Below are 72,089 nucleotides of genomic sequence, written 5' to 3' on the forward strand. Positions count from 1 at the left end.
TATTGTTGACATTACCCTCGATGTAAAAGGTTGGGAGGCGAAACTATAAGCCCCTATCTTTCTCTGTGTCCGATTGAGGCTTCGTACCCATAAGTATCGCGTGAGTGTTAGCAATTATAAAATACAAAAAGATGGTTGAGTATGTGGACTTGCTATACAAAAGCTCTTACATTGGATCTTTCCGATATTATGATAAATTGCAATTGTTTCAATGACCGAGATCATAGTTTTTTGGTTTTCAATAAAGTTTCCGATTCATTCTTTACCTTGTGAACGAATTGTTACTTTGGCATAAGAAATTATATGACAATATAAGTTGTTGTTCTAAAGATGATCATGATTCCCTCATGTCCGTATTTTATTTTATCGACACCTCTATCTCTAAACATGTGGACATGATTATCGATTTCGTGTTTCGCTTGGGGGAGTTGATACGTCCATTTTGCATCATGCTTTCGGATTGATATTTATTGCATTATGGGCTGTTATTACCTATTTTGGTACAATACTTATGCCTTTTCTCTCTTATTTTACAAGGTTTACATGAAGAGGGAGAATGCTAGTAGCTGGAATTCTGGACTGGAAAAAGGAGCAAATCTGAGAGACCTATTCTGCACAACTCCAAAAGTCCTGAAAATTTATGGAGAATTATTTTGGAATATATAAAAAATATTGTGTGAAGAAAATACCATAGGGGACCCACCAGGAGGCCACAAGCCTGGGGGCGTGCCCTACCCCCTAGGCGCGCCCCTGTGGCTTGTGGCCCCCTCGCAGGGCTCCGGTGCCCATCTTATGCTATATGATGTCTTTTGACCTAGAAAAAATCATAAGGAAGCTTTCGGGATAAAATGTCGTCGTCTCGAGGCGGAACCTAGGCAGAAGCAATCTAGGGCTCTGATGGAGCTGCTCTGCCGGGGAAACTTCCCTCTTAGAGGGGGAAATCATCGTCATCATCATCACCAACGATCCACTCATCGAGAGGGGGTCAATCTCCATAAACATCTTCACCAGCACCATCTCCTCTTAAACCCTAGTTCATCTCATATCCGATCTGTCTCAAAACCTCAGATTGCTACCTGTGTGTTGCTAGTAGTGTTGATTACTCCTTGTAGTTGATGCTAGTTGGTTTATTCGGTGGAAGATCATATGTTCGTATCCTTAATGATATTCAATACCCACTACTGCAGGATGGTCCAAACGCGACACTAGGATCAGAGACCCTTCGAGGAAACTGTGTGCGTTGCCATAATCGCAAACGGTGGTGTAAAAAACCACCAAAAAGGTGCAAAACGTTTGCGATGACGGATGCATCAAACATAGTTCTGATTTTAATTGTGTGTGCGATGCAGGGCATACGATTCAGTTCAATGAACTATTTGTGATGAGGCGGAACAAAAGAAGCGGGCAGCCAGATGAAGGCGTGTGCGATATACAGCATACGGTTCACTCGGATGAACTGTTTGTGATGAGGAGGAACAAATGTAATGGGCAACCATATGAAGGTGTGTGCGATATACAACATACGGTTCACTAGGATGAATTGTGTGTGATTAGGGAACACAATGGAAATGGTTCAACTGAACAAGATGTGTGTGATACGTGGCAAACAAGTCCGTAATCAGAAATGTGTGCGAAGACCAACAATAACACACACAATTGCTGCTAATAAGCCGTGTGATTTGCTCTATCTACAAAAGAATACCATGTATATATATATACACACACATATATATATATATATAACTGAAATAAACATCCAATTACACAAGTGACTATACACATCATTCGCACACACCTCAAATAAACAATTGCATGCATTCTAAAGTAGGAGAAACGATCGTCTAGTCATCTACTTCTTGTGACGCTCCCGCCACTGCTATGTGGCTCGATCCCTTGTCTGGGGCAGGAAGAAGAAAGTTCCTCATGTCAATGATCCGCATGTACATCTCGCAGCTTGTGTACGTGTCCTTGCCCGCGTACTTGATGTGTTCTTCATCCAGTCTCTCATGCCAAACACTGTGCCAGGCGTTCTTGTCCTTCTTGCTCTCTTCCTTCATCTTCGCATAGTAGGGGTCGATGATGGCCGAGGCAAGGTCAACTAGGGAGTTCTATTTGTTGTTGCCGCTCCCCCAGACCTTGTAGTGGTGTTGGATGTTGACAATATTTGGGCATTTCAAGCCCGAAACCTTGAGCGCTTTTAGATCGTTGGTGGTGTCCACCGTAGCAAAACTGTAGTAGGAGTTGTAGATAAACCTGGAGAAACGCTCGCAAGGCCTTGTGGCCAGGTGGTAGTGGTAGACGAGGACGTCATGTCGCACGCACAACTGGGCGACGGCAACCTTCTGATCATGCCCGACACAACCCATGGTGTACTCAAGGTCAAAGCCGACCACTTGGTACCTGTCCTCGGGAAGGAACTGATCCATAGTTCGGATGGAGCTCTCCACCGAGACTGGATTGTTCGAGTACACCACTGAGAGAGCCTTCCCCCTCAAGTGGGTGTCCATGACGTGTTGCCTGGTGAACTGCCCGCCGTTGTCGCCGTTGGCCGCTGGGAGCACCATTGGAGCCACGAGGACCGCCATTGGAACCGATGGATATCCTTTCTGTATGTGTCCTCATGGGTGTGCTTATTGTGTCGTGTGAGACGAGAGATGAAGGTAAATGGCCGCAGGAATAAAAGGGGGTCGGGCGGCATGGATTCTCGGCGCGTCCGCATGGCAGTTTTTGCAGCGGGTAACTGCATCGTCGCGTCGTGCCCGGCGCAACCGCATGCACACGAACGTGCGTGATCATGCGCCAGCCCCAAACACTGGCAGTGCATGTGGAGGGATGAGGGCAGATCACCCGGAGGGACGAGAGAGCAGAGCGCGCACGGCGGGACGCGAGCAGAGCGCGCCGCGACTGCCTCAACCGCAAGCAACCACATGCATAGAGCCGTTGAAAACGCATGAAATGGTCGCCTACAAGTCGGCCGACAGTTGCGTCGCTGCGTAGAGAGCGGCTGTGTGCTACTACCTCCGTCTTGGTCTACAGTCCCCCTTATATTCAGTGACATACTTTGCCCTTAAATTTAACCAACAAAATGTTAATGCATGTTATAAAAATTATATAACTGGAAACTATGTTCAAATACGAATCCAACTATATAATCTTTGGCGACATGCATTCGTATTTTATTAGTTAAATCCTACTTATAAACCAGGACGGGGGTATAGTAGGTAACTAAACCGCAAACATTTTTTGTATTAACCATATGTGTATGTGGCCTTTCGTCCGCCTCTCGCACGTCTTGTCACGCCGCTGCCGCAAACGGCTTACAGCGCAAGCTTGCGCAGTGCGTGGGGGCATTCTTTTAGCCAAACAATGGCGCCAATGAATCGTCGGTGAGCCCGTTCCCGTGCAACCTCGCAGGTTCCCGCACAAGCTTCCCGCCCGACTCAGTGAAATCCCCCAAAATCCCAATTATTACCGGCCTGCTATATAAACCCTCACGGCCGGCGAGTCCTGCGTCGCATTTTCCCCTCCCTCCCCGTAGCTTATCTTGTCTGCTTCTCCCACAATCGCCAATGGCACTGGTCCGTCGTTGTCGCTCAGCCACTCTGCCGTCATTAGAGGACAGCTCCAGCTGGGAGGCTACACCACGGAGCGGCGCAGTCCCCGGCATAGTGTAGTGCACATGACGTCCCTGTTGGGTGTGCGCGGAACACCCACCACACGCTCCGCCGCTGCTGCCCGTCGACAGCTGTTGCCAGTCTCCGTTGCCTCCACACCACCGTCGAAAGCCAGGGCCATCGCCCGCTCCGCCGCCGCTGCCCGTTGGCAGCTGTTGCCAGTCGCCATTACCGCCACACCACCGTCGAAAGCCAGGACCATCGCTCGCTCCGCCGTGGCCCGAAGGCGGGAGGCGGTGGTCGTGGCCACCAGCCCACCATCGGCCACTATGGCCGCCAGCCCACCGTCGACCACCGGGGTCATCACCCGCTCCGCCACCGCCTCCCGAAGGCGGGAGGCGGAGGTGGATGCCCGCACCAGCGTCATCGACCTTGCGCGCTACACCAAGTTCCTGCGGGAGGAGGAGGAGCGCCTCGTCGAGCATGCAAAGAGCCTTACTGCCGCCATGGCCGCAGCACACGCCACCTCAGAGGCGAGGAATCGGGAGATCTACGAGGAGAACCACAACTTCGAGAGGGGTCATCTGGAGCGGCAGAGGGCGTTCGAGGTGAGCATCGCTGAAGCTGCAGCAACGGCAGGCACCGTATTGCGGTTGCCCAGCTCGTTAGTAGGCTCCTCCTGCTCAGCCTCTTACTGAGCGTGCTCGGCAGAGGAGAGGCAGCTGGAAGTAGTACAAAGCCCCTCCATAGTATAGTAGTAGTAGTATTTACGGGCTATTTTGTTCTGTTCATCTGACTATAGATGTGGTGAACTGTACAACGTACTTAAAATTTGCTAGTATATATATAGTTGAACTAGCTATTTCAGTACGTGGTTGGCAACAATTGGGGAAAAGTTTGGTCGGTCCAGCTGTCGAGTTGAACTGTTTGTATAAATTAAGAACAACTGCTTAATCTGTGAATGAAATCTATGCTTAATTACCAAATTTTAGTTGCAAAAATTAGATACTGCTAGTGATTTTTAGCTTCATATTTTGACAAATCGCAGTGTTACAAGGTTGACAAATGGCAATGTTACTAGATCAACAATTGTCAATCTTTCCAGTTTGACAAATGGCAACATACCCAAATTGTTTGTAAGTGGTTGCACACGGGTCATCCAAAAGAAGCGTTTGCGTTGAAGAGCTGCATAGATCATGCTCTCGCTTTGCGTACGGGTGTTCTATCTAAAACGTTTGCGATCAAGTGCTACACAAAATCCTGCTTGCCACATTTTCCCTTGGCTTCCTGGGGAAGTTGTCGGTTTGCATACGGGTGTTCTAACTAAAACGTTTGCGATGAGTGTTTTACATTTAAAGACCATTGACGTTTTTTCAAAAGAAAATCGTTTGATAAGTCTGTACATTAAGAGAGAAAAATGCAAGTTCGCTCAAACCATATCTTTCATTCAGTCATACTGCGAATTTATATTCGTATGATCAAGATACAATATTAAACCCAAGAAAAAAACTATTTCTGGCGGCGGCGGAGGCGGCGTGCCGTGCCGTCATTGTCGTTGTCGTCCTCCGGGACGCCGCTGTAGAAGTCTTCAATGCAGCACAAAATGTTCTTCACATGTAAATCAAACATCATGTCGTCGCGCGATCGACAGGCAGGGCGCGGGAGGACGACAGCTCGCGGCGCTGAGAGGTAGCGGTCGACGGCGTCGTCCCATGCTGCTGAAGGGGCACGCGCACGGCCACGTGCGTGGCGGGTGCAGCCAAACGCACGGGGACCAGCGCTGCGATGGGTGGAGGGGCGCACACGGGCATGGGCGCTGGCGCTAGCATGTACACGAGCTCGCGCGGGTCTGCGGAGACCTCGCCGACGCTCGCGGCTTCCAGCTCTACGATAGTGCTTGGCGACCGGCCCGTCAATGCTACGGGGATGGGAGCTGGGACGGGAGAGGGGGCATTAACCGCTGCGGCCAGCTCGTTCTGAGGCATGTCCATGAGGCCCCATTCCTCCTTATTTTCTATCTCCTCCGGCTCGGAGTCGACTTCACCAAACTTGAAGACTAGTGGCAGATGATCTTTCTGCGCCATGGTGTTGGTGAAGGTCTATGGGAGGGAGGGGAATGGGAGGCGATGTAACATCCCAAAATTCTAAATTTTGGAATGTTATAATAAATAGATAGATTTGATTGATTGTTGGATTGATTGTCTGAAAGTGAGTGAATTCGAAACTTTTGAAAGTTAAATGAGAGGGAATAAAAGGACTTTCCCAAACTTTCATATTTGCTTTCTAATCTCCATGAATTCAAATGCTTTTCAAACACAAAACCCTTGAGCGAAGATAACATGACTTCTTCCATTTAAAAATGAAAAGGGTGTTTGAAAAATAATTGAATTTCATTTGGAAATATTCCAATTCTGAAACTTTATGCGACTCAATGATTTTCACGAGAGAAGATAAAATGACTTCTTCAAATTATATGAAATATGAGTTGGAAGTTTCAAAGAATTAAATTCAAAGTTCTTTTGAATTTATTTTCAATTAGGAATGTTATGCACTAGATCATCATGCATATCTTATTGCATTTTGGTCGATCCTAGAAATTTCACGCAACTCAAGGACCTTCGGAGAGAGTTGGAGATTTCGTTATTTTCGTATTTGAGAGTTTTCTCGAATTTGAAAAGGGAATCATTCGATTTATTTATTTCATCTTCAATAATTTTTCCGGTGTCAAAATACATGAGAGAGGGAATAATATGACTTTCCCAAAATATAGGAAAAATGAAGATTTAATAAATAGATCAAATTTTGTTTTTCCAGAGTTTATTTGCATTTTATTCGGATAGGGAAAAATGCGCGTTTTTGAAAATTTTATTTTTGGTCCGTAGAAAAGTTCATTTTGTTCGACTCATTTTTAGGAGTCGGGGAAAATTTACTTTAGATTTTTCTGGAGCCCGTTTAGATTTTCTTTTCTGAGTTTTTCTGCGCGCGAAATCTGTTAAAAAAATCCTCAGCGCCTTGGGCCAAAGGCCCAAGCCGCCGCCGGCCAAGGCCAGGAGGCCATCGCGCGAGCGCCCAGGCTCCAGGGAGCCGCCGCCGTTGTCTTTTGGAAGTCCTAGTAGGACTTTTGTCCTACTCCCGTCTATTCCGTTTCTTTCTCTAGATCTTTCCTACTCTTATTCCAATTCCTTGATCCCTCCTCCAAGTAAACTCCTCCCCTCCCCAATATAAATACCCAAGCACCCCCCCTCTAAACATCAAATCAAAACCCCTCCCTCCACCACCCAAGCCGCGCCTCACCCCGCGCCTCTCACCCGTGCCGCGCCCTGCGTCACCCGCCGCCGCCGCGCCTTGCCTACACCGCCACCGCCCCTCACCCACGCCACTGCCGCCGCCTCCCAACACCGCCGCCGCCGCCCAACGCCGCTGCCGCCGGAGCCCCTCATCGGAGACCTCACCGGAGGTACCGCGCCACGTCTCTTTTCTTTTCCTCGGATCGTTTTCTTATAAATCGTTCCGATTCTTTTCTTCTCCACCGATTCGTTTTTCTTTCCGGTTCTTCGCTAAACCGTCCCGGTTTCCTAGATCGGTTTTCGTTCTTCTTTCGAACCGTTCGTCTCAACGAACATGATCACCGATTATTCCCGGTTAACGACGCCCGTTCGTTTAACCGTTCGTCTCTTTCTTTTCGTCGGATTTATTCCGCGATCGCGATCTCACATCCGATCTTCGTTCTAGTTTTTCTTCTCGCCCGTTTATCGGAATCAGGTGATTCAAGCGCCTGGAGTTTCGTCTCGAAACCGCCGTTCCGTCTAATCAACTTAAACAAGTTTTTGCTACTGTAAAATGTTGACCTAGTTCAACTTGCTAGAACCGAGTTGTTCTTCCGCCGTTTGTTTTCGGTTTCTTTGTTCGGTTCCTTCTTTCTTTGCAACCGGAGTTCTTAATTTGAACTTTCTGGTTCGTTCTCTCGTTCGAGTTTTACTTGTGCATTAGATGAGTAATTATTGTGTGGTTACTATTGTTTGCTTATGATAGATTGACTGGAGTGAGACGAGTAGATCTATCACGAGTTTTGAGTGCGAATCATCTTCATCAACATTGCAGGCAAGTTCACACTTTGATCATACCTTTTCTACAACCCATGTTTTATTGCATTAGATCAATCCTCACACATTGCATGATTAGGATCTAATTAAATTGTGGGATGGGAAGTAGATGAGGTAGTACCTATTACCTATATTATTATGAAACCCTTGGGAGTTACTTCAACGTTTGCTTAATATGCCATGCTATGCTAGTAGACGTGGATTGGGTGAGTGATATCCATGACAGATGTGAGTTGGTTAATTAATGGTTTATCTAAGGTGGCAACTTAAATACACATCTGGGTGGATTGAGGCACCTGGAGTGACCAGGACTTGCCTGTTTTTTTTTTGGAAATCCCGGGGTACCGTGTGATTTTCCTATGGACCGCCACCCAGGCTCAAAGGGATCATAAGATAATTCATACTAGTAACTTACGTGTGCAGCCACAAGCCATTATGGGCTCTGGCATAGTTGACTAAGTCGTGCGAACTCTTATAGTGGTGGACTAGCAGATGTAGGGGATGTAGGTGTACCGGTCCACCCATCGTAAGGTGCTAGCGCTTCTGAAAGAATATGTCTCGGTCATCCGTTTCTTAAACCCCATGTAGTGCGAGAAACCAAACGGAGGCGATCGACTCTTGTGGGGAAAAGTGCGCAAACCTCTGCAGAGTGTATAAACTAATCATGATTAGCCGTGTCCCCGGTTATGGACAACTTGAGTATCTAGTACTTGAATATCTTTGTGAATCTCATCACGTTACTTTAAATGAATATTGTTGGGTTTAATGATGTTACTTAATTGGGATTGAGAATGCTGTCAACCATTCTCAATGTTCAACAACCACCATGATAGTTAAATAAATGTATTCCTTTGCAGTAGGGAAAAATTGGCTTTACGCAAAAACCTTATAACCATAGAGCTTTTCCACCAGCCATATATGCATATAGTGATAGCCATTGTTCATCATTTTCTCCATGGTGTGAATTTGCCGGTACATTCAATGTACTCACCCGTTTCGGGCTGCAACGTCTTATGTTGCAGGTTTCTTACGTCGAGTAAGTGATACGCTAGGGTTACGATTTCTACACTCAACTTTGCCGTTGGTGTTGATGGGAATCCACAACCTTGTTGCTTCCGCTATTTTGGATTGAGGTAATAGTATTTACGCTACTTTATACATGTGATTTACCTTTGTTATAAATCCCTCGAGTACTGTGTGTGTCAGCGTACCGATCCAGGGATGACACGTAAGCACAGAGACTTGACCCATTCGGGTCGGGTCGCTACAGGCGAACAGTAAGGCCGCCCGTATTAAGCAGAGTCTCGGACGCCATTAATGGAGAGGAAGGCGGGCAGCCATGGAAGTCAAAGGGCTCGCTTCCCAGTGAGCATGCGCAACGTAAAGCATGCACCCAAGGACAAAGATTTGGTTTTTCAACCAATTTATATGCACTGGAGCATGTGCATGTAGTTCAAATTTGAATTATGCACATAAATGCATTGAAAACTTAGTTAATGCATAAAAATGTCCAAACGAACCCCGAAAAATCACAAAAATTGACACAACACTCCTATTGTTCTATGTTGACACGAGAAATTTTTTGAAAGCAATAAGAGGCAATGGTTATCATTTCTTCCCCAAAGGTAGGACGTTCCCTACCGAAACCATCATGCTTGTTGTGAGAAGCTCTGCTTTGGGAGAATCATATACCCAAACCTGCCCCAAATGGGACAAAAAATTTACCAAGACATGTTGATGCCACTCCATGATAGCATGCCAAGTTTCATGAATTTCAGACGAGTTTTGGATTTACTAGAATTTCAAAACCAGGTATCTCAATGTTTGCGGCCGAGTTACGGTGGAAGGGTGTTTGACATTCATTCCCATTTCTTGCAAGGGACCTAAGCATGCAACTAAGGAAACATATTTGAATTTTTAACCAATTTATATGCATTAGAGCATGTGCATGTAGTTCAAATTTGAATTATGCGCATAAATGCATTGAAAACTCAATTAATGCATAAAAATGTCCAAACGAACCCCGAAAAATCCCAAAAATTGACACAACACTCGTGTTGTTCTATGTTGACACTAGGAAAAAATTGAAATCGAGGAGAGGCAATTGATATCATTTCATCCAGAAAGGTGAAACGTTCCCTACCGAAACCATCAGGCTTGTTGTGAGAAGTTCTGGTTTGTGAGAAGTATATACCCAAACCTGCCCCAAATGGGACAAATAATTTACCACAGCATGTTGATGCCGCTCCATGATAGCATTCCAAGTTTCATGAATTTCAGACGAGTTTTGGATTTACTAGAATTTAAAAACAAGGTATCTCAATGTTTGCGGCCGAGTGACGGTGGTAGGGTGTTTGACATTCATTCCCACTTCTTGCATGGGACCTAAGAATGCAACCAAGGACACAAATTTGAATTTCCAACCAATTTATATGCATTAGAGCATGTGCATGTAGTTCAAATTTGAATTGTGCACAAAAATGCATTAAAAACTCAACTGATGCATAAAACTGTCAAACGAACACCAAAAAATCCCAAAAATTGACACAACACTCCTGTTGTTCTATGCTGACGCTAGGAAAAATATTGAAATCAAGAAGAGGCAATGGATATTGTTTCGTCCACAAAGGTGAAACATTCCTACCGAAACTGTCAGGCTTGTTGTGAGAAGCTTCACTTTGTGAGAAGCATATCCCCAAACCTGCCCCAAATGGGACAAAAAATTTACCACGACATGTTGATACCACTCCATGACAGCATCCCAAGTTTCATGAATTTCAGACGAGCTTTGGATTTACTAGAATTTAAAAACAAGGTATCTCAATATTTGCTGTCGAGTGACGGTGGCAGGGTGTTTGACATTCATTCCCATTTCTTGCATTGGACCTAAGCATGCAACCAAGAAGACGGATTTGAATTTTGAACCAATTTATATGCATTAGAGCATGTGCATGTAGTTCAAATTTGAATTATGCACATGAATGCATTTAAAACTCAGTTAATGCATAAAAATGTCCAAACGAACCCCGAAAAATCACAACAATTGACACAACACTCCTATTGTTCTACATTAACACAAGAATTCTTTTTGAAAGCAATAAGAGGCAATGGATATCATTTCGTCCCCAAAGATGGGACATTCCCTACTGAAACCATCATGATTGTTGTGAGAAGCATATACCCAAACCTGCTCCAAATGGGAAAAAAATTACCACGGCATGTTGATGCCGCTCCATGATAGCATGCCAAGTTTCATGAATTTCAGACGAGTTTTGGATTTACTAGAATTTAAAAACAAGGTATCTCAATGTTTGCAGCCGAGTGACAGTGGCAGGGTGTTTGACATTCATTCCCATTTCTTGCATGGGACCTAAGCATGCAACCAAGGACACAGATTTGAATTTTCAACCAATTTATATGCATTAGAGCATGTGCATGTAGTTCAAATTTTAATTATGCACATCAATGCATGAAAACCCAATTAATGCATAAAAATGTCCAAACGAACCCCAAAAAAATCCCAAAAATTGACACAACACTCCTGTTGTTCTATGTTGACACTAGGAAAAAATCGAAATCGAGAAGAGACGATGGATATCGTTTCGTGCAGAAAGGTGAAACGTTCCCTACCGAAACCATCAGGCTTGTTGTGAGAAGCTCTGGTTTGTGACAGGCGTATCCCCAAACCTGCCCCAAATGAGACAAAAAAATTTACCATGGCATCTTGATGCCGCTCCATGACAGCATGCCAAGTTTCATGAATTTTAGATGAGCTTTGGATTTACTAGAATTTAATGTGTAAAATGTTCAAACGAACCCTGAATAATTCCAATTCTTTTACGACACACATATTGTTGCATGTTCACTGCAGATAAAAGGTCTAGGAATTCAAACACTGCCGATTGCCGCTGTGACCCCATTATCTAATTCAAATCAAGATGAAAAATCAGGTAGATCCCACACAGTTTATTGTCACCAACCATGTGAGATGCAGCACAAAATATCCTGGAGCACCGACACTGAGTTTTTCAAGGCTTGTCCTTTGCTACAAAAAGGATTGGGCCACCTTGATGAATTATACGTCTCCAACGTATCTATAATTTTTGATTGTTCCATGCTATTATATTATCAACCTTGGATGTTTTATATGCCTTTATGTGCTATTTTATATGATTTTTTGGACTAACCTATTAACCTAGAGCCCGGTGCCAGTTTCTGTTTTTTCCTTGTTTTAGAGTATCGCAGAAAAGGAAAATCAAATGGAGTCCAATTGACCTAAAACTTCACGGAACTTATTCTTGGAAGGTAAGCAACCCGAGAGACTTGGAGTCCACATAAGGGAGCAACGAGGAAGCCACGGGGCAGGGGGTGCGCCCGCCCCCCTGGGCGCGCCCTCCACCCTCATGGGCCCCTCGTGGCTCCCCTAACGTACTTCTTCCGCATATATATATATATATATCCATATACCCTAAAACGACCGGGAGCACTATAGATCGGGAGTTCCGCCGCCAGAAGCCTCCGTAGCCACCGAAAACCAATCTAGACCCGTTCCGGCACCCTGCCGGAGGGGGCAATCCTTCTCCGGTGGCCATCTTCATCATCCTGGTGCTCTCCATGACGAGGAGGGAGTAGTTCTCCCTCGGGGCTGAGGGTATGTACCAGTAGCTATGTGTTTGATCTCTCTCTCTCTCTCTCTCTCTCTCTCTCTCTCTCTCGTGTTCTTGAGGTGGCACGATCTTGATGTATCGCGATCTTTGCTATTATAGTTGGATCTTATGATGTTTCTCCCCCTCTACTCTCTTGTAATGGATTGAGTTTTCCTTTTGAAGTTATCTTATTGGACTGAGTCTTTAAGGATTTGAGAACACTTGATGTATGTCTTGTGTGGGATACCTGTGGTGACAATGGGGTATTCTATTGATCCACTTGATGGATGTTTTGGTGATCAACTTGCGGGTTCCACCCATGAACCTATGCATAGGGGTTGGCACATGTTTTCATCTTGACTCTCCGGTAGAAACTTTGGGGCACTCTTTGAGGTTCTATGTGTTGGTTGAATAGATGAATCTGAGATTGTGTGATGCATATCGTATAATCATACCCACGGATACTTGAGGTGACATTGGAGTATCTAGGTGACATTAGGGTTTTGGTTGATTTGTGTTTTAAGGTGTTATTCTAGTACGAACTCTAGGGCTGTTTGTGACACTTATAGGAATAGCCCAACGGATTGATTGGAAAGAATAACTTTGAGGTGGTTTCGTACCCTACCATAGTCTCTTCGTTTGTTCTCCGCTATTAGTGACTTTGGAGTGACTCTTTGTTGCATGTTGAGGGATAGTTATGTGATCCAATTATGTTATTATTGTTGAGAGGACTTGCAGTAGTGAAAGTATGAACCCCAGGCCTTGTTTCAACGCATTGCAATACCGTTTACGCTCACTTTTATCATTAGTTACCTTGCTGTTTTTATATTTTCAGATTACAAAAACCTTTATCTACCACACATATACCACTTGTATCACCATCTCTTCGCTGAACTAGTGTACCTATACAATTTACCATTGTATTGGGTGTGTTGGGGACACAAGAGACTCTTTGTTATTTGGTTGCAGGGTTGCTTGAGAGGGACCATCTTCATCCTACGCCCCCTATGAATTGATAAACCTTAGGTCATCCACTTGAGGGAAATTTGCTACTGTCCTACAAACCTCTGCACTTGGAGGCCCAACAATGTCTACAAGAAAAAGGTTGTGTAGTAGACATCAAGATCTTTTCTGGCATCATTGCCGGGGAGGTGAGTGCTTGAAGGTATATCTTTAGATCTTGCAATCGAGTCTTTTAGTTTCTTGTTTTATCACTAGTTTAGTTTATAAAAGAAAATTACAAAAAAATGGAATTAAGTTTGCCTCATACGCTTCATCTTTTAAATATCTTTCGTGAGTGTGATGGAAAGGAAAATTGTCCCAAGGTGTTAGAAGAAGAATGCATTAAAACGTTTGGCACTAAATCTTTGAATGATGAGCATGATTGGAATGTTGTTAGTATGAACTCCTTGAATATCCATAGTGCTAATGATGATTGCACTAGTTATGATGAAAATGTCTCCTATAAACATGTCAATTTTTGTGGAGTACATTGGGTTTGGAAGTACACACCAAATAGGGAAGATAGATATTGCAAGAGGCATAAGTACTTGGAAACTGAATTGTTGCAATAAAGGCTAGATGATTGTGGTGAAAATTTAAATTTTCTTGGCCATACTTGTGGACTTTATGAACAGGGTCATTTAGCTATCCGATGCAAATTGTTTCATGATCTAATCATGTCCAAAAATTGTGATGACTTGATTTCCCTTGCACATTATAATGAACTCAATTTTCTTATGGGTTACGAAGAAATGAAACGTATAACTAACTATCTTCCAGAATTTGCCCGTTATAAACTTCTTGGATTTTATCTAGAGGAAATTTATATGTATTGTGCGGTGAATTGTAGAAAATCCTTATATTGCCAACTACATAAAGAAAAGAAAACAAATAGAAGATGAAGAGAATACTAATGAAAGGGAAGAGACTTCCCAGTACCCTCCTATTATTTCTTATGATGAATCAGGTAATGAGGAAGAGCCTCCTATTCAACCAATCTCATTAATAAGGAGAGGATTGAACCCACACATGATGTGGTGAAGAAGAAGAAAAGAAAAAGGAAGAGAGGTAAAAAGATATCTCCCCCAAATAATGCTGCTCCTATTACCATTGTGCCTCATGAAAATATAATTGTGGAAGATAATGATACTTCTTATGATCTTGAAAATCTTTTTGGCACTTGCTTGGAAGAATATGATAATTGCTATACTATTGGTGCTATCCATACTATTAATGATGAGAGTGATTATGCTTATGATATGAAAAGGCCCAAACTTGGGGATGCTATGTTTGATGAAGATGATGTTTTTGAGAATATATTTGCTGCAATTAATGTTTGTCCCAAGCTTGGGGATGCTACGTTTAATGAAAATGAAATTTTTAGTCTCCCAAGTTTTGATATGCAAATTTATAATGATGATAGCATGCCTCCTACTTATGATGATTATTGTGATGATACTTATGATATAAAAAGTAGTGATTATATTTTTAAAACTTGTCATGATTATGGTTACCCTTTTTCTGGACATTACTCTTTTAATGTGGAAACAATTTATAGTATTCGAGTTTCTTATGGTACTCCCACTATTCCGAATGAGAAGAATCTTGCTTATGTGGAGAGTAATAAAAATTCTATGCTTATGCATCATGAAAATAATGATTTATGTGCTGGTTATATTGTTGAGTTCATTCATGATGCTACTGAAAATTATTATGAGGGAGGAATATATGCTTGTAGGAATTGCAATAATATCAAGTTTCCTCTCTATGTGCTTAAAGTTTTGAAGTTATGCTTGTTTCACCTTCCTGTGCAAGTTGATTCTTGTTTCCATAAGTTGTTTGCTCACAAAATCCCTATGCATACGAAGTGGGTTAGACTTAAATGTGCTAGTCATATTCTTCATGATGCTCTCTTTATGTTTCAATTCTTATCTTTTATGTGAGCATCATTGAAATCATCATGCCTAGCTAGGGGCGTCAAACGATAGCGCTTGTTGGGAGCCAACCCAACTTTATTTTTGTTCCTTGATTTTTGCTCCTGTTTAGTAATAAATAATCCATCTAGCCTCTGTTTATATGTGGTTTTATGCTTTTAATTAGTGTTTGTGCCAAGTAGAACCTTTGGGAAGACTTGGGGAAAGTCTTTGCGATCATGCTGTAAAAAACAGAAACTTTAGCGCTCACGAGAATTGCTGCCAGTTTTTATTGGAGAGTGATATTGAGTTAATTATTTTTTCAGATGATTAATAGACAAATTACTCAGGTCCACCAATTTATTTGAGAATTTTATGAGTTCCAGAAGTATACGTTAGTTACAGATTACTACAGACTGTTCTGTTCTTGACAGATTCTTTTTTCGTGTGTTGTTTGCTTATTTTGATGAATCTATGGCTAGTAAAATAGTTTATAAAGCATAGATAAGTTGGAATACAGTAGGTTTAACACCAATATAAATAAATAATGAGTTTATTACAGTACCTTGAAGTGGTGTTTTTTCTTCTTTCGCTAACGGAGCTCTTGAGTTTTCTACTTTAAGTTTTGTGTTGTGAAGTTTTCAAGTTTTGGGTAAAGATTCGATGGACTATGAAATAAGGAGTGGCAAGAGCCTAAGCTTGGGGATGCCCAATGCACCCCAAGGTAATATTCAAGGACAACCAAGAGCCTATGCTTGGGGATGCCCCAGAAGGCATCCCCTCTTTCGTCATTCATTCATCCGTAACTTTACTTGGAGCTATATTTTTATTCACCACATGATATGTGTTTTGCTTGGAGCGTCAATTTATTTTGTTAGGATTTGGTTACTGTTATTTATAACAATGTTTTGCATCTTTTATTTCAATAAAAGTGGCATTGATAGCCTTTACTATGCCTATTTTACAAGTCTTCATGTTGCTGTTTGAAAACAGAAAGTTTACCGCTGTTGAAATAATTCCCTAGAAAAGTCAGAATATGATAAAATGTTGAAACCTTTTGAATATTAAGATATGATAAATTTACTACAGTGGGAATTTTCTTTCATAGTTTTTGGAGTTAGGGAAGTATGGATCTTGCTGCACTCTTTACAGACTGTCCTGTTTAGGCAGATTGCTGTTATGTTTGCATTGTTTGCATGTGTTTGCTTCTTTAATGATACTATTTGACGATAGGACTATTAAATATGCAGAGGCATTTAGTATGCAATGTTGAATAATAATTTTAGTGGTTTTCTACAGTAGAGTATGATAAGTTTTTGGAATGATTTATACTAACTTATCTCACGAGTCCTTGTTGAGTTTTGTATGGATGAAGCTTTTGAGATTTAGGGAGACCGTGATATGAGAGGAACTAAGGATATACAAAAGCTCAATCTTGGGGATGCCCAAGGCATCCCAAGATAATATTTCAAGAAGTCTCAAGCGTCTAAGCTTGGGGATACCCCGGTTGGCATCCCACCTTTCTTCTTCAACAACTATCGGTTAGTTTCGGTTGATCCTATGTTTTTGCTTCTTCACATGATGCTTGCCATTCTTAGAATGTCATTTTCTTTTGCTTTGCTTGATGTTTGAATAAAATACCAAGATCTGAAATTATTAAATGTTAGAGAGTCTTCACATAACTAAATAATTATTTAACTACTCATTGATCTTCACTTATATCTTTCGGAGTAGCTTGTTGTTGCTCTAGTGCTTCACTTACATATTTTTAGAGCACGGTGGTGGTTTTATTTTACAGAAGTAGATGAACTCTCATGCTTTGCTTATATTATTTTGGGAGTCTTTAGAACAGCATGGTAATTTGCTTTGGTTATGAAACTAGTCCTAATATGATGGGCATCCAAGAGGGATATAATAAAAACTTTCATATAAGTGCATTGAATACTAAGAGAAGTTTGATACTTGATGATTGTTTTGATATATGAAGATAGTGATATCAAAGTTGTGCTAGTTGGGTAGTGGTGAATTTGAGGAATACTTGTGTTGAAGTTTGCAAGTCCCGTAGCATGCACGTATGGTAAACGTTGTGTAACAAATTTGAAACATGAGGTGTTATTTGATTGTCTTCCTTATGAGTGGCGGTCGGGGACGAGCGATGGTCTTTTCCTACCAATCTATCCACCTAGGAGCATGCGCGTAGTGCTTGGTTTTGGATGACTTGTAGATTTTTGCAATAAGTATATGAGTTCTTTATGACTAATGTTGAGTCCATGGATTATACACACTCTTACCCTTCCATCATTGCTAGCCTCTTCGGTACAGTGCATTGCCCTTTCTCACATCGAGAGTTGGTGCAAACTTCGCCGGTGCATCCAAACCCTGTGATATGATACGCTCTGTCACACATAAACCTCCTTATATCTACCTCAAAACATCCACCATACCTACCTATTATAGCATTTCCATAGCCATTTCGAGATATATTGCCATGCAACATTCCACCATTTCATTTATTATGACACGCATCATCATTGTCATATTGCTTAGCATGATCATGTAGTTGACATAGTATTTGTGGCAAAGCCATCGTTCATAATTATTTCATACATGTCACTCTTGGTTCATTGCATATCCCGGTACACCGCCGGAGGCATTCATATAGAGTCATATCTTGTTCTAAGTATCGAGTTGTAATTCTTGAGTTGTAAGTAAATAGAAGTGTGATGATCATCATTCATAGAGCATTGCCCCCCCCCCCAAAAAGGCCAAATAAAAAGGAAAGGCCAAATAAAAAAGGGACAATGCTACTATCCTTTTTCCACACTTGTGATTCAAAGTAGCACCATGATCTTTATGGTAGAGAGTCTCTTGTGTTGTCACTTTCATATACTAGTGGGAAATTTTCATTATAGAACTTGGCTTGTATATTCCAACAATGGGCCTCCTCAAGTGCCCTAGGTCTTCGTGACCAAGCAAGTTGGATGCACACCCACTTAGTTCTTTTGTTGAGCTTTCATACATTTATAGCTCTAGTGCATCCGTTGCATGGCAATCCCTACTCCTTGCATTGCCATAAATTGATGGGCATCTCCCTAGCCCATTGATTAGTCGCATCGATGTGAGACTTTCTCCTTTTTGTCTTCTACACATAACCCCCTCATTATATTCTATTCCCCCATAGTGCTATGTCCATGGCTCGCGCTCATATATTGCGTGAAAGTTTATAGGTTTGATATTACTAAAGTATGAAACAATTGCTTGGCTTGTCATCGGGGTTGTGCATGATGAGAGCATTCTTGTGTGACAAAAATGGAGCATGACCAAACTATATGATTTTTTAGGGATGAACTTTCTTTGGCCATCTTATTTTGATAAGACATGATTGCTTAGTTAGTATGCTTGAAGTATTATTGTTTCTATGTCAATATTAAACTTTTGTCTTGAATCTTATGGATCTGCACATTTATGCCAAAATAAAGAAGAATTACTTAGAGAAATATGTTAGGTAGCATTCCACATCAAAAATTCTGTTTTTATCATTTACCTACCCGAGGATGAGCAAGAATTAAGTTTGGGGATGCTGATACGTCTCCAATATATCTATAATTTTTTATTGTTCCATGCTATTATATTATCAACCTTGGATGTTTTATATGCCTTTATATGCTATTTTATATGATTTTTGGGACTAACCTATTAACCTAGAGCCCAGTGCCAGTTTCTATTTTTTCCTTGTTTTAGAGTATCGCAGAAAAAGAAAATCAAACGGAGTCCAATTGACTTGAAACTTCACGGAACTTATTTTTGGAAGGAAAGCAACTCGGGAGACTTGGAGTCCACGTAAGGGAAGCAACGAGGAAGCCACGAGGCAGGGGGGCGCGCCCACCCCCTGGGCGCGCCCTCCACCCTCATGGGCCCGTCATGGCTCCCCTAACGTACTTCTTCCTCCTATATTTATCCATATACCCTAAAACGATCGGGAGCACAATAGATCGGCAGTTCCGCCGCCAGAAGCCTCCGTAGCCACCGAAAACCAATCTAGACCCGTTCCGGCACCCTTCCGGAGGGGGCAATCCCTCTTCGATGGCCATCTTCATCATCCTGGTGCTCTCCATGACGAGGAGGGAGTAGTTCTCCCTCGGGGCTGAGGGTATGTACCAGTAGCTATGTGTTTGATCTCTCTCTCTCGTGTTCTTGAGGTGGCACGATCTTGATGTATCGCGAGCTTTGCTATTATACTTGGATCTTATGATGTTTCTCCCCCTCTACTCTCTTGTAATGGATTGAGTTTTCCCTTTGAAGTTATCTTATCAGATTGAGTCTTTAAGGATTTGAGAAAACTTGATGTATGTCTTGCGTGGGATACCTGTGGTGACAATGGGGTATTGTATTGATCCACTTGATGTATGTTTTGGTGATCAACATGCGGGTTCCGCCCATGAACCTATGCATAGGGGTTGGCACATGTTTTCGTCTTGACTCTCCGGTAGAAACTTTGGGGCACTCTTTGAGGTTCTATGTGTTGGTTGAATAGATGAATCTGAGATTGTGTGATGCATATCGTATAATCATACCCACGGATACTTGAGGTGACATTGGATTATCTAGGTGACATTAGTATTTTGGTTGATTTGTGTCTTAAGGTGTTATTCTAGTACGAACTCTAGGGCTGTTTGTGACACTTATAGGAATAGCCCAATGGATTGATTGGAAAGAATAATTTTGAGATGGTTTCGTACCCTACCATAATCTCTTCTTTTGTTCTCCGCTATTAGTGACTTTGGAGTGACTCTTTGTTGCATGTTCAGGGATAGTTATGTGACCCAATTATGTTATTATTGTCGAGAGGACTTGCACGTGTGAAAGTATGAACCCTAGGCCTTTTTTCAACGCATTGCAATACCATTTACGCTCACTTTTATCATTAGTTACCTTGCTGTTTTTATATTTTCAGATTACAAAAACCTTTATCTACCATCCATATACCACTTGTATCACCATCTCTTCGCCGAACTAGTGCACCTATACAATTTACCATTGTATTGGGTGTGTTGGGGACACAAGAGACTCTTTGTTATTTGGTTGCAGGGTTGCTTGAGAGAGACCATCTTCATCCTACACCTCCTACGGATTGATAAACCTTAGGTCATCCACTTGAGGGAAATTTGCTACTGTCCTACAAACCTCTGCACTTGGAGGCCCAACAATGTCTACAAGAAGAAGGTTGTGTAGTAGACATCAATGCACCTCAGTTACACTTGTTACGTGTTACCCGTTACGAATTATCTTATCACCAAACTATCTGTTACCGATAATTTCAGTGCTTGCAGAGAACACCTTACTGAAAATTGCTTGTCATTTCCTTCCGCTCCTTGTTGGGTTCGACACTCTTACTTATCGAATGGACTAAGATAGATCCCCTATACTTGTGGGTCATCAAGACTCTTTTCTGGCACCATTGCCGGGGAGTGAAGCGCCTTTGGTAAGTGGAGTTTGGTAATGAAACATTTATATAGCATGCGGCAAACCATTGAGATTAAATGGATCTTCAAGAGGAAGACGGACGCTGATAGTTGTGTTACTATCTACAAAGCTAGAATTGTCGCAAAAGGTTTTCGACAAGTTCAAGGTGTTGACTACGATGAGAGTTTCTCACTCGTATCTATGCTTAAGTCTGTCCGAATCATGTTAGCAATTGCCACATTTTATGAAATCTGGCAAATGGATAAACAAAACCACATTCCTTAATGGATTTATTAAAGAAGAGTTGTATATGATGCAACAAGAAAGTTTTGTCAATACTAAAGGTGCTAACAAAATATGCAAGCTCCAGCGATCCATCTATGGACTGGTGCAAGCATCTCGGAGTTGGAATATACGCTTTGATAAGTTCATCAAAGCATATAGTTTTATACAGACTTGCGGTGAAGCCTGTATTTACAAGAAAGTGAGTGGGAGCACTACATCATTTCTGATAAGTATATGTGAATGTCATATTGTTGATCGGAGATAATGTATAATTATTCTGCAAAGCATAAAGGAGTGTTTGAAAGGAGTTTTTCAAAGAAAGACCTCAGTGAAGCTGCTTACATATTGAGCATCAAGATATATAGAGATAGATCAAGACACTTGATAAGTTTTTCAATGAGTACATACCTTGACAAGATTTTGAAGTAGTTCAAAATGGAACAGTCAAAGAAAGAGTTCTTGCCTGTGTTACAAGGTGTGAAACTAAGTAAGACTTAAAGCCCGACCACAGCAGAAGATAGAAAGAGAATGAAAGTCATTCCCTATGCCTTGGCCATAGGTTCTATAAAATATTCCATGCTGTGTACCAGATCTATTGTATACCCTACACTTTTTTGGCAAGGGAGTATAATAGTGATCTAGGAGTAGATCATTGGACAGTGGTGAAAGTTATCCTTAGTGGAATAAGGATATGTTTCTCGATTATGGAGGTGACAAAAAAGGGTTCATCGTAAAGGGTTACGTCGATGCAAATTTTGACACTGATCCAGATGACTCTAAATCTCAATCTAGATACATATTGAAAGTGGGAGCAATTAGCTAGAGTAACTTCGTGCAGAGCATTGTTGACATAGAAATTTGCAAAATACTTACGGATCTGAATGTGGCAGACCCGTTGACTAAACTTCTCTCATAAGCAAAACATGATCACACCTTAATACTCTTTGGGTGTTAATCACATAGCGATGTGAACTAGAGTATTGACTCTAGTAAACCCTTTGGGTGTTGGTCACAAGTCGATGTGAACTATGGGTGTTAATCACATGGTGATGTGAACTATTGGTGTTAAATCACATGGATATGTGAATTAGATTATTGACTCTAGTGCAAGTGGGAGACTGAAGGAAATATGCCCTAGAGGCAATAATAAAGTTATTATTTATTTCCTTATATCATGATAAATGTTTATTATTCATGCTAGAATTGTATTAACCGGAAACATAATACATGTGTGAATACATAGACAAACAGAGTGTCACTAGTATGCCTCTACTTGACTAGCTCGTTGATCAAAGATGGTTATGTTTCCTAACCATAGACATGAGTTGTCATTTGATTAACGGGATCACATCATTAGGAGACTGATGTGATTGACTTGACCCATTCCGTTAGCTTAGCACTTGATCGTTTAGTTTGTTGATATTGCTTTCTTCATGACTTATACATGTTCCTATGACTATAAGATTATGCAACTCCCGTTTACCGGAGGAACACTTTGTGTGCCACCAAACTTCACAACGTAACTGGGTGATTATAAAGGTGCTCTATAGGTGTCCCCGAAGGCACTTGTTGGGTTGGTGTATTTCGAGATTAGGATTTGTCACTCCGATTGTCGGAGAGGTATCTCTGGGCCCTCTCGGTAATGCACATCACTTAAGCCTTGCAAGCATTGCAACTAATGAGTTAGTTGCGGGATGATGTATTATGGAACGAGTAAAGAGACTTGCCGGTAACGAGATTGAACTAGGTATTGAGATACCGACGATCGAATCTCGGGCAAGTAACATACTGATGACAAAGGGAACAACGTACGTTGTTATGCGGTTTGACCGATAAAAGATATTCGTAGAATATGTGGGAGCCAATATGAGCATCCATGTTCCGCTATTGGTTATTGACCGGAGACGTGTCTCGGTCATGTCTACATAGTTCTCGAACCCGTAGGGTCCGCACGCTTAACGTTTCGATGACAGTTATATTATGAGTTTATATGTTTTGATGTACCGAAGGTTGTTAGGAGCCTCGGATGTGATCACGGACATGACGAGGAGTCTTGAAATGGTCGAGACATGAAGATTGATATATTGGAAGCCTATGTTTGGATATCAGAAGTGTTCCGGGTGAAATCAGGATTTTACCGGGCTTAATGGGCCTACATGGGCCTTAGTGGAAATAGAGGGCAGCAAGGGGAGTGTGGGGCGCGTCCCCCCAAGGCCCAAACCGAATTGGTTTAGGGCAAGGGGGGTGGCCCCCTCTTTCCTTCTCCCCCTCTCCCTTTCCTTTCCCCTCTCCTACTCCTACTAGGAATAGGAGGAGTCCTACTCCTAGTGGGAGTAGGACTCCCCCTTGGCGCGCCTCTCCCTGGACGGCCGCCTCCTCCCCTTGCTCCTTTATATACGGGGGCAGGGGGCACCCCATTGACACAACAATTGATCGTTCGATCTTTTAGCCATGTGCAGTGCCCCCTCCACCATAGTCCACCTCGATAATAATGTAGCGGTGCTTAGGCGAAGCCCTGCGTCAGTAGAACATCATCATCATCGCCACGTCGTCATGCTGACGAAACTCTCCCTCAACACTCGGCTGGATCGGAGTTCGAGGGACGCCATCGGCTGAACGTGTGCTGAACTCGGAGGTGTCGTATGTTCGGTACTTGATCGGTCAGATCGTGAAGACGTACGACTACATCAACCGTGTTGTGCTAACGCTTCCTCTTTCGGTCTACGAGGGTACATGGACAACACTCTTCCCTCTAGTTGCTATGCATCACCATGATCTTGCGTGTGCGTAGGAATTTTTTTGAAATTACTACGTTCCCCAACAAGCTGTCCACAAGACACCAGGACGTGCCACCCCCCTCTGGTGTGCCCTAGTGGGTGGTGGGGCCTACGACGCCTTGCTGACCCTAATTCCGACGCTATAAAATCCTATTTTTCCAGAAAAAATGGGAGAGGAAGTTTCATCGCGTTTTAGGATATAGAGCCGCCGCCACTTCCTCTTCTTTGTCGGGAGGCCAGATTTGGATCCCGTTCGAGGCTCCGAAGACGGGGATCTTTGGTCTTCCTCATCATCAACCATCCGCCATCATCAATTCCATGATGCTCACCACCGGGAGTGAGTAATCCCTTCATAGATTCGAGTTAGTTTTGTTAGGGCTTGATCCCTAGTATCCACTATGTTCTAAGATTGATATTGCTATGACTCTGCTATGCTTAATGCTTGTCACTAGGGCCCGAGTGCCATGATTTCAGATATGAACCATTTATGTTTTCACCATTATATCTATGTTCGTGATCCAATCTTGCAAGTCATATTCACCTATTACGTGTTATGATTGAGGGAGTCCTGGATTAGGGGGTGTTCAGATAGCCGTACTATACCTTCAGCCGGACTCCTGGACTATGAAGATACAAGATTAAAGACTCTGTCCCGTGTCTGGAAGGGACTTTCCTTGGCGTGGAAGGCAAGATTGGCGATACGGATATGAAGATCTCCTACCGTTGTAACCGACTTTGTGTAACCCTAACCCTCTCCGGTGTCTATATAAACCGGAGGGTTTTAGTCAATAGGACAACATACACAACAACAATCATACCATAGGCTAGCTTCTAGGGTTTAGCCTCTTCGATCTCGTGGTAGATCTACTCTTGTACTACCCATATCATCAATATTAATCAAGCAGGACATAGGGTTTTACCTCCATCGAGAGGGCCCGAACCTGGGTAAAACTTCGTGTCCCTTGCCTCCTGTTACCATCCGACCTAGACGCACAGTTCGGGACCCCCTATCCGAGATCCGCCGGTTTTGACACCGACATTGGTGCTTTCATTGAGAGTTCCTCTGTGTCGTCGCCGTCAGACTCGATAGCTCCTACGATCATCAATAGCGATGCAGTCCAGGGTGAGACCTTCCTCCCCGGACAGATCTTCGTCTTCGGCGGCTTCGCACTGCGGGCCAATTCACTTGGCCGTCTGGAGCAGATCGAAAGCTACGCCCTGGCCATCAGGTCAGATTTGGAAGTTTAAACTACACGGCTGACATCCGCGGGAACTTGATCTTCGACGGATTCAAGCCACTGCCGAGCGTGCCGCACTGTCCCGATGAGCATGATCTAACTCTGCCGCCGAACAGTGCCCTGGAGGCCGCACTCGCATCGGCTTTGACCCTTAATTCGGAGCCAACTGCGCCGATCGAGGATGGGCGGTTGGACGCCACCTTGGGGGCTGCGATCCCCATGGTGATTGAGCCGAACACCAGCCCCGTACTCTGCAAGACTCGTGACTCCAAGGAGCCAGACTCCTCTCCGGACTCCGAACCCTCCGCGCCCCTGCCGATCGACTCCGATTGGGCGCTGATCATGGAGTTCACTACCGCGGACATCTTTCAGCACTCGCCTTTCGGCGATATCCTGAAGACACTGAAGTCTCTCTCTTTATCAGGAGAGCCCTGGCCGGACTACGGTCAGCAAGGTTGGGGTACGGACGATGAAGAAATTCAAAGCCCACCCACCACCCACTTTGTAGCCACTGTCGATGACTTAACCGACATGCTCGACTTCGACTCCGAAGACATCGACGGTATGGACGCCGATGAAGGAGATGATGAAGAACCAGCGCCTACCAGGCCCTGGAAAGCCACCTCATCATATGACATTTACATGGTGGACACCCCAAAAGAAGGAGATGGCGATGGAACAGCGGAGGATGACCCCTCCAAGAAATAGCCTAAGCGCCAGCGTCAGCGGCGCCGCTCAAAATCCCGCCAAAACAAATACGGTGATTCCATCACGGGAGATAATAATACTCCGGAAAATGCCGAAGAAAACCCCCTCCAGCAGGATTTAGCACACGAGGATGGAGAAACCAGCCCTCATGAGAGAGCGGCAGACAGAGAGATCAAGGACGATAATTATATGCCTCCCTTCGAAGACGAGGCAAGCCTCGACGACGACGAATTCGTTGTGCCAGAGGATCCCGTCGAGCAAGAGCGTTTTCAACGCAGGCTTATGGCCATGGCAAGAAGCCTCAAGAAAAAACAGCAACATCTTAGAGCTGATCAAGATTTGCTAGTCGACAGATGGACTGAAGTCCTTGCGGCCGAAGAGCATAAACTCGAGCGCCCCTCCAAGAGCTACCCAAAGCACAGGTTGCTACCCCAATTAGAGGAGGAAGCACTTGATGCGGCCGACCGGCCACCTCGTGGTCGCGACAGAGAGGCCTCTCGGCCCTCCACTCAAGCCGCACCCCGTACCAAGGCATGGGAATATGCGCCGGACTTACGAGATATGTTGGAGGACAAGGCAAGGCAAACAAGATCGATCTACGGATCGCGGGGGCGCCCCATGGCTCGAGATGGTAACCATCACGCCGGCACAAATTCGGCAGGGCCGAACACAGTAGACAAAGCTCATCGGAGCTACGTCATGATATAGCCCAGTATAGAGGCGCCGCACATCCACTATGCTTCACAGACGAAATAATGGATCATCAAATCCCCGAGGGTTTCAAACCCGTAAATATCGAATCATACGATGACACAACAGATCCCGCGGTATGGATCGAGGATTGTCTCCTTCATATCCACATGGCCCGCGGCGATGATTTCCACGCCATCAAATACCTCCCACTCAAGCTTAAAGGACCAGCTCGGCATTGGCTTAACAGCTTGCCAACAGGATCAATCAGTTGTTGGGAGGACCTGGAAGCCGCATTCCTCGACAATTTCCAGGGCACTTATGTGCGACCCCCAGACGCCGATGACCTAAGTCACGTAATTCAGCAGCCAGAGGAATCAGCCAGGCAATTCTGGACACGGTTCCTAACAAAGAAAAATCAAATAGTCGACTATCCGGACGTTGAGGCCCTAGCAGCCTTCAAGCACAATATCCGTGACGAGTGGCTGGCCCGGCACCTTGGACAGGAAAAGCCAAAATCTATGGCAGCACTCACGACACTCATGACCCGCTTTTGCACGGGAGAAGATAGCTGGCTTGCTTGTAGCAACAATATGACCAAGAATCCTGGTAATTCGGACACCAGGGACAGTAGTGGCAGGTCACGTCGCAACAAGCAGAAGCGCCGCATTAACGGCGACAATGCTGAGGATACGACAGTTAATGCCGGATTCAGAGGCTCTAAATCCGGTCAGCGGAAAAAGCCATTCAAAAGGAATCCTAGGGGCCCGTCCAGTTTGTACCGAATACTCGACCGCTTGTGCCAGATACATGGCACCCCCGAAAAGTTGGCCAATCACACCAACAGGGATTGTTGGGTGTTCAAGCAGGCAGGCAAGTTAAACGCCGAAAATGAAGACAAGGGGTTGCATAAGAATGACGACGAGGAGCCCCAGCCGCCGAACAATAGTGGACAGAAGGGTTTTCCCCCACAAGTGCGGACGGTGAACATGATATATGCAACCCACGTCCTCAAAAGGGAGCGGAAGCGCGCGTTAAGGGACGTATACGCGGTAGAGCCAGTCGCCCCAAAGTTCAACCCATGGTCCTCCTGCCCGATCACCTTTGATCGAAGGGACCATCCCACTAGCATCCGTCATGGCGGATTCACCGCATTGGTTCTAGACCCAATTATTGACGGATTTCATCTCACTAGAGTCCTTATGGACGGCGGCAGCAGCCTGAACCTGCTTTACCAGGATACAGTGCGGAAAATGGGCATAGATCCCTTGAGGATTAAGCCCACCAAAACAACCTTTAAAGGCGTAATACCAGGTGTAGAGGCCAACTGTACAGGCTCAGTCACACTTGAAGTGGTCTTCGGATCTCCGGATAATTTCCGAAGCGAGGAGTTAATCTTCGACATAGTCCCGTTCCGCAGTGGTTATCACGCACTGCTCGGGCGAACCGCATTCGCCAAGGTCAATGCGGTACCGCACTAAGCATACCTTAAGCTCAAGATGCCAGGCCCTCAAGGAGTAATTACGGTCAATGGAAACACCGAATGCTCCCTCCGAACGGAGGAGCACACGGCGGCCCTTGCAGCGGAAGTACAAAGCAGCCTCTCTGGGCAGTTCTCCAGTCCGGCCACTAAACGACTGGACACCGTCAAGCGTGCTCGGAGTAACCTACAACAAGACTGCCTGGCACGATCCGAGCGGGCGTAGCAATGCGGCCCCAACCCCAACCCTCGCAAAAAGGCGACGCCAGTACTTCATGTACATAACTACGCTCTAGAGATACCATGGGTACAGGGGGAGGGGCACCATCACGGCACGCCCGAAACACGGCTTAAACCGTACCGGGGGCTGCCGATTTTCTCTCTCTCTTACTTTCAGGACTCCATCCTTCGGAAGGCCTGTTCGGCAGTTCAATTGCCGCACAAACGATGCAAGAACCAGGGAAGCAGACAAGCCACGCCGCATTACGGAACTCCCAGGTGGTCTCTATCATGAGCAGTATACTTGTTCCGCATACTACTCCGCAGCTTGCCCCTGGAACGGACATGTTAACTAGTCCACCTTTCACTTATCACATTATTTGTATCGTTCTGCTTTGATCGCAGCCCTTTTTAATAAACAATGCATAGCTCTCGTCTATTTTTGCATTACCTTTTTTCTTTATATATGTTCCTTAACGACATGTTGCACCCGTACACGTTGGTACGACCAAAATACGCTAGGGGCTTTAGTACCCCTCAATATGGTGTGAGAAGTCCGAACACTTTAACAAGTGCGGCACCCCGAACTTATAGCATTATATGCATCGGCTCCGAATCATGTCTTGGGTCAATAGTTGGGTTTGCCCGGCTCCTATGTTTTGGTGCCTTACGTTCTGCTATATCGGCTAAGGTAGCACTAGGAGAACCACTGCGATTGTGCCCCAGTTGAGCTGGGTCGAGCACCTCAGTGGAGAAAGCTAAAACTGACTGTCATGATGAAGCGAGAGCTGGTCGCTGTTCGAGAGGTTTTTCGAGTCCTTAAAGACTTATGCCGCTTAGGGCGAGGAGCCGGCTCTGTCCGGCCAAGGCGTGGATAGCGCCCGAACTCAGTCTTCCGAATACCAGGGGCTTCGCCGAAATTTAAAATTATAGAATTCTATGGCTAAGTGAGAGTGTTCACACATTATAGTCCGATTGCCTTGTTCGTTGGGCTGAGCGCCTCCCTCGAAGGACCCAAACATGGGAAAAAGAGCGCTCAGGTTTATCCCCAAACACCCCAGCACTAGCGGAACGGGGGCAAAAGCCGACGACTCGCCATCTCTCAGAATTGATAAACAGCCACACAGAAGGTAATATTTTAAATTCCAAAAGCATTGCTTAGCGCATATGAACACGTTTTCAGCGCACAGGACAAAACGAGCAAGTTTCACTCAAAAATTACATCCCTAGAACATTCATCCGCCACAAGGCAGGCACCCTTCAGAACATCATTATAGTAATTCTCGGGCTTGCGATGCTCTTTCCCCGGCGGTGGCCCGTCCTTCACAAGCTTCTCAGCATCCAACTTGCCCCAGTGCACCTTAGCACGGGCAAGGGCCCTACGGGCACCTTCAATGCAGACAGAGCGCTTGATGACTTCGAGCCTTGGACAGGCCTCCACCAGCCACCGCACCAGCCCGAAATAGCTCCCAGGCAGAGCCCCTCTAGGCCACAGCCGAACAATGAGGCCCTTCATGGCCTGTTCGGCCGCCTTGTGGAGCTCGACCAGTTGCTTCAGCTGGTCGCTCAGGGGCACGGGGTGTCCGGCCTCAGCATACTGAGACCAGAACACCTTCTCTGTTGAGCTGCCCTCCTCGGCTCGATAGAATGCGGCGGCATCAGACACACTCCAGGTAAGATCTACGAATGCTCCTGGAGAGCTCCGGATTCGGGTAAGTAACAAGTAACTCACGTTTATGTGTTTGCTTTGCATAAAGAATGCCTTACCCGCCGCTATCTTCTTCACCTCATCCAACTCCTAGAGGTCTTCTGGGATTCGGCCTTGGCAGACTTGGCATTTTCAATAGCCACCGCGAGCTCGGACGCTCGCGTCTTTGAGTCAAGCTCCAAACTCTCATGTTTTTCCATGAGAGCCTGGAGCTCTTGCGGTACCTTGCCAACCTCGGCCTCATACTTCTCCCGCTCGGTGCGCTCCGAGGCCGCCCTCTTCTCGGCCTCGACCAGCGCTTGCTTAAGGGTCGCCACCTCAGACGTGGCCCCTATAATAGCCATGATAATCCTGTCATTTATTGCAATTGCACCTTTTTATACATATTTAAAAACAAGGTATTTCTTACCTTCATTGTCCTCGAGCTGCTTCTTGGCATGCCCGAGCTCTTGCTCGGACCACTCGAGGTTCTGCTTTAGCGTGTCCACTTCCGCAGTCAGTACGGCAGACGCAAGCAGAGAAGCCTGCACATGCATATTGACTCATTTTTGTTAGACTCCTGCGAATTTTATTTGATCCTCTATTCGGCTTTTCTTCCCGAATGCCAAACAGAGCATCAGGGGCTACTGTCTATGCGGTAATATTATTTACACATTCTTTACTTACCTCAAAGCCTGTTAAAAGGCTAGTACAAGCTTCAGTCAGTCCGCTCTTGGCGGACTGAACCTTCTGGACCACCGCACTCATAATAGTGCGGTGCTCCTCGTTGATGGAGGCGCCTTGGAGCGCCTCCAACATATTGTCCGGCGCCTCCGGTTGGATGGGGGCCACCGGCGTGGTGGGCGTGCTCCTCTTGGAAGGAGGTCCCCCGCCGAACTCTGGAACCTTTGAAGGTTCCGGAGCGGTGTCCGGCCTATAGCCGGACTTGGAGCCCTTGGGGGTTTCATCCCCTTTACTCCTGGAGTCCGGGAGGTCGCCTTGTGGCGCCTCCAGGACCACCTCCTCCTGCCTTGGAACCTGTTGGGACAACACTTCAGTGTCGTCCGTAGGGCGAGGGGAGGAAGCCGACGGAAGCGAGTTCACATCTGACGAGTCCAGTGAACCGCTCGACGTCGCGTCGAGCCGGTCTTTGGGTGGGCTGCATAAACATATTTGACGTAAGGGAAAGCTGTGCAATAAACGAATACTATGAATTACTCTGGTATCCAAATACTTATGATTTTGCCAGGGCCTTGGCCCTGGGCTGCCACTCCTCTCCGCCGTCGTCGGTGTCAGTGGAGTAGTCCGGAGGAAGGGTTTTCCCCTTCTTGGACCCTCCGGCCTCCCCAGAGAGGGCGGCCTTCCTTTTCTTCTCTCCTCCCACTGGAGGGGGAGAGGTCTCTTCTTCTTCCTCCTCGTCTTCACGGGAGGAATGCGCCTCGGAACCATCGGATGATGGATCCGACACCTCTTGGCGCCAGACACTCTTTCGAGTTCCCGTGGCCTTTTTCGCGGCCTTCTTCTCTGGCACCACATAGGGTGCCGGAACCAGCAGCTTCGCCAAGCGAGCGTCCGCTGGGCCTTCGGGCGAAGGAGCCAGACAGTTGATCTGTCCAGATGTCACCTGCCAATCCTGTCAAAGGTAAGGGAGCTTAGATCCCGCATGAAGTCAAACTATGAAAAACTGATACCCTCTAAAAGGAAAAAACAGCTTACCGCATGAGCGTGATGCTGCGTACTGAATCCGCGATCCTCGGTAGCGGATGCGGGGGCCTCGGCGCCCTTGAAAAGCACCTTCCAGGCATCTTCGTACATCATGTCGAAGAGCCTTCTCAGAGTTTGGTGCCGTGTCGGGTCAAACTTCCACAGGCTGAAAGCCCGTTGTTGACACGGGAGGATCAGGCGGATGAGCATAACCTGGACTACATTGACAAGTTTGAGCTTCTTGTCCACCAGGGTTTGGATGCATGTTTGGAGTCCGGTCAGCTCTCCTTTCTTACCCCACGACAGGCCCGTCTCCTTCCAGGAGGTGAGCCGCGTAGGGGGTCCAGATCGAAACTCGGGGGGTGCGACCCATTCGGCGTCGCACGGCTCGGTGATGTAAAACCACCCCGATTGCCACCCCTTCAGGGCCTCCACAAAGGAGCCCTCGAGCCATAGGACGTTGGCCATCTTGCCCACCATGGCGCCTCCGCACTCCGCCTGGTTGCCGCGCACCACCTTCGGCTTGACATTGAAAGTCTTGAGCCATAGGTCGAAATGGGGGCGGATGCGGAGGAAAGCCTCGCACACGACGATAAACGCCGAGATGTTGAGGACAAAGTTCGGGGCCAGATCGTGGAAATCCAGGCCATAGTAGAACATGAGCCCCCGGACAAATGGGTGGAGAGGGAAGCCCAGTCCGCGGAGGAAATGAGGGAGGAACACCACCCTCTCATGGGGCCTAGGGGTGGGGATGAGCTGCCCCTTTTCGGGAAGCCGGTACGCGATGTCGTTAGACAGGTATCCGGCCTTCCTCAGCTTTTTGATGTGTCCCTCCGTGACGGAGGAGACCATCCACTTGCCTCCCGCTCCGGACATGGCTGGAAAAGGTTGAGGTGGGGAGTGCGGACTTGGGCGCTGGAGCTCGAGTGCGCAAGAATGGATAGGCGAAGGAGGAAGAAGGCGTAGGTGAAAAGGTGGATCCTTATCCCCTTATATGGGTGGACGCAACTACATGTCCCCACCAGCCTGGTAAAACTCGCTTATCTCCAAGCGCCATAATCAATGGCGCGGTTGGGTTACCCACGCCCGTATTGATGAGAATCCCGGGATAAGGGGACACGATCTCTGCTTTAACAAGACGTGCCAAGGAAACCGCCTCGCATAACGCGCTAAGGTGGGATAATGAAACGACTCGGATAAAGACTTGGCCGTGGTGTGTCACACTACGGAATGCGTCAGCAGATTAGATTGGTGTAAATATTATTCTCTCTATGGCAATATGTGGAAACTTATTTTGCAGAGCCGGACACTATCTTTGTGTTCAAAATCTTCTATGAAGTACTTGGAGGAGGAACCCGCCTTGCAATGCTGAAGACAATCTGCGCGCCGGACTCGTCGTCATTGAAGCCTGGTTCAGGGGCTACTGAGGGAGTCCTGGATTAGGGGGTGTTCGGATAGCTGGACTATACCTTCAGCCGGACTCCTGGACTATGAAGATACAAGATTAAAGACTCCATCCCGTGTCCGGAAGGGACTTTCCTTGGCGTGGAAGGCAAGCTTGGCGATACGGATAGGAAGATCTCCTACCATTGTAACCGACTTTGTGTAACCCTAACCCTCTCCGGTGTCTATATAAACCGGAGGGTTTTAGTCTGTAGGATAACATACACAACAACAATCATACCATAGGCTAGCTTCTAGGGTTTAGCCTCTTCGATCTCGTGGTAGATCTACTCTTGTACTACCCATATCATCAATATTAATCAAGCAGGACGTAGGGTTTTACCTCCATCGAGAGGGCCCGAACCTGGGTAAAACTTCGTGTCCCTTGCCTCCTATTACCATCCGGCCTAGACGCATAGTTTGGGACCCCTACCCGAGATCCGCCGGTTTTGACACCTACAATGATCCATAAACCCCAAGGTGAAAACAATTGGGATACTTTCCGGTGATGACCATAGTTTGAGGAGTTCATGTATTCACCATGTGTTTATGCTTTGTTCCGGTTCTCTATTAGAAGGAGGCCTTAATGTTCCTTAGTTTCCTTATGACCCTGCTGCCACGGGAGGGTAGGACAAAAGATGTCATGCAAGTTCTTTTCCATAAGCACGTATGACTATTTACGGAATACATGCCTACATTATATTTGTGAACTGGAGCTAGTTTTGTGTTGTCCTAGGTTATGACTGTTATATGATGAATATTATCCAACATAATCACCGATCCAATGCCTACGAGCTTTTCCTATATTGTTCTTGATAAGTTACTATTGCTATTGCTACTATTAAAACTGATACAAAACTATTATTGTTCTTACCATTACCACTGCTATTGTCACTACTACTATCAAACTATCATATTAATGTGCTACTGATCACTTTGCTGTAGATAGTTAGTCTCTAGGTGTGGTTGAATTGACAACTCAACTGCTAATACTTACAAATATTATGTGGCTCCCCTTGTGTCGAATCTATAAATTTGGGTTGAATACTCTATCCTAAAAAACTGTTGTGAACCCCTATACTTGTGGGTTATTAGTCTTAGTTGGGCATGTCGAAGACCACCTTTACGTGATTGATTTCTCAAAAGAGAAAAATCATCTTGCAACATGCGTGATGACCAAGGCCGGCGTGGGGTGGCTATGGCACCGACGGCTAGCCCACATTGGCATGAGAAATTTGCAAGCTCTCTTAAAGGGGGCACATCCTTGGACTAACTAATGTGTCTTTCGCCAAAGATCCTCCTTGTAGTGCTTGCACTGCCGGAAAACTACATGAAAAATCTCATAAAGTGAAGACTATCATCACCACCTTGAGGTCTCTCGAGCTTATCCACTTGGATCTCTTTGGGCCTCCATCTTATGATAGTATGGGAGGGAGGAGGTATTACCTTGTCATTGTCGATGACTTTACAAGATATACATGGGTTTTATTTCTCAAAAATAAAGATGAAACTCAAGACACCTTCATCAACTTTGCCAAAGAATATCAATGTTGACATAATTGTGAGATTGAGGCAATTCAAAGTGACAATGGCACTGAGTTCAAGAATTGTAGGATGGACGAGTTCTTGAGTGATGAGGGTATAAAGCATCAATATGCCGCGCCATATATTCCCCCAAAAAATGGTGTTGCGTAGAGGAAGAATTGGACTCTCGTTGAGATAGCTAGGACCATGCTTGACGAGTAGAAGTCTCCATACAAGCTTTTGGCCGAAGCCATCAACACAGAGTGTCATGCTTCAAACCGGCTTTATCTTCGCAAGCTCAAGAACAAGATGTCGTATGAACTCCTAATCGGGAGAAAGCCTAACATCAAATACTTTAGAGTATTCGGTTGTGTGTGTTCCATTCTAAACAAAAAATCTTGTTTAGCAAAGTTTGAGACTAAAACTTATCAGGGCATATTTGTTGGATATGCATCAAACTCTCATGCTTACCGAGTTCTCAACAAATCCACCGAGTGCATTACAGAAATGGTAAATGTGGAGTTCAATGAAGACAACGGCTCCCGTGTGTAGTAAATTGTTCCTAGTATTGTAGGTGATGAGGCTCCTTCACAAGATATAAGGACTATGGGGATAGGCCTCATTCGTCCACAAGAAACACCCTAAGTCCAAGTAGAAGAAGAAGGAGTAAGAGCTCCTCTTGTGGAGTCTCCACAAGGGAAGTCATCACCACCACCACTTGTACAAGATGCTACGAGAGATCATGAACCTATCAAGATCTAGTCCCTCATGTTCCTGAGCAAGGTCAAGGGCAAGCTCAACCAAATGGTGAAGAACCAATTATCGAGGCTCAAGATCAAGCTCAAGTTATAGATCAAGATCAAGATCAACCCCAAGAACAAGTTCTTCATCATCGTTACTTCCTAATGAACAAGAACCTATGGTCGTGAATAGACGGGTGTCTCCAAGGCTAAAACAATCTCAAGGGCAAGCTTCTTCATCAAGTTGAAAACCAAGTGAAGAAGAGCTTGCATTCAACGAGCAAAAAGTGGCCGCCAAGTTAAAGCATCTTCAACAACTCACCCAGAACATCTATGGAAGCACAAAAAGGGGGTAACTACTCGTAGACGTTTGGCAAACTTTTGAGAACATCACTCGTTTGTCTCTTGTGTTGATCCGCTTAAGGTTGAATATGTGCTTGACGACCCGGATTGGGTTGATGCCATGCATGAAGAACTCAACAACTTCACCCGCAATAAAGTATGGACACTTATGGAGAGACCCAAGGATCAGCATAATGTCATTGGAACAAAGTGGATCTTCAAGAACAAACAAGATGAACATGGACAAGTAACTAGAAACAAGGCAAGGTTAGTGGCACAAGGATTCACCCAAGTTGAAGGTTTGGACTTTGGTGAAACATTTGCCCCCGTTGACCGTCTTGATTCCATTCGCATCTTGCTTGCATATGCCTCTCATCATGATTTTAAATTGTAACAAATGGATGTGAAGAGTGCATTTGTTAATGGTCCTCTTAAGGAGTTGGTGTACGTCAAGCAACCTCCCGGTTTCAATGACCCCGATCACCCCTCTCATGTTTATGAACTCCATAAGGCTCTCTATGGATTTAAACAAGCACCTCGTGCTTGGTATGATCACCTTATGCCGTTCCTAAGTGAGAAGGGGTTCCATATCGTGGCAATAGATTCCACTCTCTTCACAAAGAGTGTAAAAGGAGAATTTTGTGTGTGCCAAATATATGTTGATGATATTATCTTTGGTTCCACTAACCATGCTATTACCATTGAGTCCTATGACTAAGGAATTTGCCGTGAGCATGATGGGAGAGTAGAAATTCTTCCTCGGTTTTCAAGTAAAGCAATTGAGAGGAGGAACCTTCATCAATCAATCTCTTTATATTTAAGACAAGCTCAAGAGGTTCAAAATGTAAGATGTCAAGCCCATTAAGACACCCATGCCCACAAATGGCCAACTTAATCTTGATCCCAATGGTAAAGAAGTGGATCAAATGGTATATTGATGTCTACTACACAACCTTCTTCTTGTAGACGTTGTTGGGCCTCCAAGTGCAGAGGTTTGTAGGACAGTAGCAAATTTCCCTCAAGTGGATGACCTAAGGTTTATCAATCCATAGGAGGCGTAGGATTAAGATGGACTCTCTCAAGCAACCCTGCAACCAAATAACAAAGAGTCTCTTGTGTCCCCAACACACCCAATACAATGGTAAATTGTATAGGTGCACTAGTTCGGCGAAGAGATGGTGATACAAGTGGTATATGGATGGTAGATAAAGGTTTTTGTAACCTGAAAATATAAAACAAGCAAGGTAACTAATGATAAAAGTGAGCGTAAACAGTATTGCAATGCGTTGAAACAAGGCCTAGGGTTCATACTTTCACTAGTGCAAGTCCTCTTAACAATCATAACATAATTGGATCATATAACTATCCCTCAACATGCAACAAAGAGTCACTCCAATGTCACTAATAGCGGAGAATAAACGAAGAGATTATGGTAGGGTACGAAACCACCTCAAAGTTATTCTTTCCAATCAATCCGTTCGGCTATTCCTATAAGTGTCACAAACAGCCCTAGAGTTCGTACTAGAATAACACCTTAAGACACAAATCAATCAAAGCCCTAATGTCACCTAGATACTCCAATGTCACCTCAAGTATCCGTGGGTATGATTATACGATATGCATCACACAATCTCAGATTCATCTATTCAACCAACACATAGAACCTCAAAGAGTGCCCCAAAGTTTCTACCAGAGAATCACGACGAAAACGTGTGCCAACCCCTATGCATAGGTTCATGGGCGGAACCCGCAAGTTGATCACCAAAACATACATCAAGTGAATCATGTGATATCCCATTGTCACCACAGATACGCATGGCAAGACATACATCAAGTGTTCTCAAATCTTTAAAGACTCAATCTGATGAGATAACTTCAAAGGGAAAACTCAATCCATTACAAGAGAGTAGAGGGGGAGAAGAAACATAAGATCCAACTATAATAGCAAAGCTCGTGATACATCAAGATCGTGTCAAATCAAGAACACGAGAGAGAGAGAGATCAAACACATAGCTATTGGTACATACCCTCAGCCCCGAGGGAGAACTACTCCCTCCTCGTCATGGAGAGCACAGGGATGATGAAGATGGACACCGAAGAGGGTTCCCCCCTCCGGCAGGGTGCCGGAACGGGTCTAGATTGGTTTTCGGTGGCTACGGAGGCTTCTGACGGCGGAACTCCCGATCTATTCTGCTCCCCGGTTGTTTTAGGGTATATGGATATATATAGGTAGAAGAAATACGTCAGGGGAGCCACGAGGGGCCCACGAGGGTGGAGGGCGCGCCCCCTGCCTCGTGGCTCCCTTGTTACTTTCCTGATGTGCAATCCAAGTCTATCGGGTAGCCTTCCTTCCAAAAATAACTTCTCCAGAAGGTTTCATTCCCTTTCGACTCCGTTTGATATTCCTTTTCTTCGAAACACTGAAACAAGGGGAAAAACAGGAACTGGCACTGGGCTCTGGGTCAATAGGTTAGTCCCAAAAATAATATAAAAGTGGATAATAAAGCCCAATAATGTCCAAAACACAAGATAATATAGCATGGAGCAATCAAAAATTATAGATACGTTGGAGACGTATCAACATCCCCAAGCTTAATTCCTGCTCGTCCTCGAGTAGGTAAATGATAAAACCAGAATTTTTGATGCGGGGTGCTACTTGGCATAATTTCAATGTAATTCTTCTTAATTGTAGTATGAATATTCAGATCCATAAGATTCAAGAAAAAAGTTTAATATTGACATAAAAATAATAATACTTCAAGCATACTAACTAAGCAATCATGTCTTCTCAAAATAACATGGCCAAAGAAAGTTCATCCCTACAAAATCATATAGTTTGTTCATGCTCCATTTTCATCACACAAGAATGCCCTCATCATGCACAACCCCGATGACAAGCCAAGCAATTGTTTCATACTTTAGTAATCTCAAACTTTTTTCAACTTTCACGCAATACATGAGCATGAGCCATGGATATAACACTATGGGTGGAATAGAATATGATGATGGGGGTTATGTGGAGAAGACAAAAAAGGAGAAAGTCTCACATCAATGAGGCTAATCAATGGGCTATGAAGATGCCCATCGGTTGATGTTAATGCAAGGAGTAGGGATTTCCATGCAACGGATGCACTAGAGCTATAAATGTATGAAAGCTCAATAAAATAAACTAAATGGGTGTGCATCCAACTTGCTTGCTCACGAAGACCTAGGGAACTTGAGGAGGCCCATTGTTGGAATACAAGCCAAGTTCTATAATGAAAAATTCCCACTAGTATATGAAAGTGACAAAACAAGAGACTCTCTATCATGAGGATTATGGTGCTACTTTGAAGCACAAGTGTGGCAAAGGATAGTAGCATTGTCCCTTCTCTCTTTTTCTCTCTTTTTTATGGCCTTTCTCTTTTGGGGGGGCCTTCTCTTTTTTTATGGCCTTTCTCTTTTTTATATATATTCCTCACTTTGGACAATGCTCTAGAAAATGATGATCATCACACTTCTATTTATTTACAACTCAATGATTACAACTCGATATTAGAACAAAGTATGACTCTATATGAATGCCTCCGGCGGTGTACCGGGATATGCAATGAACCAAGAGTGACATGTATGAAATAATTATGAACGGTGGCTTTGCCACAAATACTATGTCAACTACATGATCATGCTAAGCAATATGACAATGATGAACGTGTCATGATAAACGGAATGGTGGAAAGTTGCATGGCAACATATCTCGGAATGGCTATGGAAATGCCATAATAGGTAGGTATGGTGGCTGTTTTGAGGAAGATATAAGGAGGTTTATGTGTGAAAGAGCGTATGATACGTCTCCAACGTATCTATAATTTTTTATTGCTCCATGCTATATTATCTACTGTTTTGGACATTATTGGGCTTTATTATCCACTTTTAGATTATTTTTGGGACTAACCTATTAACCGGAGCCCAGCCCAGAATTGCTGTTTTTTGCTTGTTTTAGGGTTTTGAAGAAAAGGAATATCAAACAGAGTCCAAACGGAATGAAACCTTCGGGAACGTGATTTTCTCAACGAACAAGACCCAGGAGACTTGGACCCTACGTCAAGACACAAAAGAGGAGGCCACGAGGTAAGGGGCACGCGTACCCCCCCCCCCCCAGGCGCGCCCTCCACCCTCATGGGCCCCCTCGAAGCTCCACCGACGTACTCCTTCCTCCTATATATACCGACGTACCCCCAAACGATCAGATACGGAGCCAAAAACCTAATTCCACCACCGCAACTTTCTTTATCCACGAGATCCCATCTTAGGGCCTATTCTGGAGCTCCGCCGGAGGGGGCATCAATCACGGAGGGCTTCTACATCAACACCATAGCCCTTCTGATGCAGTGTGAGTAGTTTACCTCAGACCTACGGGTCCATAGTTAGTAGCTAGATGGCTTCTTCTCTCTTTTTGGATCTCAGTACAATCTTCTCCCCCTCTCTTGTGGAGAACTATTCGATGTAATCTTCTTTTTGCGGTGTGTTTGTTGAGACCGATGAAGTGTGGGTTTATGATCAAGTCTATCTATGAATAATATTTGAATCTTCTCTGAATTCTTTTATGTATGATTGGTTATCTTTGCAAGTCTCTTTGAATTATCAGTTTGGTTTGGCCTACTAGATTGATCTTTCTTGCAATGGGAGAAGTGCTTAGCTTTGGGTTCAATCTTGCGGTGTCCTTTCCCAGTGACAGTAGGGGCAGCAAGGCACATATTGTATTGTTGCCATCGAGGATAACAAGATGGGGTTTTCATCATATTGCATGAGTTTATCCCTCTACATCATGTCATCTTGCTTAAGGCGTTACTCTCTTTTTAACTTAATACTCTAGATGCATGCTGGATAGCGGTCGATGAGTGGAGTAATAGTAGTAGATGCATGCTGGAGTCGGTCTACTTGTCTCAGACGTGATGCCTATATACATGATCACACCTAGATATTCTCATAACTATGCTCAATTCTATCAATTGCTCAACAGTAATTTGTTCACCCACCGTAGAATACTTATGCTCTTGAGAGAAGCCACTAGTGAAACCTATGGCCCCGGGTCTATCTTTATCATATTAATCTCCTACTACTTAGTTATTTCCTTTGCTTTTTTACTTTGCCTTTATTTTACTTTGCATCTTTATCCCAAAAATAACAAAAATATTATCTTATCATATCTATCAGATCTGACTCTCGTAAGTGGTCGTGTAGGGATTGACAACCCCTATTCGTGTTGGTTGTGAGGATCTATTTGTTTTGTGCAGGTACGAGGGACTCGCGCATAGCCTCCTACTGGATTGATACCTTGGTTCTCAAAAACTGAGGGAAATACTTACGCTACTTTGCTGCATAATCCCTTCCTCTTCAGGGAAAACCAACGCAGTGCTCAAGAGGTAGCAAGAAGGATTTCTGGCACCGTTGCCGGGGAGGTCTACGCAAAAGTCAACATACCAAGTACCCATCACATACCCTTATCTCCCGCATTACATTATTTGCCATTTGCCTCTCGTTTTCCTCTCCCCCGCTTCACCCTTGCCGTTTTATTCGCCCTCTCTCTCTCTATCCTCCCTCTCTTTCTCTATTTGCCTCTTTTTGCCTGCTTGCTTTTTGTTTGCTTGTGTGTTAGTTTGCTTGCTTGTCATGATGGCTCAAGATAGTACTAAATTGTGTGACTTCACCAATACCAACAACAATGATTTTATTAGCACTCCGATTGCTCCTTTTACCGATGCTGAATCTTGTGAAATTAATACTACTTTGCTGAATCTTGTCATGAAAGATCTGTTTTCCGGCCTTCCTAGTGAAGATGCCGCTACCCATCTAAATAGCTTCGTTGATTTGTGTGATATTCAAAAGAAGAAAGATGTGGATAATGATATTATTAAATTAAAGCTATTTCCTTTTTCGCTTAGAGATCGTGCTAAAGCTTGGTTTTCGTCTTTGCCTAAAAATAGTATTGATTCATGGAATAAGTGCAAAGATGCTTTTATCTCTAAGTATTTTCCTCCCGCGAAGATCATCTCTCTTGGAAACGATATTATGAATTTTAAGCAACCTGATCATGAACATGTTGCACAAGCTTGGGAGAGAATGATACGTAATTACCCTACTCATGTTTTAAATTTGTGGATGATTATACAAAAAATTTATGCCGAATTGAATTTGCTTCTAGAAATCTTTTAGATTCGGCCGCGGGAGGCACTTTTATGGAAATCACTTTAGGAGAAGCTACTAAACTCCTAGATAATATTATGGTTAATTATTCTCAATGGCATACTGAAAGATCTACTAATAAAAAGGTGCATGCGATAGAAGAAATTAATGTTTTGAGTGGAAAGATGGATGAACTTATGAAATTATTTGCTAGTAAGAGTGTTTCTTATGATCCTAATGATATGCCCTTGTCTACTTTGATTGAGAATAATAATGAATCTATGGATGTGAATTTTGTTGGTAGGAACAATTTTGGTAACAACACGTATAGAGGAAATTTTAATCCCAGGCCTTATCCTAGTAATCCCTCTAATAATTATGGTAATTCCTACAAAAATTCTTATGGAAATTATAATAATATGCCCTCTGATTTTTAATCTAATATTAAAGAATTTATTACTTCACAAAAGAATTTTAATGCTTTGATTGAAGAAAAATTGCTTAAGATTGATGAGTTGGCTAGGAACGTTGATAGAATTTCTCTTGATGTTGATTCTTTGAAACTTAGATCTATTCCACCTAAGCGTGATGTCAATGAGTCTCTCAAAGCCATGAGAATTTCCATTGATGAGTGCAAAGAAAGAACCGCTAGGATGCGTGCTAAGAAAGATGCCTTTATAAGAGCGTGTTCTTCTAGTTCCTATGAAAATAATGATAAAGATCTAAAAGTTAGTGATGTTTCCCCTATTAAATCTTTGTTTTGCAATATGAATCTTGATAATGATGGGACTTAATATGATCCACCTTTACCTAGAAGGCGTTCCAAGAATTCAGAATTTGTTGATCTTGATGCTAAAATTGATAAAAGTGGGATTGAAGAAATTAAAACCCTGGATGTTGCTAAACCCACTATTATGGATTTCAAGGAATTTAACTATGAAAATTTCTCTTTGATTGATTGTATTTCCTTGTTGCAATCCTTGTTAAATTATCCTCATGCTTATAGTCAAAATAAAGCGTTTACTAAACATATCGTTGATGACTTGATGCAATCTTATGAAGAAAAACTTGAATTGGAAGTTTCTATCACTAGAAAGCTTTATGATGAGTGGGAACCAACTATTAAAATTAAAATTAAACATCATGAATGCGATGCTTTATGTGATTTGGGTGCTAGTGTTTCCACAATTCCAAAGACTTTGTGTGATTTGTTAGGTTTCCGTGATTTTGATGATTGCTCTTTAAACTTGCACCTCACGGATTCCACTATTAAGAAACCTATGGAAGAATTAATGATGTTCTTATTGTTGCGAATAGGAATTATGTGCCCATATATTTTATTGTTCTTGACATAGATTGCAATCTTTCATGTCCTATTATTCTTGGTAGACCTTTCCTTATAATGATTGGTGCAATTATTGATATGAAGGAAGAAAATATTAGATTCAAATTTCCATTAAGTAAAGGCATGGAACACTTTCCTAGAAAGAAAACTAAATTACCTTATGAATCTATTATGAGAGTCACTTATGGATTGCCTACCAAAGATGGCAATACCTAGATCTATCCTTGCTTGTTATGCCTAGCTAGGGGCGTTAAACGATAGCGCTTGTTGGGAGGCAACCGAATTTTATTTTTATTCCTTGATTTTTGCTCCTTTTTAGTAATAAATAATGTATCTAGACTCTGTTTTGGTTGTGTTTTTTGTGTTTAATTAGTCTTTGTGCCAAGTAGAACCGTTGGGTAGACTTGGGGAAAGTCTTGTTACACTTGTTGTAAAAAAACAGAAACTTTAGCACTCACAAGAACTGCTGCCATTTGTATTTGGAAAGTGATATTTAGTTAATTATTTTTGAAGATGATTAATATATAAATTCCTCACGTCCAAAAATTTATTTTAGAATTTTTGGGGTTCCAGATCTTGCGCTAGCTACAGATTACTACAAACTGTTCTGTTTTTGACAGATTCTGTTTTTCGTGTGTTGTTTGCTTATTTTGATGAATCTATGGCTAGTAAAATAGTTTATAAACCAGAGAGAAGTTGTAATACAGTAGGTATAACACCAATATAAATAAATAATGATTTCATTACAGTACCTTGAAGTGGTCTTTTGTTTACTTTCGCTAACGGAGCTCACGAGATTTTCTACTTTAAGTTTTGTGTTGTGAAGTTTTCAAGTTTTGGGTAAGGATTTGATGGATTATGGAACAAGAAGAGCCTAAGCTTGGGGATTACCATGGCACCCCCAAGATAATCTAAGGACACCTAAAAGCCAAAGCTTGGGGATGCCACAGAAGGCATCCCCTCTTTCGTCTACTTCTATCGGTAACTTTACTTGGAGCTATATTTTTATTCGCCACATGATATGTGTTTTGCTTGGAGCGTCTTGTATGATTTGAGTCTTTACTTTTTAGTTTACCACAATCATCCTTGTTGTACACACCTTTTTAGAGAGCCATACATGATTTGGAATTTATTAGAATACTCTATGTGCTTCGCTTATATCTTTTGAGTTATATAGTTTTGCTCTAGTACTTCACTTATATCTTTTAGAGCACGGTGGTGGATTTGTTTTATAGAAACTATTGATCTCTCATGCTTCACTTAGATTATTTTGAGAGTCTTAAATAGCATGGTAATTTACTTAAAATCCTAATATCCTAGGTATTCAAGAATAATAATAAAATTTTCTTATGAGTGTTTTGAATACTAAGAGAAGTTTGATGCTTGATGATTGTTTTGAGATATGGAGGTAATAATATCAAATTCATGCTAGTTGAGTAGTTGTGAAATTGAGAAATGCTTGTGTTGAAGTTTGCAAGTCCCGTAGCATGCACGTATGGTAAACGTTATGTAACAAATTTGAAACATGAGGTGTTATTTGATTGTCCTCCTTATGAGTGGCGGTCGGGGATGAGCGATGGTCTTTTCCTACAAATCTACCCCCCCCCTAAGAGCATGCGCGTAATGCCGAGGTTTTTGATGACTTGTAGATTTTTGCAATAAGTATGTGAGTTCTTTATGACTAATGTTGAGTCCATGGATTATACGCAATCTCACCCTTCCATCCTTGCTAGCCTCTTCGGTACTGTGCATTGCCCTTTCTCACATTGAGAGTTGGCGCAAACTTCGCCGGTGCATCCAAACCCCGTGATATGATATGCTCTTTCACACATAAACCTCCTTATATCTTCCTCAAAACAGCCACCATACCTACCTATTATGGCATTTCCATAGCCATTCCGAGATATATTGCCATGCAACTTTCCACCATTCCGTTTATCATGACACATTCATCATTGTCATAATGCTTAGCATGATCATGTAGTTGACATAGTATTTGTGGAAAAGCCACGGTTCATAATTCTTTCATACATGTCACTCTTGGTCCATTACATATCCCGGTACACCGCCGGAGGCATTCATATAGAGTCATCTTTTGTTCTAGTATCGAGTTGTAATCATTGAGTTGTAAATAAATAGAAGTGTGATGATCATCATTTTCTAGAGCATTGTCCCAAGTGAGGAATTATAAAAAAAGAAAGGCCATAAAAAAAGAGAGAAGGCCCAAAAAAATAAAAAAAAGAGAGAAAAAGAGAGAAGGGACAATGTTACTATCCTTTGCCACACTTGTGCTTCAAAGTAGCACCGTAATCTTCATGATAGAGAGTCTCTTGTTTTGTCACTTTCATAAACTAGTGGGAATTTTCATTATAGAACTTGGCTTGTATATTCCAACAATGGGCCTCCTCAAGTGCACTAGGTCTTCGTGAGCAAGCAAGTTGGATGCACACCCACTTAGTTTCTTTTGTTGAGCTTTCATACATTTATAGCTCTAGTGCATCCGTTGCATGGCAATCCCTACTCCTTGCATTAACATCAATCGGTGGGCATCTCCATAGCCCATTGATTAGCCTCGTTGATGTGAGACTTTCTCCTTTTTGTCTTCTCCACATAACCCCCCTCATTATATTCTATTCCACCCATAGTGCTATGTCCATGGCTCGCGCTCATATATTGCATGAAAGTTTATAGGTTTGAGATTACTAAAGTATGAAACAATTGCTTGGCTTGTCATCGGGGTTGTGCATGATGAGAGCATTTTTGTGTGACGAAAATGGAGCATGACTAAACTATATGATTTTGTAGGGATGAACTTTCTTTGGCCATGTTATTTTGAGAAGACATAATTGCTTTTTTAGTATGCTTGAAGTATTATTATTTCTATGTCAATATGAACTTTTGTCTTGAATCTTTCAGATCTGAATATTCATACCACAATTAAGAAGAATTACATTAAAATTATGCCAAGTAGCACTCCGCATCAAAAATTCTGTCTTTTTTCATTTACCTACTCGAGGATGAGCAGGAATTAAGCTTGGGGATGCTTGATACGTCTCCAACGTATCTATAATTTTGATTGCTCCATGCTATATTATCTATTGTTTTGGACATTATTGGGCTTTATTATCCACTTTTATATTATTTTTGGGACTAACCTATTAACCGGAGGCCCAGCCCAGAACTGCTATTTTTGCCTGTTTTAGGGTTTTGAAGAAAAGGAATATCAAACGGAGTCCAAACGGAATGAAACCTTCGGGAACGTGATTTTCTCAACGAACAAGACCCATCAGACTTGGACCCTACGTCAAGACACAAAAGAGGAGGCCACGAGGTAGGGGGCGCGCCTACCCCCCAAGCGCGCCCTCCACCCTCGTGGGCCCCCTGTTGCTCCACCGACATACTTCTTCCTCCTATATATACCTACGTATCCCCAAACGATCAGATACGGAGCCAAAAACCTAATTCCACTGCCGCAACTTTCTGTATCCACGAGATCCCATCTTGGGGCCTGTTCCGAAGCTCCGCCGGAGGGGGCATCGATCACGGAGGGCTTCTACATCAACACCCTAGTGTGAGTAGTTCACCTCAGACCTATGGGTCCATAGTTAGTAGCTAGATGGCTTCTTCTCTCTTTTTGGATCTCAATAGAATGTTCTCCCCCTCTCTTGTGGAGAACTATTTGATGTAATCTTCTTTTTGCGGTGTGTTTGTTGAGACCGGTGAATTGTGGGTTTATGATCAAGTCTATCTATGAATAATATTTGAATCTTCTCTGAATTCTTTTATGTATGACTGGTTATCCTTACAAGTCTCTTTGAATTATCAGTTTGGTTTGGCCTACTAGATTGATCTTTCTTGCAATGGGAGAAGTGCTTAGCTTTGGGTTCAATCTTGCGGTGTCCTTTCCCAGTGACAGTAGGGGCAGCAAGGCACATATTGTCTTGTTGCCATCGAGGATAACAAGATGGGGTTTTCATCATATTGCATGAGTTTATCCCTCTACATCATGTCATCTTGCTTAAGGCGTTACTCTGTTTTTAACTTAATACTCTAGATGCATGTTGGATAGCGGTCGATGGGTGGAGTAATAGTAGTAGATGCAGGCAGGAGTCGGTCTACTTGTCTCGGACGTGATGCCTATATACATGATCATACCTAGATATTCTCATAACTATGCTCAGTTCTATCAATTGCTCAATAGTAATTTGTTCACCCACCGTAGAATACTTATGCTCTCGAGAGAAGCCACTAGTCAAACCTATGGCCCTCGGGTCTATCTTTATCATATTAATCTCCTACTGCTTAGTTATTTACTTTGCTTTTTTACTTTGCCTTTATTTTACTTTGCATCTTTATCCCAAAAATACCAAAAATATTATCTTATCATATCTATCAGATCTCACTCTCGTAAGTGGCCGTGTAGGGATTGACAACCCCTATTCGTGTTGGTTGTGGGGATTTATTTGTTTTGTGCAGGTACGAGGGACTCGCGCGTAGCCTCCTACTGGATTGATACCTTGGTTCTCAAAAACTTAGGGAAATACCTACGCTACTTTGCTGCATCATCCCTTACGCTACTTTGATGCACCGGCAAAGTTTGCACCAACTCTCAATGTGAGAAAGGGCAATGCACGGTACCGAAGAGGCTAGCAATGATGGAAGGGTGAGAGTGCGTATAATCCACGGACTCAACATTAGTCATAAAGAACTCACATACTTATTGCAAAAATCTACAAGTCATCAAAAACCAAGCACTACGTGCATGCTCCTAGGAGGATAGATTGGTAGGAAAAGACCAACGCTCGTCCCCGACCGCCACTCATAAGGAAGACAATCAAATAACACCTCATGTTTCAAATTTGTTACACAACGTTTACCATACGTGCATGCTACGGGACTTGCAAACTTCAACACAAGTATTCCTCAAATTCACAACTACTCAACTAGCACAACTTTGATATTACTATCTCCATATCTCAAAACAATTATCAAGTATCAAAGTTCTCTTAGTATTCAATGCACTCTATATGAAAGTTTTTATTATATCCCTCTTGGATGCCCATCATATTAGGACTAGTTTCATAACCAAAGCAAATTACAATTCTGTTCTAAAGACTCTCAAAATAATATAAGTGAAGCATGAGAGATCAATTATTTCTACAAAATAAAACCACCAATGTGCTCTAAAAAGATATAAGTGAAGCACTAGAGCAAATGACAAACTACTCCGAAAGATATAAGTGAAGATCAATGAGTAGTCAAATAATTATGCAACTATGTAAAGACTCTTTAACATTTAATAATTTCAGATCTTGGTATTTTATTCAAAAATCAATCAAAACAAAAGAAAATAAAATGACGCTCCAAGCAAAACACATATCATATGGCGAATAAAAATATAGCTCCAAGTAAAGTTACCGATGAACGAAGACGAAAGAGGGGATGCCTTACGGGGCATCCCCAAGCTTAGGCTCTTGGTTGTCCTTGAATATTTCCTTGGGGTGCCTTGGGAATCCCCAAGCTTAGGCTCTTGCCACTCCTTATTCCATAGTCCATTGAATGTTTACCCAAAACTTGAAAACTTCACAACACAAAACTTAACAGAAAACTCGTAAGCTCCGTTAGTATAAGAAAATAAATCACCACTTAGGTACTGTTGTGAACTCATTCTAAATTCATATTTGTGTAATATCTACTGTATTGCAACTTATTTATGGTTCATACCCTCCGATACTACTCATAGATTCATATAAATAAGCAAACAACACGATGAAAACAGAATCTGTCAAAAACAGAACAGTCTGTAGTAATCTGTATGTTTCGACCACTTATGGAACTCATAAAATTCTCAAATAAATTGGTGGACCTGAGAGATTTATCTATTAATCATCTTCAAAAATAATTAACTAAATAGCACTCTCCAATAAAAAAATGGCAGCAATTCTCGTGAGCGCTAAAGTTTCTGTTTTTTACAGCATGATCGCAAAGACTTCACCGAAGTCTTCCCAAAGGTTCTACTTGGCACAAACGCTAATTAAACACATAAAACCACATCTAAACATAGTCTAGATGATTAATTTATTACTAAATAGGAACAAAAATAAAATTGGGTTGCCTCCCAACAAGCGCTAACGTTTAACGCCCCTAGCTAGGCACGATGATTTCAATGATGCTCACATAAAAGATAAGAATTGAAACATAAAGAGAGCATCATGAAGAATATGACTAGCACATTTGAGTCTAACCCACTTCATATGCATAGGGATTTTGTGAGCAAACAACTTATGGGAACAACAATCAACTAGCATAGGAAGGTAAAACAAGCATAACTTCAAAACTTTAAGCACATAGAGAGGAAACTTTATATTATTGCAATTACTACAAGCATATATTCCTCCCTCATAATAATTTTCAGTAGCATCATGAACGAATTCAACAATATAACCAGCACATAAAGCATTGTTTTCATGATCTACTTGCATAGAAAATTTACTACTCTCCACATAAGCAAAATTCTTCTCATTCAGAATAGTAGTAGGAGCAAACTCAACAAAATAACTATCATGTGATTGAAAATTAAGATCAAGATGACAAGTTTCATGGTTATCATTATTCTTTAAAGCATATGTGTCATCACAATAATCATCATAGATAGGAGGCATGCTTTCATCATAGTAAATTTGCTCATCAAAGCTTGGGGGACAAAAAATATCATCTTCATCAAACATAGCTTCCCCAAGCTTGTGGCTTTGCATATCATTAGCATCATGGATATTGAAAGAATTCATACTAACAACATTGCAATCATGCTCATCGTTCAAAGATTTAGTGCCAAACATTTTAATGCATTCTTCTTCTAACACTTTGGCACAATTTTCCTTTCCATCATACTCATGAAGGATATTAAAAAGATGAATTGTATGAGGCAAACTCAATTCCATTTTTTTGTACTTTTCTTTTATAAACTAAAGTAGTGCTAAAACAAGAAACAAAAAGATTCAATTGCAAGATCTAAAGATATACCTTGAAGCACTCACCTCCCCGGCAACGGCGCCAGAAAAGAGCTTAGTTGACGGGGTGTTAGTGCCGCTTACCTAGCCTCCCCGGCAACGGCGCCAGAAAAGAGCTTGATGTCTACAACACAACCTTCTTCTTGTAGACGTTGTTGGGCCTCCAAGTGCAGAGGTATGTAGGACAGTAGCAAATTTTCCTCAAGTGGATGACCTAAGGATTATCAATCCATAGGAGGCGTAGGATGAAGATGGTCTCTCTCAAGCAACCCTGCAACCAAATAACAAAGAGTCTCTTGTGTCCCCAACACACCCAGTACAATGGTAAATTGTATAGGTGCACTAGTTCAGCGAAGAGATGGTGATACAAGTGGTATATGGATGGTAGATAAAGGTTTTTGTAATCTGAAAATATAGAAACAACAAGGTAACTAATGATAAAAGTGAGCGTAAACGGTATTGCAATGCGTTGAAACAAGGCCTAGGGTTCATACTTTCACTAGTGCAAGTCCTCTCAACAATAATAACATAATTGGATCATATAACTATCCCTCAACATGCAACAAAGAGTCACTCCAAAGTCACTAATAGCGGAGAACAAACGAAGAGATTATGGTAGGGTACGAAACCACCTCAAAGTTATTCTTTCCAATCAATCCGTTGGGCTATTACTGTAAGTGTCACAAACAGCCCTATTGTTCGTACTAGAATAACACCTTAAGACACAAATCAATCAACACCCTAATGTCACCTAAATACTCCAATGTCACCTCAAGTATCCGTGGGTATGATTATATGACATGCATCACACAATCTCAGATTCATCTATTCAACCAACACATAGAACCTCAAAGAGTGCCCCAAAGTTTCTACTAGAGAATCATGACGAAAACGTGTGCCTACCCCTATGCATAGGTTCATGGGCGGAACCCGCAAGTTGATCACCAAAACATACATCAAGTGAATCACGTGATATCCCATTGTCACCACAGATACGCACGGCAAGACATACATCAAGTGTTCTCAAATCTTTAAAGACTCAATCCGATGAGATAACTTCAAAGGGAAAACTCAATCCATTACAAGAGAGTAGAGGGGGGGGGGGAGAAACATAAGATCCAACTATAATAGAAAAGCTCGCGATACATCAAGATTGTGTCAAATCAAGAACACGAGAGAGAGAGATAGAGAGAGAGAGAGAGATCAAACACATAGCTACTGGTACATACCCTTAGCCCCGAGGGAGAACTACTCCCTCCTCGTCATGGAGAGCACAGGATGATGAAGATGGACACCGAAGAGGGTTCCCCCCTCCGGCAGGGTGCCGGAACGGGTCTAGATTGGTTTTCGGTGGCTACGGAGGCTTCTTGCGGTGGAACTGCCGATCTATTCTGCTCCCCGATCGTTTTAGGGTATATGGATATATATAGGCGGAAGAACTGTGTCAGGGGAGCCACGAGGGGCCCACGAGGGTGGAGGGCGCGCCCTCCTGCCTCGTGGATCCCTTGTTTCTTTCCTGGCATGCACTCCAAGTCTATCGGGTAGCTTTCCTTCCAAAAATAACTTCTCCAGAAGGTTTCATTCCGTTTTGACTCCATTTGATATTCCTTTTCTTCAAAACACTGAAACAAGGGAAAAAACTGGAACTGGCACTAGGCTCTGGGTCAATAGGTTAGTCCCAAAAATAATATAAAAGTGGATAATAAAGCCCAATAATGTCCAAAACAGAAGATAATATAGCATGGAGCAATCAAAAATTATAGATACATTGGAGACGTATCATATATTGCTCCATGATCGGTTCCTTGCGTTCCCTTTGTGCATCTAGACTGAATATTATGTTGAGTCTCTGTATGTGTGCAAGATTTCAATCCGCTCCTAAGGAGAGCCATTTTTTGGTAGTGAAAAGAATCCTTCGATATTTGGTTCATACCCCAAACTTGGGCCTTTGGTATCCAAAGGATCAACTTTCAAGTCAGTGGGATACTCGGATTTGGATTGGGCCAGAGACAAGGTTGACTATAATTCCACTTCTGGTTCATGTCAATTCCTAGGGAGATCTTTGGTAAGTTGGTCTTTGAAGAAGAAAAATTTTATATCTCTCTCAACTGCCAAAGCCGAGTACATTGCGGTGGAAAGTTGTTGTGGACAGTTATTATGGATGAGGCAAACTTTGATGGATTACAATGTCAAATTTGACAAAGTGCCTCTTTTGTGCGACAATGAAAGTGCAATCAAGATCACCGAAAATCCAGTGCAACATAGCAAGACCAAACATATTGAGATTCGTCATCATTTTATTTGGGATCATGTGGCCAAGGGGGACATTGATTTATTCCACGTCAACACCAAGACGCAACTTGTCGATATTTCCACCAAGCCACTTGACGAAGCAAGATTCTGTGAGTTAAGGCAGGAGCTAAATATCGTGGATATAAGTAACTTGGGTTGGGATTCTTGCCCATGCACACATACTCATATAATATCTTGTTTAGATGTAGGCACATATCTAGGGGGAGCTAGCTCAACTCATGAGCTACCTCATCTTAGTGGTGCATAAATTGAACAAAATCTTTCACATTCGTCACTTCATGGTGGCACTTGTGCTTCAAAGATGAGTATTGGTCTTGGGACCAAGGTTCATATCTTCGCGGTGCCATACTAAACGCACTCAAACATAGTGGCTTAGGCCACTACCCTCCTTTGGAGGTTGAGTATTTTCTCTTGTGTTTTGTTTGTTTTGCTTTTGTGTTTTTAGTTCTCTTGTGCTCTGCAGTTGGTACTGGAGTCTTTCCCATCTTGTACAAGTGCTCCACATATACCTTTCTAGTAGGTTGGACTTCTCGCGCGATGAATTTGGAAATTAGACTGAAATGCACCCTCAAGTTGTGGTTAGAATTCACATTCAGCCATAACTACAAGGAATGTTTCTGGTCAAAACTTCCTGAATACCCCGTGCCCACATGGCACTTTAGCCCGTGCGCACGGGGTATGCGGTTTCTGGCCCTGAAGGGGTGGGGCGTGTGGGGTGGTTAGGGTTAATTCCCACACATTCGCCCCTCCACTCCCCAGGACGCCTCCTGGGCCGCCGCCATCACCTCCCCGTCTGCCGGTGCTCCTTTGTGCGCCGTGGGGCTCTGTTGCTCTATGGAGATCTCCCAGGATGGGGTCCTCCTCTGGTATTCCCCCTCCCTTTGTCCTTCCTTCTTTCCTCCATGGATCCATTGTTAGTCCTTAAGGTTTCCCACTTCTGCTAGTTTAGGCCTATTAATTTCATTGGAATGGACGAGAAATGGTTGTGCAATACTGTGGAGGTTCCCCTGCCGCACCCACTCCCGGATCTTAACCTGGAAGTGGCTACTGCTAGGCAAACCCCATGTCCACGGTCGTGTACCGTGTGCACGGGACCCCCGTGCGCACGGGGTACATAGTGGTGTCAGTTATGTTTCTTCTTTGTCTCCATTCCTCGCTAGCGTCTTGAGCACTTGCACTCATTTGTGTGTCTCTTGGTGTTGTGTTTTGTTGCTGTTGTGTTTCAGACTCCGCTGACAAGAGATCCGAGCTTTGTCCCAAGTGCCCAAAGGCAGGTTTGAAGGAGTTCACTATTGCTCGTCATTAGCCGTCAGAGGGAATTGGTCAGGGGTCTGGTCAGGGCCGTGTTTGCCGTGCCGCCAACAAGAAGCTCGTGGTTGAGGCTTCAGAGGATTCATAGGAGGAGTATGACTCCTAGTAAGATGCTCACTATGTTAACCCCGGAGAGGCATAGATAGAAGTTGAGGATGATTTTGTTGATGGTGATGAAGAAGAAGAAGAAGAAGAGTCTAGTTCCAAGCAAGCCATTCCAAGGCGGGCGAGATCTTAGGGGGATGCCCCTCTCCAAATGGATCAAGCCAGATATCCAGGCTGAGAGGCAGACTCATCCATATGTTGTTGCCACTGCCTTGGGAGTTTTCCCTGCTTCAAGAATGAGTTCCAGCAGAGAGTGTTCCATGAGCACCTTATGACCAAGGCCAAGAAGTTTGCCCACACAAGCAAGTAAATGTTGAGTGTCTCTGGGACAATGATCATCTCTATCTAGGTGTTTATTCTGCTCTTGGGAGGTTTGGTCTGATTGCTTTTATCACCTTCAACCGCCCATACAATGAGGGTCTTTTGATGCAGTTTTTTGCCACTTTGTACCTCACCAATGACTCTGCTCGCACCCTCACTTGGATGTTTGGGACATATCGGTGCTCTGCTTCTAGGGCCAAGGTTTGTTGGGTTACGTTGCATGGGAAACAAGAAAATCCATGCGCTCACCAAGATCAATCTAGGAGATGAACATCTACGAGAGGAGAGATTGCATATACATACCCTTGTACATTGCTAAGCAGAAGCGCTAAGAAACGTGGTTGATGTAGTCGAATGTCTTCGCGATTCAATCACGATCCGTCCACGAACTCTCGATCAAGTGCCGAACGGACGGCACCTCCGCGTTCAACACACGTACGGCCTGATGACGCCTTCACCTCCTCGATCCAGCGAGCGATTGTGAAGTAGTAGCTTGAGTTCTCCGGCAGAACGATGGCATGATGGAGGCGGTGGTGGAGAAATCACACCAGGCCTTCCCGAGCCTTGCAGAGAAGAAGAAGAACTACGAGGGAGAGGAAGGGCAGCGACGTGGCAATGATGGGTGCAGCTGCCCTCCCTCTCCATGTCTATATATAGGGGGAAGGGAGGAGGAGGCGCCCTAGGGTTTCCCCTAGGGGGCGGCCACCAGATGGGGCATCCCTTAGGGAAACCCTATGGTGGCTTGGCCCCCAAGCCACAAGGTGGCCGACCCCTAGGTGGGTTCCCCCACCCCTTGGCCGAGTGGGCTAGGGTTTGGGTGGCGCCCAACCCCTTGTGGGCTGGTGTGCCCCCTTCCCATGGCCCATGAAACCCGCAACACTTCCCGCCCCCTAAACACTTTTCGGTTCTCTAACCATAACTCGGTACCCCCGGAACACTTATGGACTCCGATATCCTTCATCCTATATATCAATCTTCACCTCCAGACCATTTCAGAGTTCCTCATCATGTCCGAGATCTCATCCGGGACTTCAAACAACCTTCGGTCACCAACACAATAACTGAACTATACTTAGATCGTCACCAAACATTAAGTATGTAGACCGTGCGGGTTCAAGAACTATGTAGACATGAATGAGACACCTCTACGATCAATAACCAATAGAGGGACCTGGATGTCCATATTGGTTCCTACATATTCTACAAAGATCTTTATCGGTCGAACCTCGATGCCAAGGATTCAGCTAATCCTGTATGCAGTTCCCTTTGTCCATCGATATGTTACTTGCCCGAAATTTGATCGTCGCTATCTCCATACCTAATTCAATCTCATTACCGGCAAGTCTCTTTACTCATTCCGTAATACAAGATCACGTGGCTGACTCTTTAGTCACATTGCTTGCAAGCTCATTGTGATGTTGTATTATCGAGCGGGCCCTGAGAGACATCTTCATCGTACGGAGTGACAAATCCCAGTCTTGATCCATGCCATCTCAAAAGACACCCTTGGAGATACCTGTAGAGCATCTTTATAGTCACCCAGTTATGTTGTGACGTTTGATACACACAAGGTACTCCTTTGATGTCAGTGAGTTGCATGATCTCATGGTCACAGGAACAGATACTTGACATGTAGAAAATGATAGCAATAAACTTGATACAACCATATGCTATGCTTATACTTTGGGTCTTGTCAATCACATCATTCTCCTAATGATGTGATCCCGTTATCAAATGACAACTCATATCTATGGATAGGAAATCATAGCCATCTTTGATCAACGAGCTAGTCCGGTAGAGGCTTGGTAGGGATATGTTGTTGTCTATGTATCCACACATGTATTTGAGTTTCCAATCAATACAATTATAGCATGGATAATGAACGATTATCATGAACAAGGAAATATAATAATAACCACTTTATTATTGCCTTTGGGGCATATTTCCAACAGTCTCCCGCTTGCACTAGAGTAAATAATCTAGTATTACATGGTAATGAATCTAACACCCACAGAGTTCTGGTGTTGATCATGTTTTGCCCGTGAAAGAGGTTTAGTCAACGGATCTACAACATTCAGATCCGTATGTACTTTGCAAATGTTTATGTCCTCCTCGTTGACCACATCGCGGATGGAATTCAAGCACCGCTTTATGTGTCTGGTCCTCTTGTGAAACCTTGGTTCCTTGGCTAGAGTAATGGCACCAATGTTGTCACAGAAGAGAGTCATTGGGTCCAGTACACTGGGTACAACTCCAAGATATGTCATGAACTGCTTCATCCAGACACCTTCCTTCGCTGCCTCCGAGGCAGCTATGTACTCCACTTCGCATGTAGAATCAGCTACCACGCTTTTCTTGGAACTGCACCAGCTTACTGCTCCCCCATTTAGAATATATACATATCTGGTTTGAGACATAGAGTCATCCAGATTAGTGTCAAAGCTTGCATCAACGTTACCCTTTACGACGAGCTCTTGATCACCTCCATAAACAAGAAACATTTCCTTAGTCCTTCTCAGGTACTTAAGGATATTCTTGACCGTTGTCCAGTGTTCCATTCCTGGATTACTTTGAAACCTTTCAGCCATACTTATGGCAAGGCCGCCATCTGGTCTTGTGCACAACATCACATACATGATAGAGCCTATGGCAAAAGCATAGAGGATGGCCCTCATGTTTTCTCTATCCTTTGTAGTCGTTGGGCATTGGGTCTTACACAACCTCACACCTTGCAAAACAGGCAAGAACCCCTTCTTGGACTGATCCATTTTGAACTTCTTCAAAACTTTATCAAGGTACGTGCTTTGTGAAAGTCTTATTAAGCGTCTTGATCTATCTCTATAGATCTTGATGCCTAATATGAAAGTAGCTTCTCCTAGGTCCTTCATTGAAAAACTCTTGTTCAAATATTCCTTCACGTTTTTGATGACCCACAATTATAGGGGGTTGATTTTAGTCCTTCCGATAAATAAGAGTGTCGAACCCAACGAGGAGCAGAAAGAAATGACAAGTGGTTTTCAGCAAGGTAATCTCTGCAAGCACTGAAATTTTCGGTAACGAGTAGTTTGATAGCAAGGTAATTTGTAATGAGCAAGGAATGGTAACGGTAAATAAAGTGCAGCAAGGTATCCCAATCCTTTTGTGGTAAAGGACAGGCTAAAACGGTCTCTTATAATAAGCAAAGCGTTCTTGAGGGTACATGGGAATTTCATCTAGTCACTTTCATCAGGTTGGTTTGATTCGTGTTCGCTACTTTGATAATTTGATATGTGGGTGGACCGATGCTTGGGTGACGTTCTTACTTGAGCAAACATCCCACTTATGATTAACCCCCTCACAAGCATCCGCAACTATGAGAAAAGTATTAATATAAAATCTAACCATATCATTAAACATTTGGATCCAAATCGGTCCCTTACGAAGTAGCGCATAAACTAGGGTTTAAGCTTCTGTCACTCTAGCAACCCGTCATTTAATAACTACTCCACAATGCATTCCCTTAGGCCCAAATATGGTGAAGTGTCATGCATTCGACATTCACATGACACCACTAAGGGAATCACAAACATACATATCATCAAATTATCGAACACATATCAAGTTCACATCATTACTTGCAACAAGATTTCTCCTATGACCTCAAGAACAAAAGTAACTACTCACAAATGATAATCATGCTCAAGATCAGAGGGGTATTGAATAGCATAATGGATATCAACATATAATATTCCACCAAATAAACCATATAGTAATCAACTACAAGATGTAATCAACACTACTAGTCACCCACAGGTACCAATCTGTGGTTTCGGTACAAAGATTGAACACAAGAGATGAACAAGGGTTTGAGAGGAGATGGTGCCGTTGAAGATGTTGATGGAAATTGGCCTCCCAAATATGAGAGGGTTGTTGGTGATGACGATGGCTTCAATTTTCCCCTCCGGGAGGGAAGTTTCCCCGGCGGAATCACTCCGCCGGAGGGCAAAAGTGCTCCTTCCCAAGTTCCGCCTCGAGATGGCGGCGCTCCGTCCCGAAAGTCCTCCCCTTATTTTTTTAGGTCAAAATGACCTATATACCAGAAGATGGGCACCGGAGGTGATCTGGGCTGAGCACAACCCACCAGGGCGCGCCTGGGGGGCCTGGCGCACCCTGGTGTCTTGTGCTCACCAGGTTGATTTTTCCCTTGAAGAGGAAAGGGTGATGCAGCAAAGTAGAGATAAGTATTTCCCTCAGTTAAGAACCAACCTATCAATCAATTAGGAGGCACAAGCAAGTCTCTAATCTATGCACCTGCACAAACTAACAAACACTTGCTCTCAATGCGAAAAAGGGGTTGTCAATCCCTTCATGGTTACAAACAAGAGTGGGATCTAATAGAGATAGGTATAGAAGATAAATAAAAGAGCAAACTAAAGTAAATCTAAATAAATTGCAGCAAGGTATTTTTGAGTTTTTTGGTTTATACATCAGAAAATATATCATGGAAAATAGACCCGGGGAAATAGGTTTCACTAGAGGCTTCTCTCTTGAAAGAAAACATATAGTGTATAAACAAATTACTGTCAAGCAATTGATAGAAAAGCACAAAGTTATGACAATATCTGAGGCAATGATCATGAATATAGACATCACGTTCGTGTCAAGTAGACCAAAACGATTCTACATCTACTACTATTACTCCACACATCGTCCGCTATCCAGCATGCATCTAGAGTATTAAGTTCATAAGAACGGAGTAACACCTTAAGTAAGATGACATGATGTAGAGGGATAAACTCAAGCAATATGATAAAACCCCCATCTTTTTACCCTTGATGGCAACAATACAATATGTGCCTTGCTACCCCTACTATGTCACTAGGTGAGGACACCAAGACTGAACCCAAAACTAAGCACCTCTCATTGCAAGAAAAACCAATCTAGTTGGCCAAACCAAACCAAGAATTGGAAGAGAAATACAAAGAAATTTGATCATGCATAAAAGAGTTCAGAAAAGACTCAAATAATATTCATAGATAATCTGATCATAAATCCACAATTCATCGGATCTCGACAAACACACCGCAAAAAGAATATTACATCAAATAGAACTCCAAGAACATCGAGGAGAACATGGTATTGAAGATCATAGAGAGAGAAGAAGCCATCTAGCTAAGAGCTATGGACCCTTAGGTTCGTGGTAAACTACTCACGCTTCATCGGAAGGGTAGCAAGGTCGATGTAGATGCCCTCTATGGTCGAATCCCCCTCCGGCAGGGTACCAGAAAAGGCCCCAAGATGGGATCTCACGGGAACAGAGGCTTGCGGCGGAAGGAAAGTATTTTGGTGGATGCCCCTAATGGTTTGGGAATATTTGGGAATTTATAGTGCAAGAATTAGGGTTAGAGGTCACCCGAGGGGCCCAGAAGCCCTTAGGGCACGCCTAGGAGGCTTGTGGCCTCCTCGGGACTCCTCTGCCCCCCTCTCCAAGTCTTCTAGTCCAAGAAAAATCATCGCAAAAATTTTATTCCGTTTGGACTCCGTTTGATATTCCTTTTCTATAAAACTCAAAAACAAGGAAAAACAGAAACTGGTATTGCGCTCTAGGTTAATAGGTTAGTCCCCAAAATAATATAAAATAGCATATTAATGCATATAAAACATCCAAAACAAATAATATAATAGCATGGAACAATAAAAAATTATAGATACGTTGGAGACGTATCATCCCTCTTTGTGAAAACCTTGCATATCATGAGATAAAAGGCATTAGAATTACTCCATAAAGCATTATTATGCATAAAAACATTGAAAATAATAGTAGGAAAACATGATGCAAAATGGACGCATCAACTCCTCCAAGCTTAGACCTCTCTTGTCCACAAGAGAAAACCCGATATCGAAAAACATGCCCACATGCGTAAAGAGAGAGGTGTCGATAAAAACAAAATACAGACATAGAAGCATCATGCTTATTCTTATGATAGCAACAAACTTTATCATAGAACTTTATCACATAACTTTATCACATAACTTTATCATATAACTTCTCATGAACATGTAACAATTGATCACAACATCAAAGTAAAAGCATAAACTCTATTGAAAACCAACAAACTATGTTCTCAGTCAGATTTGCAACTACAATCCATCATCTTTTCCAGAAGGGTCTTGTATCGGAGCCTTTTGGAAAGTCCATGATACGTCTCCAACGTATCTATAATTTTTGATTGCTCCATGCTATATTATCTATAGTTTTAGACATTATTGGGCTTTATTTTCCACTTCTATATTATTTTTGCGACTAACCTATTAACCGGAGGCCCAGCCCAGAATTGCTGTTTTTTGCCTGTTTTATGGTTTCGAAGAAAAGGAATATCAAACGGAGTCCAAACGGAATGAAACCTTCGAAAACATGATTTTCTCATCAATAAGATCCAGGAGACTTGGACCCTCCGTCAAGAAAGCCACGAGGTGCTCAAGAGGGTAGGGGCGCCCCCCTAGGGCATGCCCCCTGCCTCGTGGGCCCCTCGAAGCTCCACCGACGTACTTCTTCCTCCTATATATATCCACGTACCCCCAAATGATCGGGGACGGAGCCAAAAACCTAATTCCACCGTCGCAACTTTCTGTATCCACGAGATCCCATCTTGGGGCCTGTTCCGGAGCTCCGCCGGAGGAGGCATCGATCACGGAGGGCTTCTACATCATCATCCAAGCCCCTCCGATGAAGTGTGAGTAGTTTACTTCAGACCTACGAGTCCATAGCTAGTAGCTAGATGACTTCTTCTCTCTTTTTGGATCTCAATACAATGTTCTCCCCCTCTCTCGTGGAGATCTATTCAATGTAATCTTCTTTTTGCGGTGTGTTTGTTGAGACCGATGAATTGTGGGTTTATGATCAAGTCTATCTATGAATAATATTTGAATCTTTTCTGAATTCTTTTATGTATGATTGGTTATCTTTGCAAGTCTCTTCGAATTATCAGTTTGGTTTGGCCTACTAGATTGGTTGTTCTTGCCATGGGAGAAGTGCTTAGCTTTGGGTTCAATCTTGCGGTGTCCTTTCCCAGTGACAGAAGGGACAGCAAGACACGTATTGTATTGTTGCCATCGAGGATAATAAGATGGGTTTTTTATCATATTGCATGAAACTATCCCTCTACATCATGTCATCTTGCTTAAGGCGTTACTCTGTTTTTAAATTAATACTCTAGATGCATGCTAGATAGCGGTCAATGAGTGGAGTAATAGTAGTAGATGCAGAATCGTTTCGGTCTACTTGTCTCGGACGTGATGCCTACATACATGATCATACCGAGATATTCTCATAACTATGCTCAATTCTGTCAATTGCTCAACAGTAATTTGTTCACCCACCGTAGAATACTTATGCTCTTGAGAGAAGCCACTAGTGAAACCTATGGCCCCTGGGTCTCTTTCTCATCATATCAATCTCTATCACTTTACTATTGCTTTACTTTTACTTTGCTTTTACTTTATTTACTTTGCATCTCTATACCAAAAATAACAAAAAATATTATTTATCATCTCTATCAGATCTCACTTTCGTAAGTGACCGTGAAGGGATTGACAACCCCTAAGCGCGTTGGTTGCATTGAGCTATTGTTTTTGTGTAGGTACGAGGGACTCGAGCGTAGCCTCCTACTGGATTGATACCTTGGTTCTCAAAAACTGAGGGAAATACGTATGCTACTTTGCTGCATCATCCCTTCCTCTTCGGTGAAATCCAACGCAATGCTCAAGAGGTAGCAAGAAGAATTTCTGGCGCCGTTGCGGGGGAGTCTGCGCAAAAGTCAACATACCAAGTACCCATCACAATCCCTATCTCCCGCATTACATTTTTTGCCATTTGCCTCTCGTTTTCCTCTCCCCCACTTCACCCTTGCCATTTTATTCGCTCTCTCTCTCTATCCTCCCTCTCTATTTGCCTCTTTTGCCCGTTTGCTCTTGTTTGCTCGTGTGTTGGATTGCTTGTTTGTCGTGATGGCTCAAGATAATACTAAATTGTATGACTTCACCAATATCAACAATAATGATTTCCTTAGCACTCCGATTGCTCCTCTTACCGATGCTGAATCTTGTGAAATTAATACTGCTTTGTTGAATCTTGTCATGAAAGATCCGTTCTCCGGCCTTCCTAGTGAAGATGCCGCTACTCATGTTAATAGCTTCGTTGATTTGTGTGACATGCAAAAGAAAAAAGATGTCGACAATGATATTGTTAAATTGAAGTTATTTCCTTTTTCGCTTAGAGATCGTGCTAAAGCTTGGTTTTCATCTTTGCCTAAAATAGTATTGATTCATGGAACAAGTGAAAAGATGCTTTTATCTCTAAGTATTTTCCTCCCGCTAAGATCATCTCTCTTAGAAATGATATTATGAATTTTAAACAACTTGATCATGAACATGTTGCACAAGCTTGGGAGAGAATGAAATTAATGATACGTAATTGCCCTACTCATGGTTTGAATTTGTGGATGATTATACAAAAAATTTATGCCGGATTGAATTTTGCTTCTAGAAATCTTTTAGATTCGGCCGCGGGAGCCACTTTTATGGAAATCACTTTATGAGAATCTACTAAACTCCTAGATAATATTATGGTTAATTATTATCAATGGCATACTGAAAGATCTACTAAAAGGTGCATGCGATAGAAGAAATTAATGTTTTGAGTGGAAAGATGGATGAACTTATGAAATTATTTGCTAATAAGAGTGTTTCTTCTGATCCTAATGATGTGCCCTTGTCTACTTTGATTGAGAATAATAATGAATCTATGGATGTGAATTTTGTTGGTAGGAACAATTTTGGTAACAACGCGTATAGAGGAAATTTCAATCCTAGGCCTTACCCTAGTAATCCCTCTAATAATTATGGTAATTCCTACAACAATTCTTATGGAAATTATAATAAGATGCCCTCTGATTTTGAATCTAATATTAAAGAATTTATTTCTTCGCAAAAGAATTTTAATGCTATGATCGAAGAAAAATTACTTAAGATTGATGATTTGGCTGGGAACATTGATAGAATTGCTCTTGATGTTGATTCTTTGAAACTTAGATCTCTTCCACCTAAGCATGATATCAATGAGTCTCTCAAAGCCATGAGAATTTCCATTGACGAGTGCAAAGAAAGAACCGCTAGGATGCGTGCTAAGAAAGATGCCTTTATAAGAGCGTGTTCTTCTAGTTCCTATGAAAATAATGATGAAGATCTAAAAGTTATTGATGTGTCCCCTATTAAATCTTTGTTTTGCAATATGAATCTTGATAATGATGGGACTGAATATGATCCACCTTTACCTAGAAGGCGTTCTAAGAATTCAGAATTTGTTGATCTTGATGCTAAATTTGATAAAAGTGGGATTGAAGAAATTAAAACCCTAGATGTTGCTAAACCCACTATTATGGATTTCAAGGAATTTAACTATGAAAATTGCTCTTTGATTGATTGTATTTCCTTGTTGCAGTCCGTGCTAAAATCTCCTCATGCTTATAGTCAAAATAAAGCGTTTACTAAACATATCGTTGATGCCTTGATGCAATCTTATGAAGAAAAACTTGAATTGGAAGTTTCTATCCCTAGAAAACTTTATGATGAGTGGGAACCAACTACTAAAATTAAAATTAAAAATTATGAGTTTTATGCTTTGTGTGATTTGGGTGCTAGTATCTCTACTATTCCCAAAACTTTGTGTGATTTACTATATTTCCGTGATTTTGATGATTGCTCTCTACACTTGCATCTTGCGGATTCCACTATTAAGAAACCTATGGGAAGAATTAATGATGTTCTTATTGTTGCTAATAGAAATTATGTGCCCGTAGATTTTATCGTTCTTGATATAGATTGCAATCCTTCTTGCCCTATTATTCTTGGTAGACCTTTCCTTAGAACGGTTGGTGCAATTATTGATATGAAGGAAGGGAATATTAGATTTCAATTTCCATTAAAAAGGGCATGGAACACTTCCCTAGAAAGAAAATAAAATTACCATATGAATCTATCATGAGAGCCACTTATGGATTGCCTGCCAAAGATGGCAATACCTAGATCTATTCTTGCTTGTTATGCCTAGCTAGGGGCGTTAAACAATAGCACTTGTTGGGAGGCAACCCAATTTTATTTTTATTCCTTGCTTTTTGCTCCTTGTTGGTGTCAAAACTGGCGGATCTCGGGTAGGGGGTCCCGAACTGTGCGTCTAGGCCGGATGGTAACAGGAGGCAAGGGACACGAAGTTTTACCCAGGTTCGGGCCCTCTCGATGGAGGTAAAACCCTACGTCCTGCTTGATTAATATTGATGATATGGGTAGTACAAGAGTAGATCTACCACGAGATCAGAGAGGCTAAACCCTAGAAGCTAGCCTATGGTATGATTGTTGATGTGTATGTTGTCCTACGGACTAAAACCCTCCGGTTTATATAGACACCGGATAGGGTTAGGGTTACATAGAGTCGGTTACAATGGTAGGAGATCTGAACATCCGTATCGCCAAGCTTGCCTTCCACGCCAAGGAAAGTCCCTTCCGGACACGGGACGGAGTCTTCAATCTTGTATCTTCATAGTCCAGGAGTCCGGCTGAAGGTATAGTTCGGCTATCCGAACACCCCCTAATCCAGGACTCCCTCAGTAGCCCCTGAACCAGGCTTCAATGACGACGAGTCCGGCGCGCAAATTGTCTTCGGCATTGCAAGGCGGGTTCCTCCTCCAAGTACTTCATAGAAGATTTTGAACACAAAGATAGTGTCCGGCTCTGCAAAATAAGTTTCCACATATTGCCATAGAGAGAATAATATTTACACAAATCTAATCTGCTGACGTACTCCGTAGTGTGACATCACACCACGGCCAAGCTTTTATTCGAACCGTTTTACTGTCCCATCTTAGCGCGTTATGCGAGGCGGTTTCCTTGGCACGTCTTGTTAAAGCAGAGATCGTGTCCCCTTATTCCGGGATTCTCATCAATACGGGCGTGGGTAACCCAACCGCGCCATTGATTACGGCGCTTGGAGATAAGCGAGTTTTACCAGGCTGGTGGGGACACGTAGTTGCGTCCACCCATATAAGGGGATAAGGATCCACCTTTTCACCCACGCCTTCTTCCTCCTTTGCCTATCCATTCTTGCGCACTCGAGCTCCAGCGCCCAAGTCCGCACTACCACCTCAACCTTCTCCAGTCATGTCCGGAGCGGGAGGCAAGTGGATGGTCTCCTCCGTCACGGAGGGACACATCAAAAAGCTGAGGAAGGCCGGATATCTGGCTAGCGACATCGCGCACCGGCTTCCCGAAAAGGGGCAGCTCATCCCCACTCCTAGGCCCCATGAGAGGGTGGTATTCCTCCCCCATTTCCTCCGCGGACTGGGCTTCCCTCTGCATCCATTTGTCCGGGGGCTCATGTTCTACTACGGCCTGGATTTCCACGATCTGGCCCCGAACTTCGTCCTCAACATCTCGGCGTTCATCGTCGTGTGCGAGGCGTTCCTCCGCATCCGCCCCCATTTCGGCCTATGGCTTAAGACTTTCAACGTCAAGCCGAAGGTGGTGCGCGGCAGCCAGGCGGAGTGCGGCGGTGCCATGGTTGGCAAGATGGCCAACGTCCTGTGGCTCGAGGGCTCCTTTGTGGAGACCCTGAAGGGGTGGCAATCATGGTGGTTTTACGTCACCGAGCCGCGCGACCCCGAATGGGTCGCACACCCTGAGTTTCGATCCGGCCCCCCTACGCGGCTCACCTCCTGGAAGGAGATAGGCCTGTCTTGGGGTAAAAAAGGAGAGCTGACCGGACTCCAAACATGCATCCAAACCCTGGTGAACAAGAAGCTCAAGCTTGTCAACGTAGTCCAGGTTATGCTCATCCGCCTGATCCTCCCGTGTCAACGACGGGCCTTCAATCTGTGGGAGTTCGACCCGGCACAGCATCAAACTCTAAACAGGCTCTTCGACACAACGTACGAAGATGCCTGGAGGATGCTTTTCAAGGGCACCGAGGCTCCCGCATCCGCTACCGAGGATCGCGGATTCAGCGCGCAGCGTCACGCGCTCGCGTAAGCTGTTTTTTCCTTTTACAGGGTATCAGTTTTCCATAGTTTGACTCTATGCGGGATCTAAACTCCCTTACCTTTGACAGGATTGGCAGGTGACGTCCGGACAGATCAACTGTCCGGCTCCTTTGCCCGAAGGCCCAGCGGACGCTCACTTGGCGAAGCTGCTGGTTCCGGCACCCTATGTGGTGCCGGAGAAGAAGGTCAAGAAGAAGGCCACGGGGACTCGAAAGAGTGCCCGACGCCCGGAGGTGTCGGATTCATCATCCGACGAATCCAAGACGCACTCCTCCCGTGAAGACGAGGAGGAGGAAGAAGAGACCCCTCCCCCTTCAGCGGGGGAAGGGAAGAAAAGGAAGGTCGCCCTCTCTGAGGAGGCCGGAGGGTCCAAGAAGGAGAAAACCCTTCCCCCGGACTACTCCACCGACGCCGATGACGGCGGAGATGAGTGGCAGCCCAGGGCCAAGCCCCTGGCAAAATCGTAAGTATCCGGATACCAGAGTAATTCATAGTATTCGTTTATTGCACAGCTTTCCCTTATGTCGAATATGCTTATGAAGCCCACCCAAGGACCGGCTCGACGTGTCGTCGAGCGGCTCACTGGACTCGTCGGAGGTGTCCTCGCTTCCGACGGCTTCCTCCCCCCGCCCTACGGACGACACCGAGGTGTGGTCCCAATAGGTTCCAATCCGGGAGGAGGTGGTCCTGGAGGCGCCGCGAGGCGACCTCCCGGACTGCAGGAGTAAGGGGGATGAACCCCCCCAGGGCTCCAAGTCTGGCCCTAGGCCGGACACTGCTCCGGAACCTTCGAAGTTTCCAGAGTCCGGTGGGGGACCTCCTTCCAAGAGGAGCAAGCCCGCCGTGCCGGTGACCTCTGCCCATCCGGAGGCACCGGACAATATGTTGGAGGCGCTCCAAGGCTCCTCCATCGACGAGGGGCACCGCACTACTATGAGTGCGGTGATCCAGAAGGTTCAGTCCGCCAAGAGCGGACTGACTGAAGCTTGTACAAGCCTTTTAACAGGCTTTGAGGTAAGTAAAGAAAGTGTAAATAATAGTACCGCATAGACAGTAGCCCCTGATGCTCTGTTTGGCATTCGGGAAGAAAGGCCGAATAGAGGATCAAATAGAATTCGCAGGAGTCTAACAAAAATGAGTCAATATGCATTTGCAGGCTAACCTGCTTGCGTCCGCCGCACTGACTGCGGAAGTGAACACGCTAAAGCAGGACCTCGAAAGGTCCGAGCAAGAGCTCGAGCGTGCCAAGAAGCAGCTCGAGGACAATGAAGGTAAGAAATACCTTGTTAAATATATATATATATATATATATATATATATATATATATATATATATATATAAGGTGCAATTGCAAAAAATGACAGGATTATCGTGGCTATTGTAGGGGCCACGTCTGAGGTGGCGACCCTTAAGCAAGCGCTGGAAGAGGCCGAGAAGAATTCGGCCTCGGAGCGCACCGAGCGGGAGAAGTATGAGGCCGAGGTTGGCAAGGTGCGGCAAGAGCTCCAGGCTCTCATGGAAAAACATGAGAGTTTGGAGCGTGACTCGAAGACGCAAGCGTCCGAGCTTGCGGTGGCTATTGAAAATGCCAAATCTGCCAAGGCTGAATCCCAGAAGACCCTCCAGGAGTTGGATGAGGTGAAGAAGATAGCGGCGGGTAAGGCATTCTTTATGCAAAGCAAACACATAAACGTGAGTTACCTGTTACTTACCCGAATCCGGAGCTCTCCAGGAGCGTTCGCAGATCTTCCTCGGAGTGTATCCGATGCCGCCGCATTCTATCGAACCGAGGAGGGCAGCTCGACGGAGAAGGTGTTTTGGTCTCAGTATGCTAAGGCCGGACACTCCGTACCCCTGAGAGACCAGCTGAAGCAACTGGTCGAGCTCCACAAGGCGGCCGAACAGGCCATGAAGGGCCTCCTAGTTCAGCTGTGGCCTGGAGAGGCTCTGCTTGGGAGCTATTTCAGGCTGGTGCGGCGGCTGGTGGAGGCCTATCCAAGGCTTGAAGACATCAAGCGCTCCGTCTGCATTGAAGGTGCCCGTAGGGCCCTTGCCCGTGCTAAGGTGCACTGGGGCAGGCTGGATGCGGAGAAGCTTGTGAAGGACGGGCCACCAGCGAGGAAAGAGCATCGCAAGCCCGAAAATTACTATAAGGATGTTCTGAAGGGTGCCCGCCTTGTGGCGGATGAATGCACTAGGGATGTAATTTTTGAGTAAAACTCGCTCGTGTTTGTCCTGTGCACTGAAAACTTGTTCATATGCGCTGAGCAATGCTGCTTGAATTTAAATGTGTGGCTGTTTATCAATATTGAGAGATGGCGAGTCGTCGGCTTCTGCCGCCTTGCCGCTAGTGCTGGGGTGTTCGGGGATAAACCTGAGGGCTCTTTTTCCCATCTTTGGGTCTTTCGAGGGAGGTGCTCAGCCCAACGAACAAGGCAATCGGACTATAATGCGTGAACACTCTCACTTAGCCATAGAATTCTATAATTTTAAATTTCGGCGAAGCCCCTGGTATTCGGAAGACCGAGTTCGGGGCGCTATCCACGCCTTGGCCGGACAGAGCCGGCTCCTCGCCCTAAGCGGCATAAGTCTTTAAGGACTCGAAAAGACCTCTCGAACAGCGACCAGCTCTCGCCTCATCATGACGGTCAATTTTAGCTTTCTCCACTGAGGTGCTCGACCCAGCTCAACCGGGGCACAATCGCAGTGGTTCTCCTGGTGCTACCTTAGCCGATATAGCGGAACGTAAGGCACCAAAACATAGGAGCCGGGCAAACCCAACTATTGACCCAAGACATGATTCGGAGCCGATGCATATAATGCTATAAGTTCGGGGTGCCGCACTTGTTAAAGTGTTTGGACTTCTCACACCATGTTGAGGGGTACTTAAGCCCCTGGCGTATTTTGGCCGTACCAAAGTGTACGGGTGCAACATGTCGTTAAGGAACATATATAAAAAGGTAATGCAAAAAATAGAAAAAGCTATGCATTGTTTATTGAAATAGCTGCGATCAAAGCAGAACGATACAAGTAATGCGATAAACGAAAAGTTGGACTATTTAACATGTCTGCTCCAGGGGCAAGCTGCGGAATAGTATGCAAAACAGGTATACTGCTCGTGATAGAGACCACCTGGGATTTCCGTAATGCGGCATGGCTTGTCTGCTTCCCTCGTCCTTGCATCGTTTGTGCGGCAATTGAACTGCCGAACAGGCCTTCTGAAGAGTAGAGTCCTGGAAGTAAGAGAAAAGTAAAAAATCGGCAGCCCCTGGTGCGGTTTAAGCCGTGTTTTGGGCGTGCCGTGATGGTGCCCCTCCCCCTATGCCCATGGTATTTCCAGAGCGTAGTTATGGACGCGAAGTACTGGCGTCGCCTTTTTGCGAGGGTTGGGGTTGGGGACGAATTGCTACGCCTGCTCGGAACGTGCCAGGCGGTCTTGTTGTAGGTTACTCCGGGCACGCTTGACGGTGTCCGGACGTTTGATGGCCGGACTGGAGAACTCCCTGGAGAGGCTGCTTTGTACTTCCGCTGCAAGGGCCGCCGTGTGCTCCTCCGTTCGGAGGGAGCGTTCGGTGTTTCCATTGACCGTAATTACTCCACGAGGGCCTGGCATCTTGAGCTTAAGGTATGCGTAGTGCGGTACCGCATTGAATTTGGCGAATGCGGTTCGCCCGAGCAGTGCGTGATAGCCACTGCGAAACGGGACTATGTCGAAGATTAACTCCTCGCTTCGGAAATTATCCGGAGATCCGAAGACCACTTCAAGTGTGACTGAGCCTGTGCAGTTGGCCTCTACACCTGGTATTACGCCTTTAAAGGTCGTTTTGGTGGGCTTAATCCTCGAGGGATCTATGCCCATTTTCCGCACTGTATCCTGGTAAAGCAGGTTCAGGCTGCTGCCGCCGTCCATAAGGACTCTAGTGAGATGAAATCCGTCAATAATTGGGTCTAGAACCAATGCGGCGAATCCGCCATGACGGATGCTAGTGGGATGGTCCCTTCGATCAAAGGTGATCGGGCAGGTGGACCATGGGTTGAACTTTGGGGCGACTGGCTCTACCGCGTATACGTCCCTTAACGCACGCTTTCGCTCCCTTTTGGGGACATGGGTTGCGTATATCATGTTCACCGTCCGCACTTGTGGGGGAAAACCCTTCTGTCCACTGTTGTTCGGCGGCCGGGGCTCCTCGTCGTCATCGCTATGCAGCCCCTTGTCTTCATTGTCGGCGCTTAACTTGCCTGCCTGCTTGAACACCCAACAATCCCTGTTGGTGTGATTGGCCTGCTTTTCGGGGGTGCCATGTATTTGGCACAAGCGGTCGAGTATTCGGTCCAAGCTGGACGGGCCCCTAGGATTCCTTTTGAATGGCTTTTTCCGCTGACCGGATTTAGAGCCTCTGAATCCGGCATTAACTGCCGTATCCTCAGCATTGTCGCCGTTAATGCGGCGCTTCTGCTTGTTGCGACGCGACCTGCCACTAATGTCCCTGGTGTCCGAACTGCCAGGGTTCTTGGTCATATTGTTGCTACGAGCAAGCCAGCTATCTTCTCCCGCGCAAAAGCGGGTCATGAGTGTCGTGAGTGCTGCCATAGATTTCGGCTTTTCCTGTCCGAGGTGCCAGGCCAGCCACTCGTCACGGATATTGTGCTTGAAGGCTGCTAGGGCCTCAGCGTCCTCGACTATTTGATTTTTCTTTGTTAGGAACCGTGTCTAGAATTGTCTGGCCGATTCCTCTGGCTGCTGGATTACGTGACTTAGGTCATCGGCGTCTGGGGGTCGCACATAAGTGCCCTGGAAATTGTCGAGGAATGCGGCTTCCAGGTCCTCCCAACAACTGATTGATCCTGTTGGCAAGCTGTTGAGCCAATGCCGAGCTGGTCCTTTAAGCTTGAGTGGGAGGTATTTGATGGCGTGAAAATCGTCGCCGCGGGCCATGTGGATATGAAGGAGATAATCCTCGATCCATACTGCAGGGTCTGTTGTGCCATCATATGATTCGATGTTTACGGGTTTGAAACCCTCGGGGATTTGATGATCCATTATTTCGTCTGTAAAGCACAGTGGGTGTGCGGCGCCTCTGTACTGGGCGATATCATGACGTAGCTCCGATGAGCTTTGTCTACTGTGTTCGGCCCTGCCGAATTTGTGGCCGGCGTGACGGTTACCGTCTCGAGCCGTGGGGTGCCCACGCGATCCGTAGATCGATCGTGTTTGCCTTGCCTTGTCCTCCAACATGTCTCGTAAGTCCGGCGCATATTCCCGTGCCTTGGTACGGGGTGCGGCTTGAGTGGAGGGCCGGGAGGCCTCTCTGTCGCGGCCACGAGGTGGCCGGTCGGCCGCATCAAGTGCTTCCTCCTCTAATTGGGGTAGCAACCTGCGCTTTGGGTAGCTCTTGGAGGGGCGTTCGAGTTTATGCTCTTCGGCCGCAAGGACTTCAGTCCATCTGTCAACTAGCAAATCTTGATCAGCTCTGAGATGTTGCTGTTTTTTCTTGAGGCTTCTTGCCGTGGCCATAAGCCTGCGTTGGAAACGCTTTTGCTCAACGGGATCCTCTGGCATGACGAATTCATCGTCGTCGAGGCTTGCCTCATCTTCGGAGGGAGGCATATAATTATCGTCCTCGACCTCTTTGCCTACCGCTCTCTCATGAGGGCTGGCTTCTCCATCCTCCTGTGCTAAACCTTGCTGGAGGGGGTTTTCTTCGGCACTCTCTGGAGTATTATTATCTCCCGTGCTAGAATCACCGTCTTTGTGTTGGCGAGATTTTGAGCGGCGCCGCTGACGCCGGCGCTTGGGCTGTTTCTTAGAGGGGTCATCCTCTACCGTTCCATCGCCCTCTCCCTCTTTTGGGGTGTCCACCATGTATATGTC

Source organism: Triticum aestivum, chromosome 4A, assembly GCF_018294505.1.
Source record: "Triticum aestivum cultivar Chinese Spring chromosome 4A, IWGSC CS RefSeq v2.1, whole genome shotgun sequence".
Classification (NCBI taxonomy): domain Eukaryota; kingdom Viridiplantae; phylum Streptophyta; class Magnoliopsida; order Poales; family Poaceae; genus Triticum; species Triticum aestivum.